The sequence below is a fragment of the Schistocerca americana genome, chromosome 7, assembly GCF_021461395.2.
Source record: "Schistocerca americana isolate TAMUIC-IGC-003095 chromosome 7, iqSchAmer2.1, whole genome shotgun sequence".
NCBI lineage: Eukaryota > Metazoa > Arthropoda > Insecta > Orthoptera > Acrididae > Schistocerca > Schistocerca americana.
This window is the reverse complement of record NC_060125.1, coordinates 289543168-289615256: the sequence shown is the minus strand read 5'-3', so window position 1 is coordinate 289615256 and position 72089 is coordinate 289543168. Positions and strand designations below refer to the sequence as shown.

Sequence of the window (72089 nt, the reverse complement as noted above, 5' to 3'; positions counted from 1 at the left end):
CTCACGCGGTCTGCACGTCCAGCACGAACGCTGGTCCAACTGAGGCGTCAGGTGGAAATGGCATGGCAGGCCGTTCCACAGGACTACATCCAGCATCTCTACGATCGTCTCCATGGGAGAATAGCAGCCTGCATTGCTGCGAAAGGTGGATATACACTGTACTAGTGCCGACATTGTGCATGCTCTGTTGCCTGTGTCTATGTGCCTGTCAGTGTGATCATGTGATGTAGCTGACCCCAGGAATGTGTCAATAAAGTTTCCCCTTCCTGGGACAATGAATTCACGGTGTTCTTATTTCAATTTCCAGGAGTGTATTTCTGTATCCCACATATTTCGCATTGATTTTTCCTGACTAATCCCTTAAACATCAGCCTAATCACTACTAAATTGTGATCCGAGTCTATATCGGCTCGTGAGTACACCTTGCAATATAGTATCCGATTTCAAAATATGTCTGACCATGATGTAATCTAATTCAAATCATCCCGCATCTCCCAACCTTTTCCTAGTGCGCCTCCTCTACTTGTGATGTTTGAATGGAATATTCACTATTACTAGTTGAAATTCATTCCATAACTCAATTATTCATTCTCCTCTATCTTTCCTAGCACCAATCCCTTATTCCCCCATACACCTTTAATCTTCTACTCCTTCTCCTACAACCACATTCGAATTACCCATTATAATTAGGTTTTCATCTCCATTTATGTACTGAATTACCCGTTCAATATCCTCATATACTCTCTCTATCTCATTACCATCGGCTTGCGACGATGCCGTTTATACCTGAACCGTTGATGTCGGTGTTGGTTTAATGTCGATTCTGATTAGAAAACTCTGTCATTGAACTGTTCACAGTAACTTTCTCTCTGCCCTACCTTCCTATTCATAACGAAACCTACTCCCATTACACTATTTTTTGCTAATGTTGACGTTGTTGCCCTACACTCATCTGACCAAAAATCCTGGTCTTCTTTCCATGTCCCTTCACTGACTCCCACTACATCGAGACTGAACCTTAGAATTTCTTTTTTTTAGATTTTCTAGTTTCCCTACCACTTTCAAACTTCTGACAATCCACGCTCTGACTTGTAGAACGTTGTTCTTCCGTTGTTCATTCAGTCTTTTGTTTGTGATCACTTCCACTTTGATAGTCCCTTTCCAAAGGTCCAAGGGACTAATTACTCCAGAATTTAGGGCCAAATAGCGAGGTCGTGGTGACACTTTCCTAATTACCAGCCAAATATATTGTCGATATACCGTATGCATGTTTAATACAGTGGCTTCCATTGCCTTCTGAATCCTCATATCGTTGATTATTGCCGATTCTTCCGTCTTTAGGGACCGTTTCCCACAACAACGACAAGAGAGTGCCTTGAATCTTTGTCCGGTGCTGCGACGTCCTTGACAAAGTCGTTAGCGGAATTAAAATGAATTCTGATCCCTGAAGGTATCGGCCTCCATTGCTGATGATTTTTATTCACAATTTAACTACTGCCGGGTTTCGATATTGGGAACAATGACATTTTGAATAATGATCAAAGAATCTACCCGTAAGCCATGGGTGCAAAAATATAAATGTTTCTTTGAAGTTTCACTACCAAATTTTATGTACAATAGAAATTATTCCTCTCTTCCGAAAATAAGGTAATTAATTATGTTCTGCCGACCTCCACGGACCTAGTATCATGCGACCAATATTAACAGTCACGTTACAATAAGATGGTAGTCCATCCATTTTACATACATTTTAAAATCACCAAATTTACGCTTTACACCAAACGGAAACACCCCTCAAAATAGTTACAAATAACACATGAAAATTACGCATTTATAAAACCTCATGTTTAAACACACCGCGTTCTTCATTCAAGAGGTGCAACTCTGCCACCGTTGGCTGTTATAGCATATTTCTTGCCAGTAAGATTATCTTTCGGATCCCACTTTTTTACGTTTTCTGAATTCTTCAAATTCGAGGCCTCTTTCTTGGTTAATCAACGGACTTTTACGTTTAGAGGCAAAATGTGTGACAACCACTGGAACGTCATTTTCAGTTTCGTGATACACACACTTCCTTTCATCATTAACATCAATCAACTCACTTGTAGGCTGGGCCGGCCGGAGTGGCCGAGCGGTTAAAGGCGCTACAGTCTGGAACCGCACGACCGCTACGGTCGCAGGTTTGACTCCTGCCTCGGGCATGGATGTTTGTGATGTCCTTAGGTTAGTTAGGTTTAAGTAGTTCTAAGTTCTAGGGGACTTATGACCACAGCAATTGAGTCCCATAGTGCTCAGAGCCATTTTGAACTTGTAGGCTGCACCTTTTTAATTTCACCCCTTTCTAAACAGTGCTGTCTCAAAAGATAATCATTTTCCACGACCGTTTCTATTTCTTCGGTAACTATTGCGCACATTGCATCATGAGACCAATCCTCAGACTCATTTTCACCAAGTATTTCGTTAAACACTTCCTTCCGCCCCGTCTCATCTTCCCTCCTTTTGTGACCTCTTGCTACTTTAAGTTTCTCCCATGCCTACGAGGCAGTAATGACTTGAATACTTTTCCATCTCATTTCCAATCATTAACAGAACTGTCACTTTCTTCCTTGCTATATTCTTCAGTACTACGTAATATCGTCCCCTAACTAACACTCTCGCCTTTATTCACTTTTATTTTCTCCCAATCTACCTCTAAATCATCTGTAGGTTTTAAATCGCCTTAAAAATCCTTCATTTCATCATCCTCATAAGCACCAAATATATTGATCCCTTCCTCTGAAGAAACGATATCAGTAGCGACAATAATATCACAACCTAAAACTTCATCTCTCTTAAACAAACCCCCATTTATTTCCGCCAAACCGCTACAAACTTAATCACAATAAACACCGTTAACATCCACCGATAATTCTTAAGATCCATTACTTCCAGTATCAATTACCTCCGTCGATATATTATAGAAATCGCCATGAACAACTTCGTCAAGCTCCGCCGATACAACATACAAAATCGCGAATGAGATTTTCAATCTGCATCGGAGTGTGCGCTGATATGAAACTTACTGTCAGATTAAAACTGTGTGCCGGACCGAGACTCGAACTCGGGACCTTTGCCTTTCGCGGGCAAGTGCTCTACCAACTGAGATACCCAAGCACGACTCACGCTCCGTCCTCACAGCTTTCCTTCTGACAGTACCTCGTTTCCAGACTGAGATTTTCACTCTGCAGCGGAATGTTTGGAAGGTAGGAGACGAGGTACTGGCAGAAGTAAAACTGTGAGGATGGGGCGTGAGTCGTGCTTGGGTAGCTCAGTTGGTAGAGCACTTGCTTGCGAAAGGCAAAGGTCCCGAGTTCGAGTCTCGGTCCTGCACAGTGTTTTAATCTGTCAGGAAGTTTCAACATACAAATTGTCATTATTGCATCGCGGCAGATTAGAATTACCAGTACGCTTGAATTCAGCCAAACTCGAATCTAACTGTCTCTCATTTTCATTTGCACCCCTATCACACGCCTGCAACAAACCGTCTACCACATTTTCACGTTCATCAATCAACATACAATCAAAATGCATGTTTTCATCAAGTGCCATCGTTTCACTTCCCTCTACAGAAATAAACGCACAAACTCTTCTCTCCGAGATATCGAAATCAGTAGCTTCAACCATCGCAACTTCAGCACGTAAAACATCATCTTTACGTTCCCTTAACAACAAATCGCCCACATCTACCGACACATAATAAAATTCATTACGAGCTGACGTGAATATTGCTACGCCCTCTTCACAGATAACTTCACATGCTACCGTAGATGCTCCACAAAATTCATTTCCAGGTATCAGACCTACAGCTTCTCCGCCTTTGCAGATATCCTCACATATTTCTGTCGATATAAAATCATCTACACTACTGGCCATTACAATTGCGACACCAAGATGAAAAGCAGATGATAAACGGGTATTCATTGGACAAATATATTATACTAGAACTGACATGTTATTACATTTTCACGCAATTTGGATGAATAGATCCTGAGAAATCAGTACCAGAACAACCACCTTTGGCCGTAATAACGGCCTTGATACACCTGGGCACTGAGTCAAACAGAGCTTGGATGGCGTGTACAGGTACAGCTGTCCATGTAGCTTCACCGCATTACCACAGTTCATCAAGAGTAGTGATTGGCGTATTGTGACGAGCCAGTTGCTATGCCACCATTGACCAGACGTTTTCAGTTGGTGAGAGATCTGGAGAATGTGCTGGCCAGGGCAGCAGTCGAACTTTTTCTGTATCCAGAAAGGCCCCTACAGGACCTGCAACATGCGGTTGTGCATTGTTCTGCTGAAATGTAAGGTTTCGCATGGATCGAATGAAGGGTAGACCCACGGATCGTAACACATCTGAAATGTAACGTCCACTCTTCAAAGTGCCGTCAATGCATACAAGAGGTGACCGAGAAGTGTAACCAATGGCACCCCATACCATCACGCCGGGTGATGACGAATACACGCTTCCAATGTGCGTTCACCGCGATGTCGCCAAACACGGATGCGACCATCATGATGCTGTAAAGAGAAACTGGATTCCTCCGAAAAAATGACGTTTTGCCATTCGTGCACCCAGGTGAACCGCAACCATGGTCTCCGATCTGACAGTCCATGCTGGTGCAAACGTCGTTGAACTGTGCTTGCATCACGCCGGGTGATACGCCAGTATGGCGATGACGGATGCGACCATCATGATGCTGTAAACTGATCATAGACTCATCCGAAAAAATCACGTTTTGCCATTCGTGCTCCTAGGTTCGTCCCAGGCGCTCCTGCCTGTGCTGCAGCGTCAAGGGTAACCGCAGCCATGGTCTCCGAGCTGATGTCCATGCTGCTGCAATCGTCGTCTAACTGTTTGTGCAGATGGTGGTTGTCTTGCAAACGTCCCCACCTGTTGACTCAGGGACCGAGACGTGGCTGCACGATCCGTTACAGCCATGCAGATAAGATGCCTCTCGTCTCGACTATAGTGATACGAGGCCGTTGGGGTCCAGCACGGCGTTCCGTATTACCCTGCTGAACGCACCGAAACCATATTCTGCTAACTGTCATTGGAACTCGACCAACGCGATCAGCAATGTTGCGATACGATAAACCGCAATCGCGATAGGATACAATCGGATCTTTATCAAAGTCGGAAACGTGATGGTACGCGTTTCTCCTCCTTACACGAGGCATCACAGCAACATTGCACCAGGCAACCCCGGTAAACTGCTGATTGTGTATGAGAAAACGGTTGGAAACTTTCCTCATGTCAGCACGTGGTAGGTGGCGTCACCGGCGCCAGCCTTGTGTCAATGCTCTGAAAAGCTAATCATTTGCATATCACAGAAACGTCTTCCTGTCGTTTAAATTTCGCGTTTGTAGCACGTCATCTTCGTGGTGTAGCAATTTTAATGGCCGGTAGTGTATATTACTTTCATCCACATTACCATAATTTTTCCTAGTGACTACTGCTTCATTAGAATTCATCGTACATTCTGTTAAGTCCCATAGTGCTCAGAGCCAGCCATTGTACATTCGACCACCACCAAATCCAGATCCACTTCTGCTCTCTTCCGATCACAGAATTTTTCACAAAACATTCATTCCACGATTTACTTCCCCTCACACAAAATGAATTCTCCTGCGTCATATCATCATTATTGAATCTCTCAACACATTTTACCTTATTTATTGCGCTCTCTTTATGATTGCACTGCTTAAAATTAGTCTTCGAATTAGTCTTCGTTTTATTTTTATTTCTTATAACCTCAGTCTTCAACATTTGTCTCACCTTTCCTAAATTTTCGACTCCCACACAAGTTTTAAAGTAGCGTGTCCTTTTGAACGCCGGACCTGAGATGCGGAGATCTCTGCATTCCCCACCTCATATTCTGGTTCTGCTTTTCGTAAAGCCCCTACCACTCAAATCTTGGTTCCTGGTTTTGGTTTCCATTTTCCCTTTGAAAATTATTGTTACTGTTGTGGTGATAATTATATGGCGATCATTATGATTGTTGTGGGTAATACTATTGTTCCCGTTCTGTTATCCATTTCCCTGTCCACTGTTTCAGTTATGTGGCTTGAGTTTCAGCGACTAATCTAGTCTCTCAATAAAATCTGGTCAATGGAATTTGTCGGTCTGTGGGCAAAGATCGCGTTGTAAATCTTCCGATAGCCGTCTCCTGAGCATCGTAATCTCCGTCAACATTCCCAGCGGATGATTTATAAGTATCAACTTAGCCGGTTCACACACACACAAATCCCGCATTGAAGCATTTCCATGTTTGAATCTCGGTTCGTTCATGAACTCATTCTGAAGTGGCTTTTGTTTCGCGTCACTCTAGAATTAGTTCAGGTAAAATCTTTCAAACACTTCATAGATAGTAAATGAAGCACTCATCAAAATTGCCCAGGATTATGCGTTTACGTCAAGATGTCTTTTAGCGATCTTAATTTTTGCCTCTTACAAGATTCGTCTCACAAAACCATCCCTACATGCAGGAAGAAAACGAAGTGGATGGTATTTTCCACCATTTGCAAAACACTTTGTCGTTCCTGAGTTAACCCGTGAAACACCTAACGCAGTAGTAGCATGATTTCCGTCTAAGGAATTTAATTCCGCCCTCATGTCTTTAAACTGTTGTTCATGGTCTGAGCTTCTTTAATTAACACAGATTCGAAGTATTCTCTTTCGTAAGCACCTCTTTCCCATACTTTACCACTCTATCCGACAAAATGTTAATGGTGAGTGTTCATCGGAGGTGAGGGTATCATCTGGAGTGCCCCAGGGAAGTGTGGTAGGTCCACTGTTGTTTTATATCTGCATAAATAATCTTTTGGATAGGGGGGATAGCATTGTGCGGCTGTTTGTTGATGATGCTGTGGTGTACGGGAAGGTGTCGTCGTTGAGTGGCTGTAGGAGGATACAAGATAACTTGGACAGGATTTGTGAGTGGTGTAAAGAATGGCAGCTAACTCTAAATATAGATAAATGTAAATTAATGCAGATGAATAGGAAAAAGAATCCCGTAATGTTTGAATATCCCATTAGTATTGTAGCGCTTGACACAGTTACGTCGATTAAGTATTTGGGCGTTGCATTGCAGAGTGATATGAAGTGGGACAAGCATGTAACGGCAGTTTTGGGGAAGGCGGATAGTCGTCTTCGGTTCATTGGTAGAATTTTGGGAAGATGTGGGTCATCTGCAAAGGAGACCGCTTATAAAACACTAATACGACCTATTCATGAGTACTGCTCGAGCGTTTGGGATCCCTATGAGGTCGGATTGAGGGAGGACATAGAAGCCGTTCAGAGGCGGGCTGCTAGATTTGTTACTGATAGGTTTTATCATCACGCGAGTGTTACGGAAATGCTTCATGAACTCGGGTGGGAGTCTCTGGAGGAAAGGAGGCGTTCTTTTCGTGAATCGCTACTGAGGAAATTTAGAGAACCAACATTTGAGGCTGACGGCAGTACTATTTTACTGCCACCAACTTATATTTCGCGGAAAGACCACAAAGATAAGAAAAGAGAGATTAGGGCTCGTACAGAGGCATATAAACAGTCATTTTTCCCTCGTTCTGTTTGGGAGTGGAACAGGGAGAGAAGATGCTAGTTGTGGTACGAGGTACCCTCAGCCACTCATCGTATGGTGTATTGCGGAGTATGTATGTAGATGTAGATGTAGAACAGACTTAGTGGTCATTTACTAATGCGCATTTTGCCTCAGCATACAATCCTTAACATCCTCTATCTTTTCCAACTTATCCCCGAAATCTTTTTCAACTGTATCGGCTCTGTAACTAACCAAACCAGTCTCCTCTGAAATGTTGCCCCCATTTCTACCGACGTCACCGAATCTTCCAGCACAAACGCAATGGTGTTCAGAATTGCTCCCTTGTGTTCCTTATTGCAAAAGTCTGTCACCACTTGACTACCGTAGTGTTCCGATACTGTGTGTTTTTGCATTGGCTGAAGACCCTACCGACCAAAAGACATCGCTCTTACGTTCTACAGACATGATCTGACAACAATATTAAAATAAATGTTATAAGCACTTGGTCGTAGTCAGATCATGTACAATGATTAAAAATAAGGTTTGTCAGTAAATAAAGAAGCTACTGTTCTTGAACAAGTTTGATCACATTAAATTACAACTAACTGTCGTTAACTTTGTTTAAACAATAATTTATGCGTAACAGAGGTGTCTGTTGTTTCTCGTTTCAGTTGTGATGTCCACTAATACATGTGACTGACCACTTTTAAATGAACGCAGTTTCTTAATATTTTTTGGTCTCAACATTTGAATAAAGGTATTCTTGCAGAAATCTTTAGAAAATGTAGGGCATTTGTAAAGTAAGAACACTACACCACTTTATTATGTTGTATCGATTGTAATGATGCGTCCATATCGAATGTGTCAAGGGACCTATACTGCGAAAAAGAAGAATCAAGATGAATTTTAACGTAATGTCGACAATGGGTTCATTAGAGGATGGGGATGTAAAACGGCCATGCGCATTCAAAGGCATCATGCTGCCATTTGCCTGGATCGATGTATGGAATTCTCGGTAAACCTAAATCTGAATGGCTGGTCGCAGATCTGGGCCATCATACTCCCGAATGTGAGTCCAGTTTGCAAATCACTTTGCTACCTCTCTTGGCTGTCTACTGTGAGACCAACGACGATGTGACACTGTGAAATTATTAAGTACCTCATAACTTATTGTGTTTTCATTTCGCTTTATATGTAATTGTTTTCATTCATACCATTTGTAAATTTTTGTTGCAACTGCTTATGCCACAGTTACAACAAACATTGTGACTAAGAGGAGACAATATGGCAATATAGTAAAGTGCGTTACCATCACTTCAGAGTACATTTTTGGAAGGTAACTATCAACGGCAGTCAAATGATGTATAAAATGCATGTTTGACAATCCGCTGCTTTATTTTAAACCCAAATATAGACCGATTTCAGTCATGCACCGTCTTCATAGATAAGTGTTCAAATGGTTTAAACCACGACACTGCATTTGTCATTAATTAAATAAACTTCAGTAGCGCTCTGTGTTCTCTTAGTATTACTGTGTTTGCTTCTAAAAGACCTGTGTCGAATATTGACATTCATGACATGCTCTGCACGTTATTTAAGTAATGGCGAATGTAATGAGATGGTTTAAACCATTTGAACTCTTATCCATGTAGATGTTCCATGACTGAAACAAGTTGATATTTGTGTTTAAAATAAAAGTAGCTGATGGTCAAACAGGCATTTTATACTCTCCAGAGTACCTAATATCCTTCATCCAAAATCACTTCGCAAAGAAAGTTCAACAAACTAAAAGTTGTGTCCATTCGTTCATGTTTTCTGTAATTATTTTAATAATGAAGTATTACACAGTTTCTGCAACAAGAAGTTACATTATGACTTCGAAAAGTCGCTTTGAAATATTCAGTGATAACTTTGAGCTGCAGACTTTTTCTTGTGTGTAATGTAATTTAACACGTTTGCACTAGTAATTTCATTTCGGTTTGAGTGAATTCATAAAATTCGTTAAAAAACTGAATAAAGCCATCTGTTTTGCACAGTCCATTCTTGTCCTTAAGCAATGTGGAATTTTTTCCAAGAAACTCTGAGTAAAGAATTCAGATATCATTTCTACAAGTCATTTCGTAACTTTGCCCCTTCAATAGTGACGACTAATCTCCTTGGAGCACATTATGCTTTTCCAGCTGGAAAATGCATAAGGTAAATTTGTATCGATTCCTGTCTCGGTTGTATATACGGACCATGTTGTTTAGTGGAAGATGCTGAGTTATCGAAATGGTGACTAAGGAAAAGTGATTTTTTCTAAAACAACGGCAATAAAAACCACTAAATACTTTTGATAACAAAATAGCCTTTGTGAAAGTCAAACATAACGAAAGCTTGGTTGACATTTATTAAAACTGAGAATCGATGTACTAAATTCTCAACACAATTTAAGCAGAAGTAATTCTCTGAACTGTCAAAGTGAAAATTTGTTAATCTTTGCGAATGCTTAAGTTACCCCGTGGTATCAGCTGAAGGTGGTTTCAAAATTCGCGCAAATTAAAACCGTGGCCAAACGATTGTAAAATAACGGATTAAAAGTTTAGAAGTCTTGAAAAAATCATAGTAGCGTCGTTAGCAACTGGCGTTAAGGCATAGGGTAGCAGTGGGTGCACAACAGTCGTCCCCTATTGCCGCAGCCAGTAATTTGGACAGCAGCTGCTAGGTTTCTAATTTGTTAAGACTCGGTACTGCGCTCTGTCTTTCAGGTGCCCTCGGCAGTATCATTCAACATAACATATTAGACCTTCTGGTGACAAACAGACCCGAACTATTTGAAACAGTTAACGCAGAACAGGGAATCAGCGATCGTACTGCGGTTACAGCATCGGTGATTTCAGCCATAAATAGAAATACTAAAAAAGGTAGAAATATTTTTCTGTTTAGCAAAAGTGACAAAAAGCAGATTTCAGAGTACTTGACGGCTCAACACAAAAGTTTTGTCTCAAGTACAGATAGTGTTTAGGATCAGTGGATAAAGTTCAAAACCATCGTACAGTATGCATTAGATGAGTATGTGCCAAGCAAGATCGTAAGAGATGGATAAGAGCCACCGTGGTACAACAACCGAGTTAGAGAACTGCTACGGAAGCAAAGGGAACTTCACAGCAAACATAAACACAGCCAAAGCCTTTCAGATAGACAAAAATTACACGAAGCGAAATGTAGTGTGAGGAGGGCTATGCGAGAGGCATTCAACGAATTTATAAAGTAAAGTTTTATGTACTGAAAATCCTAAGAAATATTGATCTTATGTCAAAGCGGGAGGTGGATTGAAACAAAATGTCCAGACACTTTGTGACCAAAATGGTGCTGAAACAGAGGGTGACAGACTAAAGGCTTTTTCCAAAGTTGTTTCACAAAGGAAGACTGCACTGTAGTTCCTTGTCTAGATTGTCGCACAGATGACAAATTGTAGAGATCGAAATAGATGACAGAGGGATGACAGAGGGATATAAAAACAATTAAAATCGCTCGAAAGAGGAAAGGCCGCTGGACCTGATGGGATACCAGTTCGATTTTCCACAGAGTACGCCAAGGAACTTGCCCCCATTCTTGCAGCGGTGTACCGTAGGTCTCTATAAGAGCGTGGCGTTCCAAAAGATTGAAAATGCGCACAGTTCATCCTCGTTTTCAAGAAGTGACGTCGAACAGATGTGCAGAACTATAGACCTATATCTCTAACGTCGATCAGTTGAAGAATTCTGGAACGCGTATTATGTTCGAGTATAATGACTTTTCTGGAGACTAGAAATCTACTCTGTATGACTCAGGATGGGTTTCGAAAAAGACGATCGTCTGAAACCCAGCTCGCGGTATTCGTCCACGAGACTCAGAGGGCCATAGACGCGGGTTCCCAGGTAGATGCCGTGTTTCTTGACTTCCGCAAAGCGTTCGATACAGTTCCCCAGAGTCGTTTAATGAACAAAGTAAGAGCACATGAACTATCAGACCAATTGTGTGATTGGATTGAAGAGTTCCTAGATAACAGAACGCAGCACGTCATTCTCAATGGAGAGAAGGCTTCCGAAGTAAGAGTGATTTCAGGTGTGCCACAGGGGAGTGTCATAGGACCGTTGCTATTCACAATATGTATAAATGACCTTCAGGATAACATCTGAAGTTCACTGAGGCTTTTTGCGGATGATGCTGTAGTGTATCGAGAGGTTGTAACAATGGAAAATTGTACTGAAATGCAGGAGGATCTGCAACGAATTGACTCATGACGCAGGGAATGGCAATTGAATCTCAATGTAGACAAGGACAATGTGCTGCGAATACATAGAAGGAAAGATCCTTTATCATTTACCTACAGTATAGCAGGTCAGCCACTGGAAGCAGTTAATTCCATTAATTATCTGAGAGTAGGCATTAGGAGTGATTGAAAATGGAATGACCATATAAAATTAATCGTCGGTAAAGCAGATGCCAGACTGATATACGTACGAAAACTTGGAAAGTATTTAATTTTTAATTTTTGACTTGAGCATGTCAGCTGTAAACTTTGAACGTTGCCTTCTCGCAACATAACTTTACGACTTTGAAAAAATTCATTTTGATGAAAACATATTTAGAGCTGTCGAAACCTAGTTCAATGTACTAAACAATTATTTGTAACCGGTTATTTGTGCTATTTCTCCCCTGAATCTTATATACGGTTGCTGAAATACAGCCGCGTTTGTAAAGTTTCAGGTACATATTAGAGTGGCGCTCAATAATGAGGAACTACATGACACGAACCATTCCATACGTGGTGGTGAGCATGCCGATATTTGTGAATATACTGTATAGTACAACATTAAAATCCTGTATTTATGGTGGAAACACATAGCCACCTGCTGAAAACCGAAAATATTGCTGATTTATTTTCTCCTCTTTCAATTAGAACTGAAGACAGAGAAGTACAAGGAATCGTCGGATAAAAAGAATGAGGTTGTGGCATTATAAAGGGTGGTCGGCACCTGAGTATCTACAGTACTGTGAAATAAAATAGGGCCTCAGTACTGCAAATTGTAGGTGCTGTAAAACGGTCGTGAGACAGAAAAGGGGCGCTGACCTTGTGGTGTGTTGATAACCGTATGGTAGGAAATGATTGAAAACCTATTTGCTTAGTGTTGTAGCAAGCTAGGGATGCAGAGAACTTATGAAATACAGCCCGATGTGAAGACCTACATCTTTGAGTCACAAGAATATCCGGGAAGACCATGTGTTACAGTATTGGTTATTCACAATTAACCTTCAGTTGTGAGAAATTTGTTAAAGCGTCCGTTCTGTTTAAAGTTAAAGAGTGTTGAATAGTTCGGGCTCGTAGCGGAAGCGAATCAGTCAACTCGAAATGCTTAACCAGTTAAGCAAATGACCTGCCTAGCTTGCTTTTACCTAATTCTGTTGCTTTGGTTTTGCTGCGCCTTCTAATTTCTTCGATAGTTTGATTCTTATCTCGGAAATTTCCCGTCAGGGACTTTCTCGTGCGTTTTGGCGTGTTTTTCGCCATTGGTTGCTGGGTGGCTCCGCGCGAGGCGCCGCGACGGACGCGGACTGCGAAGACAGGCGCCATGGCGGCCGCCTGTAGTGAGTCTAAGGCGGCTGTTACTTGCATAGTAGTGTAGTCCGGCTTGCCACTGCCGAGGCATGGCTGTCTCGAAGGATCTACTAATGTTCCTAAGAGCAGGTCAGGAGACTGTGTGCTATTTTGGTATTCTGTGTAGTGGACTCTTGTGGAACCTGCAATGAAGTGACGTCATTGCCTCAGATACTATGAGAATTGTCAATTGTTCCTACCCTGGTAGCCTCTCGTCGCCATGTTAATTCCAGCTCGACTAGCGAGCTATGTTTGTGCCGATGGTTTACTTCTATCGAGTACTTCAGGAAGCGGTGAGAATTTTTGTACTACTTATTCTATTCACGAGCCCTGGTTACATTTGAAAACAGTTATGTTTGTTCTCAAGTCAACGTCTGCACACAGCTGTGACCTCATTTTGTTAACATCCACATCAGAAGCTACTGCATGTAACCAGTGTGTAAGTGGCATTCTTTATGTTTTAGTTATGTTGGTTGCTTTTGGTAACAAATCTGTGTTTCAGGCATTTCTGCCTTCATTGTTAACAGATTCTAAAGGCCACGGCTGTGACTGATGTTTTGTTAAAAACGCAGGACGCACTCATTTACCAGTGTGTCTTGTACCTGTATGTTATACGATAATTTGGAACCAGACGCTTATGTAATCTGGTTGTCGTGTTGTATGCTCATCGAAGTTTTAATTTGTCATTCTGTAAGCTACGCAGTGGTGGTTCTTACTTGGCATTAGTTACAGATTATCGCTATTTAATTCTAAGCTGTCACTACTGTTTCCCTGGAAGTTCCACTCCTTATAGTGAGATACATCAGCTCCTGTACGTAGACACTGTTCGAAAAATCTATCTGCCTGAGTATTACGTTATTTGGTATTCCCGTATTCAGTCATAAGTTTGAGGTGTCCAGTAGCTGAACTTAAGTAATTACTTTTGGTATTATAAAAATTTGTTAAATGCATTGAACGTTACCGTAATGCGTTTGGCAAGTTTTAATAATTTGAGGTAATTGCAGGTTCATTATTTTGAGATTTGATTACGTCCAAATTGGCGCAGTTTACTAATTAGAGCCTTACCTTGCATTGTTATCTTCCTAAACTCTGTGAAACTATCACTTTTGAAACCTTCTCTCCGTGAGTTGCAGTCAGTGCGTAAAACTTGAAATTTTTGCTTGATTTCATGTGCGTTGCCATCAAACTGCTGTTTTTGTAGAATGGTGACATTAGAAAGAGTAATAATAAGTAAGGGGATATGACGATTACTTGCGAAGAAAAACTCACATCCATGCACGAGGCAGGATTCGAACCTGCGACCGTAGTGGCCGCGCGGTTCCAGACTAATTCCGGTCCAAGACCTTACTACTCCCTCCCCACTCTTTCAACTACAATAGTGGCACAGCGTTACGAGGAGATGCTGAGGTTATGATCCCGTATTGTGGTAGGACTACGTTAAGTGGTCTGTTGGTGAAAGAGCTTACTGTATGTCACATTTCAGGTTTTTCCTGGGTGAAATTTGGAAGCGAGGAATGTGCCGGACATAACTTATTTCGACAACAAGTAAGAGCTACCATCCACTCCGAAAAATGTGGTGATAATGTTACGAAAGTGGTTCAGCGTCTGCGCAGAGTGCTGGGGCCCAACCTTATCAACAGCGACACTGTTTTCCAAGTAAGGAAGGCCCGTTCTTGTTGTTGTAGCTTCCTTCACAGCGTGCAGGCTCGTACACTGTGGTTGCAGGGAAGTGTTCCTAGGCGTTCGGCAGATTTTACAATTCAGGCGCAAGTCAATCATTTAGTTAACCGTATTAAGATTTAGAAGTATTAGGTGCTGATTTTAAAGAGAATGAGGTTTTCCGTGAACTACGGGTTAAAGCATTGGAATTTCAATTGAAAAACAGTTTATTGAAGTGGCAGCTTGATGGAAGTGGGAAAGATGCTCACGCTGCTGGTCAGACGAGTGAAATGTTGAATAAGTCTAGTGGTGTTGATAATAGCATAGAGGGTAGCGAGAAGTAACCTAGCAAATCCTTTTGTCAGCTGCCTAGTAAAAAAAAAAAAAAAAAAAAAAAAAAAAATAGGTTCAAATGGCTCTAACCACTATGGGACTTAACATCTGAGGTCAGACGATCCCTAGACTTAGAACTACTTAAACCTAACCAACCTCCGGCCGGGATGGCCGAGTGGTTCTAGGCGCTACAGTCTGAAACTGCGCGATCGCTACGGTCGCAGGTTCGAATCCTGCCTCGGGCATGGATGTGTGTCATGTCCTTAGGTTAGTTAGGGTTAAGTAGTTCTACGTTCTAGGGGACTGATGACCTCAGAAGATAAGGCCCATAGTGCTCAGAGCCATTTTTGAACCCAACTAACCTAAGGACATCACAAAGGCTGGCCGGTGTGGTCGAGCGGTTATAGGCGCTTCAGTCTGTAACCGCGCGACCACTACGGTCGCAGGTTTGAATCCTGCCTTGGGCATGGATGTGTGTGATGTCCTTAGGTTAGTTATGTTTAAGTAGTTCTGTTCTAGGGGGCTGATGGCCTCAGAAATTAAGTCCCATAGTGCTCAGAGACATTTGAACCATTTTGTTAAGTCCCATAGTTGGTTGGGTTGTTTTGGGGGAGGAGACCAGACAGCGAGGTCATCGATCTCATCTGATTAGGGAAGGACGGGGAAGGAAGTCGGCCGTGCCCTTTCAAAGGTCAAAGGAACCATCCCGGCATTTGCCTTGAGGGATTTAGGGAAATCGCGGAAAACCTAAATCAGGACGGCCGGACGCGGGATTGAACCGTCGTCCTCCCGAATGCGAGTCCAGTGTTAAGTCTCATAGTGCTCAGAACCATTTGACATCACATACATCCATGCCTGAGGAAGGATTCGAACCTGGGGCCGTAGCAGCAGCGCGGTTCCGGACTGAAGAGCTTTCTAGTCTTCAACAGGAGCTATAATGGGCAAGTAATTCAGTTACTGTAGCTGACAGTGCGGTTACAAAATATGAGTGACATTTTGCAGGGGTTTCCCACCGCAGTACTACAAATTATCTACCCTCCTGCTGTAGGGAAACTGAAGATTGATTTAGGAAGCCGTTAACGAGGAATGACCTCAGGAAAAGAATCTTGCGGAGACAGCTCTCCCAGCCATATCGGTATGAAGTCGTAAATTATTATGTCTACGGCGTGCAACGCACTTCGGAAAAACTTGCTCAGTGTGTTGAAGAGGTTCGGGTAGCAATAACGGCCCTGTGTTCTGATAGTTCAGAGGGTCATGCCATTAAAAATAGGCAGTGAGATGGAAGACAGGTCAATGGGGCTGTTCTTCACTAAGCTGGAGACATTCGCTGAATTAGATCACCTACTATCGGTTATTGAACAGCTTCGATTTAGTCATGAGAAGCGGTCGACTGACGAATCTCGTGTTAACAACAAACAAGTACGCTCCGTGAGCTCCGTAGGCATCAGTTTCAATTTCATTCTAAAAACCGTTTAATTGAGCTTTAGCTGTAATAAAACGGAATATATAGCACTTTGTGGCAATGACCACAGTAAAAGATCATTCCGTTCTCAAAAGGGTTTTGTGTGTTGTTGGTCTCACGAAGAAGAGCATTTTGCGCGTGGCTGCAGCAAAAACTGGAGTACAGGGAGAAACAGTTGACGCCAGAGGAAGGTTGGGTGGTGGTAAAATATCGATAACTCAATCAGAGAGACACATCAGTTGTATGGAGCCGCGTAGAGGCTGTTTGTCTTTTACTAGAATTGGTAGTGACCTTTCACTCATTATCGGACAGTGGTACCAACACGCTGTGCGTCTTTCCAAAGGTCCTCAGGTTCAGAAGTCGGATTTACGTTGTCGACGCGTTAATCGTGAGGGTATTCCAGTGGGTGAAAAATTTGTTTTTATGTTAAAATTCAAGAGTTAAGTTGGTCTGCTTAATTTAATCCTATGAAGGGATTGTTTGTGTGTCATTCTTGGGTGAGATTTTCTTAGATAAACGGGTTGTGTGTGAGATTGTTGATTCTGCGATTCCGTTTACATTTCGGCCTGACATTAAATATCTTTGGTGTCAACAACAGCGTCTACCTAAAGCCCGTACAGTCCAAACCAGCAGTTCCTACTCTGGTTCGTCGCATTTGAGTGTAGAACAGAGGGAGGCGTTATTACATGTGTTAGAGAAATTTGCGGAAGTACTTACGGACCGTTTGGGGGTCATCAATAAGATCGAATACATAGTCCACTCGTCAGATAAGTTGCCAAGCTGTCAGTCTCCCTATGGTTTAACTCAACCTAAAATGAGGAAATTAGGGAAGGTTAGCTAATATGATGCTCACGGAAGGAGTAATTAGAACATCCTCAGCTCCCAGTGCCTTGCCCATGGTTTTGGTGGACAAACACCAAAGGCAAGGTTATCGCCCAGTAATGAACCAAAGAGCACTCGATAATAATCGTTGTTCTCGAATCAGTTCCACTTCCTGATCTGCAAGACTGATATGCATGGTTTTATGGGACGAAGCATTTTTCCATTTTCGATTTAAATGAAGCATTTCATCAAATACTTGTGGCAGAATAATCTAAACTGGAATTTGTTCGAATACAACTGCGTTTTCTTAGGTCTTCTCATGGGAGTGGCTGTGTTGTCCCGTTTGTTGGATTTGGGATTGGGAGACCTTAAATATGTGTGTACAAGCTACTTCGATGACATTATTTATAACAGTAACTTTTAAGATCATTTAGTGCATATTTGCTCAGGTGCTTGAGCTGCTATGAGAGGCTGGTCGTAGCGGTAAGCCTTCCAAAGTTAATTTAGTTTACGCACACTTCATTCCTGGGTCATATACATACTGCTGAGGAAGTGCGTATTGATCAACGAACCCTAGCAGTACAGAAGTTCTGTTTCGAGAAAGCAAAAAGAACATTGCAATTATCGTAGGCATGACGAATTTTTATCGGAAATCTGTTCCAAATTTTGAACAACTAGACACACCCCTTAATCAGTTGCGACGGAAAGGCGAACGTCTTAGTAGGGGAGCATTGCAACAGGCTTTACTTGATGCACTAAGGGCCGCACCTGTTTCATAGATTCAGAATTCTGACAGCCAATTCATGTCGCAAACTGATGCATCGAATGCCGTTATGGCAGCAGTTCTGTTTCAGGAAACAGATATGAAAGGAAACCTATAGCTTATGCCTTTCGGGCGTTATCTGAGGCGGAGAAACTGTATATGAATTGGAGGGTTCGGCGGTGTTGTTTGGTTCTGAAAGATTAAAATTTTATTTGTGATATATACAGCTCTTGTTAGAAACTGACAACAAAGTACTATCGTAGATGTTCGCTCATACTCACAAGACATCCAGAATAGCGATGTTGGCAGGTCGTGTATCTGCTTTGTTTTCAGGTTTGGCACATTACGGTAAGGAATAACCAAGCAGCCGATGCCCTATGCCGCATTTTTTAGTCTAAGGAGTAACCGGAGAAATTGTCATAAGACGTATTCGTGAGTTTTGTGTTGGCGCTGTCATTGAAGAAGTGCCCGAGGTGTTTGATAATCTGGGTGCTAACCAAGACCATGACATTCAGTTCAGCTTCTTAAGAACTGACTGGAGGCGAAAGAGATGATTCCAGGCTGTCTACCGAGCAAGGGAGTTTTGTTAAAAAAACCGGGTACGACGGGAAACGTAAGATTTGTTTACCACGTGACTTTGCTCCAGTTATATTTAATTATTTTCATGAGTCTTTGTGGAGGGCACCTGGGTATTTCTTAAACAATTACGAAAACTAAAGAGTGCTTAACCTGGATAACCTTAAATAAGGATGCTAGTGTGTTCGTTCCAGTGTCAGGAGTGTATCTGAGCTAAGCCTGATCCTAATTCCAATAGTGGAGAACAAAATTCAAACAGAGTGGAACACCGCATGGAAAACATTGATTACGTGCGCCCCTTCCTCATAAAACAGTGAAATAGGTATTTACTTGTGAGGGTAGATGCCTTCTCCCGATTTGTGAGAGTGTTTTCTAGTAAATAAAGTACCTCCACAGTCACTATGCAACATTTATCGAAGTAATTTCTCCATCTTTGGCCCGGCTAGTGTGTTTATAAGTGATAATGCTCAAGCATTCGTGTCAAAGGAATGCAATTTTCTTTTGGCAATGCCATCCGCCATGTAACGACTAGGCCGTACCATCTGCAGCCCTGGTTTGCTGAATGCGCTAATCGTAACCTGAAGGCTACATTTGTTATATTCCATTTAAGTACTCTGACTCCGTGGAACCAATCGATAAGAAGGCTGACCCTTGCTTTGAATAGTGTGTACCGTGAATCACATCGAGCAACTCATGTCAGTTCGCCATGATCTAACCTCTGGCCTATCAGTAACATTTTATCAGTTGATTTTAGTTCCGAAAACGTGGGAGACGGGTAGGAGCACCATCCTGAGAGTGGGTAGGAGGGAGGCTCCTCAGTATAAGAATGGTAGGCATCCCATCATTATACGCGTTGGTAGAGAGGTCTATTTTTAAAAAATGGGCGCAGAGTAAAGGACCTGACGAGATTAGGTCCAAAATAATGCCACGTTTTTTGGATCCCTACGGGGTGACCAAGGGTGTCTCTCCAGTTACATTTCTGATTCGAGAAACAATTAGTGGTAAGGTTGTAAGGGAGCACGTCAGCCAATTACAAGTTGTGAGTAGCAGGTGATTAAAGGGTACTTAGACCTTTTCCCCTTCCTTCACTTTCCGGCTTGGTTTCATCAAATTCTTTCGCGATGGTTTTTCTGCGCCTTCTGAATTCTTCCGTAATTCGACTGTTCTAGAAATTTCTGCGTCAGAGGGTTTCTCGAGAGCGACCGGGAAGCCTATTGGGCTCGGGCGCATTACCGTGGTTTTTGCTTCGAGAGTAGTGCCATGGTTCTGGGGGTGACTCCCAGCGAGACGCCGCGACGAACGCGCTACATGACGACAAGCGCCGAGGCAGTAGGCAGTAGTGTGTCTGAGGTGATTGTTTCCAGTGTAGTAGCGCATTCTGGCTTGCCATTGCTAGAGACACGTGTGTCTCGAACGGGTCTATTGGCATAATGAGGAGTAGATCAGGAGACTGTGTGCTAGTCTGGAAATCTGTGGCGCCGTCCCTTGTGGAGTCTGCAATGAATTGACGACACTGGGACACTCTTGTGGGTGTCCTGTCAGTTATTCTTACTCTGGTGTCCTGTCGCCACCGTGTTATTAGCTGGTCTAGAGAGCTAACCTACGTGCTGGTGGTATACTTCTACCGAATACTCCAAAAAGCGGCGAGAATTTTTGTGCTACTTATTCTGTTTCCGCGCCATTGTTACATCTGACAGCCGAGATATGTTTATTCTCAGGTCAGCGTCTGAACAGTGCTTTGACCTCAAGTTTGCCAAGGTTTGTTAACATTCACATCAATAGGACAAAACAAGTGTGTATGTGCCACCCCTTACGTTTCAGTTATGTTGGTTGCTTTTTCGCAACAAATCTGCGGTTCAGGTATTTCTACCCTTCTTTGTTATGGCATTGTAAACGTCACTTCCATACTGTTGTTTTGTTAAAAAACCAGAAAGCATCCATTTGACAGTGTGGCTTGCATCTGTTATAATTTGGAGCAAGGCTCTTGAGTGCTATGGGTTTTATCATGTTGTAAGCTAGTCATTGTTTTAATTTGTCTTTTTGTAAGATAGGCAGCGTTAGTTACTACTTGGCGTTAGTTACGGGAAATCGCTATTTCATTCTTAACTCGCATAAAGTTTTCTTGGAACAACCTGTTTTTCTAATGAGATGCAGCAGCTTCTGTAGGTACAGTGTTTGAAAAAGCCGTGTACCTGAGATTTGCGTTATTTGGTTTTTGTGCATTCAGCCTTGAATTTTGAAGTATTCATTAGGTGGTGCAATGTAAATATGGCTGCTCTTTCAAAACATAGCCACGCGAGGTTGTCGAGTGGTCTTAGGAGCCTTGTCACGATTTCCGCGGCTCAACCCGTCGGATGTTCGAGTCCTCCCTCGGGCATGGTTGTGTGTGTTGTTCTTAGCGTAAGTTAGTTTAAGTTAGATTAAGTAGTGGGTAAACTTAGGGACCTATGACCTCAGCAGTTTCGTCCCATAAACCCTTACCACAAATTTCCAAATTTCAAAACAAATGTTCACTGCAACGAACTTAGCTATAACGCTTTTTACAAGTTCTAGTAATTTACGTGACCATTGTAGGTTCATTCTTCTGGAATTGGGTTACTCCAAAATTTGCCAAAACGCAGCTCAGGCTTTTACTTGTACAGTTGTTACTCAGGCTATCTGAAACTGGTCACTTTTGAAACCTTCTCTTCCTGAGCTTCAGTCAGTGTGTAACTCTTGTAATTTCAGCTTAATTCGTGCAGCATGACGTTACTACAAAAATTAATATGAAGTATGGGTATGTGACGTTCGTGAAGGAAACTTAAGCTTTCAGCTTTAATATTAAAACCGAGACTTCGCGCATTTGATTACTTTTTGGTGAAGTGTGTAATTTCAACCCAACACCTTACCAGCTCCTTCCCGCACGTACCACCACAGGAATAACACTGAACATAGACTCAAATAAATTCCGTAATAGTAAAATGTCCAAAGCATAAATGCAAAGAGTTCACTATGAAATCAGGAGATAACATATAAGATTTAAATAATCATACGGAATTAAGTACTTACACGAGTAACAAAATAATGCCTCAGCATATGCTGGATGGAAACTGCTATAACGGCACTCATAGTCATGTTGTGTTGTTGCATTGTAAGTATTTTGTCGAACCTCCTTTCTCCCTAATTACTTCAAATAAACTCTTCGGCAATGATTTTGTTGGGGTTTGTTGCTACTTGAGGGAAAATGTCTCGATTTCGGTTCCACTGCGATAAACACGCCGAAACATACACAGATGCTTTATCTTATTGAAACGTTACACCTACGTCCCCTACGTCTCATAAATTATAATCATTTCTGTCTGCAGCATCTATTAGCGCATTCTGGTTCTCAACCAAGCAAAGTTTAAGTCACTTTCAGTACAGAAGGCTGCCGAAATCATATTCCGACCGTAAGGATTTCTGCTCATTCTTACCTGCTGCTCTGTTCTAAGATCGCAGCAATAGTACTGAAATCCATGCAGCCCATCTAGGTTGAACTATTTCTCACCACTAAAGTTCACTTCATCCCATTTAGAAGCCCACGACATGTTTTTCAGCGAACTCCAGTCTTCCCTTTCTATATTTTGGTGTCAGAGGGGGTGTTTCCTGTCTGCTGTAAAGGCACGTACAAACACGGCACAGATCCGGCTGCCTCTAGCTCCTGAATAGTTTGTCTCCTTATGTACTGTACTACTGGAATCAAATGCGATAACATTTGATTCTATTTGTCGACATACTAGCTTTCATACTATACATCGTGTATCTATTCCAGCCGACAATGTTTATTTTCCTGAAAATACCTAAGCCGTTTAACTAATTCCCAATACTGTACATTCAAGACAAGAGATGCCAAGAAACTCCGTGGGACGCTAATTGGCACCTGTGGTTCTGGCTTTAATGAATAACATACTCGGCTTTAAGTCCGTATATTTCAAAGCGTAGGTGTGACGTTGGTTACGAAAGTGCAGCTTTCTTATAGAGGTGCAATGGTGCTTGCTACGGAACCGTGGGGTAAAATGATGAGATCAGCACAAAAATGTTGGCTAAATACAAGGGGACCAAGAATAAATTTGCTCCTGATAACAGTTCTGCCTTGTAGCCTATGGAACGTGAGAATAAAGACAGTCGTCGACAATTCAAAACTGGATTCAGCTATAGGAAGTCACCCTATATGCATTAAATCCGCGGAAGTATTAAAAATCGAGGAGAGCAGTTGCAAGCGTTGTTTGTGTAGCTAGCGGCTATTGCTGCAGAAATCAGGATATCGTCCCTCCCCCCCCCCCTACTTCTCCCTCCCTCCCCTCTCTCCTTCACCCTCCCTCCCTTCCTTCCCGTCCATCCTAACCCTCCCTTACCCGGGCAGCCCAGGTCTCCGCCCCTCTCGCCGTATCTCTCTCTCTCTCTCTCTCTCTCTCTCTCTCTCTCTCTCTCTCTCTCTCTCTGTGTGTGTGTGTGTGTGTGTGTGTGTGTGTGTGTGTGTGTGTGTGTGTGTGTGTGTATAACGATATCGGTTTGTTCCGATTGCGATTGGAACCGTGGATGAAAGTATTTATAAGTCGTGACGTCGTGTATAGTCGCACAATCGTAGTCGGTGCTGAAATATATGCTGGCCATAATCAATGCTGCTACATAGGTAAATAATTCTGAGTAGAGGTACTAGGTTGGGTTGTAACAATTTACTTGAGATGTCAACACACACAGCTAGCTAAAAAATGCGCGTGCTTTGTTTAAAACTCTTGTAGTTAATGCCCAATAAATAAATACTGTTGCAGAGGAGAGACGATATAATCACCTACGTAGCTACACTATTATTCTCAATTTTACGTAAATTCTTTGTTAAACACTCAACTTTTATGCTGTTAATTATATCTGAATAATATTTCAGGCATTGAATAAACGACTTTTAACAGTCAGCGATATATTCATACCAAAGCTTGGGCCTCGTATTATATATATTATATTTGCTTTCATCGTGTACATCTAATGAAAACTTCCTGTCAAAAAATATTTTCTATTCGTTATAGCAAAAATGTTTTCTTCTTGTTATGTTGTGGGTGAAGCCTGAAAGTCATATGATTATATTGCACATACTGTTTGCCAATGTGCCATTACCACAAAAGAGTGGCAGACTACCAATGATACAACTTCAATTCTAGATATAATTATTTCCACTTAATTATATTGACATGGAGGGAGATGCACAGCTAACAAAATCGTGCGTTTTGGAGCAGTCTTGTACAAAAGCGTATAAGGCCCTTATTACACTAGGCCGCCAGGCGGTGCAGCCAGCCTCGCCACCGGTGGGACTGCTCGTCATTGGGAATAGATCATTACGGAGAGTATTAGACTAGGGCAGCTAGTGGCGCCACCAGAAGCTGGCTGTCGCCTGGCTGCCTTGCCCGCCACCACGTCGGACACCACTAGTGGCGGACAGTCTTGGCGGGGTGTTGTGTCTAACGTAATCTATTTCACTGGGTCGCCATGCGGCGCAGCCAGGCACCCCGCCACCACTCGGTTTGGCCGTCGAGTCGTCAGTTCGCTGCGCGCTGGTGACTAGGGAACGTGTCGCACAACAGCTATACATACATCCTCTCCCTAGCACTTTTAATGGAAAGGAGAAGGCAAAGGGAGAGGAAGTTGCATGTATGCACTATGCTATCGTTACGAGAATCTAAAGGGTTGTATTATACTCTTTCCAACCATTGAATGTTGGTCTTCGTTAGTCGTTTGGGTGAATCCATAATATGAAGCTGCTATGTTTTGCATAACTTTGCCAGAGAACGTGATGGTTTCAAAGTTGAAGATACCTTGTCAGCCGAAGGTCTATATGAATGGAGTGGAGACCGTCAGACAATTTTTGTGGTTTTGTCAATGAAGAAGGAGCTGTATCTTGGCAGGCGGACATAAAATAAATGAATTCAACGGCACGACCGCTGAAGCGAGAACATGTTCCTACTATTATCATAATTATGGTTTAGTGAATAGAGTCCGCTTGGTTTTTTAACACCCATTTGAATATTAGCAAGAAAATAAATAAACGGAATAAACGGCACATAGTTGAAAAATTCATAACCTTTTGAATATCTTCCCAAGCATAATGTAGAAGGATAAGGTTATGATTTAAAAAGTAGAAGCACAAACATTCAGTTTCCCTTTAGTCATAATGATAACACTATACTTGCGAGGATTTACCAATAAATATAATGCTTAAATACTTACAAAGGTTATTCCTCTCAACGAAGGACCGCGCTCAAAATCCGGTAGGAGTGAACAAATAGTTTCATTCTAAGCATTTAGTTTTAACTGTTTATTACTGTAAGCTTCAGTACCGGTGTCCCAAATTTCACCATGTTGTTCAACTGCACAAATGAAATCTTGGGTATTCACTTGTGTGTCATTCTTTCGGTGCTTTTTCCAGCTTCATGTTTTTCCCTTTTGTCGTGTCTACATTTTCACTCCTTTCCACAGTGACATTCTGAATTCACTATACATACTGAAGCAAATGTGTGCGAGGAAAACAGACTGCTCGAGTAGTGAGAACTGTCTGCCGAACTACCGTACCCTGAACAAGTGCGGGTTGCACCGTCGGTAGTGCAGTTGGCTGCGCCGCTGGTGGCCTAGTGTAACAAGGCCTTAATAGGTTCGAGAGCTGACCCGAGAGTGATCATTTTGTTCATCGAATTCTCTATCACTACGCTCAGAACGTATTTCGTGTTGCAGAGCCGTATAGCACATGGAACAGGTAGGTTGTATACACGCAGCCAGCAACAGAACGGCATGGTCACTTTAGCCCCACCCGTTTTTATCGAGGCACTGGACTGTGATAAGGCGCTCCGTAAAGCGCCGCTGATATACTGGCAGTGCGTCTTAACGAAGAGCCGGACGTTGTGACCGAGCGGTTCTAGGAGATTCAGTGTGGAGTCACGCGACCGCGACGGTCGCGGGTTCGAATCTTGCCCTGGACATGGATGTGTGTGATGTCCTTAGGTTAGTTAGGTTTAAGTAGTTCTGAGGTCTAGGGGACTGATGACCTCAGATGTTAAGTACCATAGTGCTCAGAGCCATTTCAGCCATTTCTCTTAACGCAGACTTATTTGTCCTACTCAAGTATAATAAAACAAGTCTATTACAAAAATATGTATAACTATCAGTAGTCCTGTACAGCCATAAAAGAAGTTTCGTGCAGTACAAAGAACAAATTTAATGACCTTTATCCCATCTTGAAAACGCATTCTGTGAGTATACGAGGTCTGTTCGAAAAATTACAGAACTTTGTCCACAAGTTTTTTCTACGATTACCTTTTACTTACTGTTTATGGTCTTCTTCGAAATACTCTCCTCCACAATGATACATCACTCCCAACGCCGCTACCGCTTTCAGAAGCAGTCTTGGTACGCCTCTTGCTGGATCTCGTCTATCGTTTAAAATCCTCGTCCTTTCAATGGGATCTTCAACTTCGGAAATGGTCCGCTGGGGCCAGGCCTGTAGAGTACGCACGATGAGGCCACACAGTGATTTTTTTTTCATGACGAATTAATCCTTCATAGTTAAAGAAAACTGTCGGCATGAGTTTCATATTTTACCTGCCCTCATGAGCTTCTTCTAGCCTTGGAGAACCTTTGCCTGCCCATTGTGAAAATTTAATCTTGGTCTGAACATCATAACTGTAAACCCACTTCTGATCACCACTTAAGATTCTATTAAGGAACATCTCGTTTTCATCTGCACCATCAAAAAGCCCTTAAAGATTGCTAGGTGAAGGTATTTCTGGTATTGACTCATGTGCCAGGGAACGAACTTGGCAGCAACACGATGCACTCAAAGATGCTGTCTGGATTTCATGACATGATCTTCTGCAATCTCTAGGACAGCCAGTTTTGATTGGCACGCACTATTTCGTTGACGATCCTGACATGAGTTTCGTCGGTAGACGTCGGAGGGCGTCCTGAAGGAGGGTCATCTTTAACTTCCGTCCGGCAATTTTTAAACCGTGTGAACCATTCGTAACACCGAGCACTGCTTCAGGACTCATCACCGTGGGCTTCCTACATCATTTAGTGCCTCTCTGTAAAGGTTTCCTCGAGTTTGTTATAGTTTAATGCAGATGCGTTTCTCTTCTAACTGTGCCATCTCGAAACTCGCAAAATCCGGTACAACGTTCTTTTCAATACAGCTCTGAACAGTAACAGACACAGACCGATGAAGCTTTTGTCAATTACACATTCCGCACAGGCGTGTGCAGGAAACTCAACCCCATTTCCCTCCATCACGCCAGCTCAAAATATTGTTCAAATGGCTCTAAGCACTATGGGACTTTACATCTGAGGTCATCAGCCCCATAGAACTACTTAAACCTAACCAACCTAAGGACATCACACACATCCATGCCCGAGGCAGGATTCGAACCTGCGACCGCAGCAGCAGCGTGGTTCCGGACTGAAGCGCCTAGAACCGCTCGGCCACAGCGGCCGGCATCATCACACCAGCTCGAAATTACGAATGTTCCGGAATTTTTGAACACACCTATGATGCAGAAATGTGTAAGCTGTCTGTTACACAGCTGCCTCGGGCAAGCGCGTCGCGAAATCTACAAAAAAGTTAGAATATTAGATATGCATACCCAAATGGACAGACACTACGGACGATCTGTACCCGTATTAAAGCATGGAATGTAAAACAGCTACACAGTTTTTTGGAAACAAATGAAAATTTGTGCCGGGCCGAGACTTGAACCCGAATTTCCCATTTGGCATAAAACGCACCAGTGCCTGTCTGTATTTGACAGTGTTTGTGCAGTTCGATGCAATATTCCTTCGTGCATGCATGTATGTGTGCAAGCAAAGCCAAAGTAACAGATGTCTGCCGTACTCCGGCGTTGAACAGTAAACTTCTTTGGCCAACGTTCTGCAAGAGCGTCCGATGCCGCATACTTTCAGATTTAGATATGTTCCAAAGGATTGCCTTCATTAGCATCCACCTGGCGTCCAAGATAACCCATTTGGGGCTGATCCTACCGATGACTCCAGTGATGGAACAGCGGATCTAGGCGACATTTGGATACTTCGCTTGTAATGGACTTCCCTTCAGGGTACGGTAGCATGCCATCAGCCTCCACCGTCTCAGCGCAGGACTACGACTTACCAATGAACGAGAGCGGGAGGCAGCCCTTTACATCAACACCACGCTCAAGATACCGACGCAGTTTCACCGGTCTCCTCATTGATGAGCTGGTGCCTCCGTCCTGCCTGCCTCTGCTGCACTGGTTCACATCACACCTACGTTCTCCCAGAACGAAATATTTTTCCTCGATTAGAGCTGCGTGCACACGAATCTTCCCCATACCAGGGCATCTACGGCGCGTGATGTCCATACCTGGTGAAAACGAATCACCCTCGGAATGTGGTTCAGAGACGCCCCCTTACAGTGGCCTGACCGGCGGTGTGAGGAGCGATTCACCAAAAACATCACGCGACCGAAATCCGTGCAACGTGATACCTCGTGCTCAACAAAAGTCTCCAAGAAGACGTAGGTTGCACTGTATTGCTGTAGCCGACTTCCCGATGTGCATACAGTGTCGTGCGACCAATTCGGATGAACATCGCCTGAAAAGCGGACCTTCTGCAGATGTGTGGCTTCTAATTCAGGAGATGCTTGCCTTCTATTACCGAGTACCGCCCCACACGTTCGAATCCGTAATGCCCCTTCGTCCGGTTGAGACCTATTGTCCCCACCCAAACACAGTGCGACGAACTGGATCAAAGGATTTTCATTGTACTACACTTTTTTTGGACTGTCTCCAAGATTTGCTTGTCTGTTTGGCTTTCTTGCAGGAACGACACGATGAATTTCAGTACTTTTGCTAATAATTTAAGCAGTGTATTCAAGGATCCCCCTGCTTCTGGGCTGTACTGAATAAGAGAAGTTGATATTGGTGTACAGTGATTTGGAACTAGCAGAGGGCCATTGAACTTTAATGTACTCACAGAACGTGTATCCGCATCACCGCCTGTGGGGGCTCGAAACAGACAGCATTTTCTTCAGATATTTCGTGTTGTAGTCGAAATATTATGTTGTACTGCCGGAAGAGTACTTCAGTATATTTGTATTCTGTTTTATATTCCTTTCTAATAAATCACAACACTATCAGGAAGGTTTTTTTATTGTAATTAAAGTATGAGTTATCTCCATGACGATAGGCTCTGCCATGTAGAAAACATGAACTCTTTGGGAGAAAATGTCGATGCGGCTGGCTAGGAGCAATAGGTAGCGTGAGGATTTCGTTCTAAGTTTTTTTACACTGAATCGCAGACATTGCAGCCAGTATAAGGGGCAGTTGGAAGAAAAGCAAAAACCGCCATCCGAAGAGAGACTGGCGCCGCAGCTAATCAGCAATTTCTGTGAGTTTCAAGTCCATGAAAAACATTTGGCCCATGTGAAAACTGCTGGTGTAGACTACACTGTCAAGTACTGAGTAGATATGGCACATAAAAATATTCCCCTTTTTTTACCACAATAAGGGCCGTGGTGTATAAAAAGATACTCGTGCTTCTTTTATGGTATTAGAAATGGAAACCGACGACTGCATACTTCGATACCATTCATGAAACTAGATAGAATGGCTGCAATACTCCTCACTCCTGCGTGGGGTGAAATCAGCAATCAACGAGGGAGAATTATAAAGATGAGCAACACTGTTTGGGCCAGTTAACTGGCGTTCTAAAACTGAATGACAAATTCCATCACAACGAGAGAAAACAGCTGTTACTGAGGGACTGCATTATCCCTGATGTCCAAGCAAGGTTTTTTCTGACAAGACAAAGATACATACAGCATACAACAACTTAATGCTGGCAAGGATTAGATCTTGACAAATGCCAGCAACGTAATAAGTTGTATGAAGAAATAAGTTTGATGACTTGTACAGGACGGCTTGCCAGTTTTTAGGATACTGACACAAAATGTTATTACAAGCTCTTTCCTTACGTTTTTTTCAATGACTTTCCCAAAATAACTAGGATTTCTATTCCATATGAACCGTTTACAGGCACTGTGGTGGATTATACTGGGGGTCCAAGCGAAACACGCAAATTACTTAAGGGAGCGGAAACACAGAGACCTACATCCTCACCAGCTTAAAATCACGTCTAGTACCAGAGACCAAAAACCTCATGCTAACAGATGCAGTACAAATATGGTGAATAATTTGATCAGTCAGTCAAGTGAACTCTTCAAAGTACTGCTAGCATAAAATAATGTAATAAGATCTAGGTCCCGTTTTCCAGCAGAGAACGCAGAGCAACAAACAAGTGACACAAACCGCGCACACCTCATAGTAAATCAGAATCACCGAGACGCAAACTAACGAATGGGGGCCTCACTTCGCACCACCTCAGTAACATCAACAAGGAGACTATACGCTAACGAAGGCACTGAACATGATATAAGACACGTGAAATACTGAATATTGAGTGAGCAGAGCGAGGCAACATGTTTGATAACGCTACACTTACCCATTACTGAGAACAGAAGCGCAGGATGCTGACTACTGTGGTTTAGCAAGGAGCTGTGGCCTTTCTGCTCCTATTGCGTTATGAAGTAGAGTAAGGGGGGAGGTACACTGGGCCGGTAACGTTTAATATGTTCCTCTTACGGTGGAAGTGACATGAAGCCAGAAATAGTTAACCTTGCTGGAGTAATGATAGGAAAAACAACAGAGCACAGAATAGATCATATCATGAAAACGAAATTGAGCAATTTCTGTGATCAGCTAGGACAATTGGTGTCTGCCAACCACTACTCGTAAAGTACAATGCTCTGGAGAGTAATTCTGTATTTACTGGTAGAAGATAACTGATAGTTCGAAAATTCAATCCACCATATGCAGAATTATAGTGCCGTTGGCCGAATGTATCTCAGCACTGACGGGGGATACTATGCTTGTTTTGTTTTATGGTCCTAAATAGTGCTGAAAGTTTTTTTCTGTTTTCCCCTTTTTTATCGAAATAGTTAAGCGATACAGTCCAGTTGCCGGGACTGTAAGGTGGTAACACGGCTCTCTCATTACTTGTCTGCGCCAGTTTGGCTGTGAATTTGAGGCTACTCTGCTGCAGCTTGTGACAGATCATTTGTCTTCAAATCAAACGATTCATCTCAACTGAATCGACATCTGATGCTAATGTAGTTAACTCAAGTGAGGAACTCATTAGTTTTCCACATACAACTTTATAGGTGGTGTGTGTCGTTGATACATGAATGTGGATGTATCAAGCAGACAAGATCTTTGGAATATATTTTCCCGATCATTGTAAGTCTTCGTAATCAAATTTTTGCTCTGCAGTGGAGTGTAGGAGACGGTCTGGTGGAACTGAACTGTGAGGGTTGGTCATAAGTCGGCCCTGAGTAGCTCAGTTGGTAGATCAATTGTGTGTGAAAGGTAAAGGTCCCTAGTTCAAGACTCAATCGAGCACACAGTTTTAATCATTCAGGAAGTTTCTTTTGGAGTTTTGCACATCTATAAAGGTAATTTTGTACTGATTCTTATAAACTTGTTCTACTCTGTCAGTGGTTTTTACGAGGAAGAGATTATTTCTACAGTTCTTGACTCTTAAAACCTTGCTTCTTTGACCGATAAAACATACGTAAAATTTCTTCCTTGTTCTGCAAGAATGGCATCTTGGATCAGGGCAATCTAAGGCAATGAAAAATGTTGTCACATGATTCTGCTGTTGTCTCAGCCAGCATGTCAGCAGTTGGTGCAAGAACTAGGTAACCCAAAACATAATGAATAATTCACAAAATAATTTGTTCAACCATTGCATCCTTAGTCAATTCCCTTGGAGGGTTCTCTAGTATAAAATATCTTGGGACACGAAAGCTGGAATAGTAGCATACTGCTAGTACTCAGCATATAAGCACATCTGTCTGCAGTAGGAAAAACTTTCTACTCAATGCATCCATGTTTTCATGTATTTTCGCTGATTTATGATGCACGTCGTAATCATATTTACACAGCTTCAAAGCCCATCATATCAGACAGCTACTCAGATCTTCTAAATTCTATAGCCATAGCAAAGCTTCATTACCGATAACTACAGTGAACCACCTACATTACATGGAGGAAGGCAGAATTTTAAATAGTTCGCTAAAAATACCAATGCTAACAATTCTTTTCTGTTACGCTGTAGCTAATTTCTGCCTCATCGAACCGATGGGAGGCATAATCCAGTCGGTTTGTCTTAATCATCTGCACATGGCCCGAAACAAAATGTACCGCAAAATCTGCTAGCATTATAAGATGAAATAAATGTCTTTTCAGAATATGAGTAGATAAACAAGAGAGATTTGGTCAAAATACCTGTTCCATTACGGCATTGCATTGTGCAGTCCAGTCAATAGTTATGCCTTTTTTCAACTGTTCGCAAGAGTTTGGTTATAGCAGCATAATCTCCGATAAATGTATGATAGTAATTACCCAACCCGATGACTGACTGCAATTACTTCTCACTGGTGGGCGCAGCGAAATAGGCAACAAATTCCGTAAGATGTGGGTCAGCTTCACTGAAGGAGAACACGTAACATCAATCAAGTATTGAACCTGAGCCTCCGCAAAAGAACATTTCTTGAACTTCAAACTTAAGTATGCTCCTTACAGTTGTAATATCACTCTTTGCAGCCATTGCACATGTTCCTCTATTGTGTGCAAAAAATATTACAGGCGATTGACACATGATTGGTTTCACTCCCGTTAATAAAAGATCTGCAAACCGCAGGAATGTGGAGGGTGTGTTTCTTAAACCACAAGGAAACCTAAGAAATTCGTGCAGCCCTGAAAGCCTGAAAAATGCAGGTTCAGCCTGTCTTGAGGCGCAATAGGAATCAATTCGTATCAAAAGTAGTGAAATACATGCTGTTTACTAACCTGTCAACTGTTACCTTAATTCAAGGCAACAGGCACATATCATGTGTTGTCAGCCTGCTCAGTGCTCCCGTGCCAACGCGAAGATGGTAATTCTTCGTATCAGTAAGTGACTTCGGAACTTTTACTACAGGCGTAGCCCAGGGACCAGAGGATGGCTGAATGATTCCAGCGTCTAACTTGTGCTGAATACTCTCCTCTATAATGTTTGCGTACGATAAAAGGATTATATTGGGCTTTAGTTCTAGCTATCGCCTTCGTAATTTCGCGATATACCAAACCAGTGGACAGGAAATGTTGCCTTTCTTCAAATAGGCACACAAATTCCGCTAGTACTAAATATGAAAAGCCTCTTTTTTGACTCCGACAAATGACACAGTTTATGCCGCAGTCAATTTCTAGGGGTTGAAAAGATTGTGTAAACATCCCACATTGACTATGACTTCTGCTTCCTGTTCTTCTGATATTACATTCCTCTCATCATTGGTTTACCGTCAGTTGTCTTCTGTGTACTTGTCAGTATAATCCTAAATTCTCTAAGCCAACTGGCACACATACTTTCCCATTCATGGTCTCACCTTTATAAAGGCCTGTTTTGCATGAGCTTGGAGGTGATACAGAACGTCATTCCTGCTGAGCAGGTCAACTAGAAAGATAGTTAACCAGGAAGATACTTCCTCCAGGACGTCGTATTTTGGTTTCCACCCAGTGACCTCTTTTGTACCGTCACATATCGTTTCAGGGGCACTAGATTTTAACAATGATATGCAATTAAGTGGAATTTCGAGATATATGCCTTTTCACCCATGTTTCTCATTTCTGTGCAATGACGTCACCACCAAAACGGTGCATTGCATCACCTAATTGGATAATTTGCCAACTATAGTCAACAATACTCTAAAAATAGCATGGGAATTTGCTCCCCAGAATGACATCAAAATCCTGTCTTCATAATGCCTCCATTTCATTTCAAATTGATTTCATATTTCCTTCCACCAAATAACAGCTCAACATGGTAAGTTCCCATTGGTTTTAAACTCTTCATCCCCAAACTATTAATCCACAAGAGATTAATACACAAGAGATTAATTTCCCTACCATTGTAGGCTAGGAGACAGACATATGTCACTGGTGTGCCCAGCCACTTGCGTCTTCTAAAGTTTGTTTCATTTGTGAACTAGCAACTAAGGCTTGTATACAAATCGGCCAGCCTCCTCGCATAGCAGTAAAAGACGAAAACTGCCTCAAGCAAAGACAAAGACGACGTCACTTTGACTTAGCCTCTGATTTACGGATTGATTCTCCTGCTAAACGCATCGACAACTTTCACCTTGACTTCTTCCAGCAGGACATCACTGTGTTTCTCGGCTCACTCCAAAGTACATATACGTCACGAAATTGTGGAGATTCATTCAGCAAATGGTTCACAATCTTCTCCCTGCCTCTGCCTAAGTGTAGACAGTTGTTCTGGTTCTAGTTAACACATCCCTTGTCTGAATATTTCTGCCAAACCTTCAACCTGCAAACTGAAAATTTCTCAATTTCTTAACGTGACTACAGACTCCACATGGGTGTGTACATCATTCGATTGCTTCACACACGCTACATTCAACTGAAACTCACTGGCCATGAACAAATATGGCCCACACCCTCTACGTTCATCAAAAAACTTGAAGCATTCTTCGAGGGTTTTACCAATAATGAGCTGAAAGGGACTGCTAGGAAACCATGTCCTACGTTGGAGCCCTCTAGAGGAGCCATCACGGTAGGAGTCGTAAAAATACGGTAACAGCATGGACGAAAAGTTTGTGCTCTCGGCTCAGCGACTGAGAGAGGAGAGCGAGCAACCTCTTCATCTCACTCTGCTCACATCCCCCAGCGCTACACGTGACGCCTTCCTCATGCTTCCAATTGGACCCTGCATAAGCTGCTCGCAACGCATGCCCTGCTAACAGTTCTTTCCTGGTGCGAATGTCTTCTGACCTAAGACAAAGGCTGATTCTGGCACGAAAGACACGGGACGTAAATAGTAAAGAAATGATAGTTCTGAAATTAAACGAATAATTTCAGTGTTAAATTGGAAATAAATCGCTGTTAGTAATACCGCAACGGAGGTTGCGGCACATGTTGCCTTTACTCTACTGACCTGTGTTGCTACACAGCATATTCTACTGTTGACCTAACCAGTTCTCCAGCCATTTAGCATAAGTTTACCGAGACACGGTCACGCCTCCTCGAGAAGAACCATTATTGATATTTTCAGGCCTAGAGCAGAAGTGGTAGGAAATGAACTCATGTTATTGACCAAATCTTAGTTCAGATCAATGTATCCTTCCCACTACAATGTATATGCATGTTGTTCTTACTAGTAGCGCAGTACTAATGGTCTGCAGTGGTGTTTATTAAAGTGAATAAAAACTAATTATTCTCTGTTTACATAGTTACAAATCAGCTAATTTGTTCCTTACTTAGACGGCAATGCGACATACGGGAGACTCATCAGCTTTGAGTTGTGTGGTGGGACGTAATGCAAGGTTTAATGCCGCTTGGTGGCGATGCAGGCACAACACTATGTACTTGGAGCAGACACAGACGGATGATCACCCTATCGAAGATATGTTCTGCAAATGGCGAAATCGAGATAATTGACTTTGACAAAGAGCAGACCCTGTCAGCGAGTACCGCGAAAACGGCGAAGCTGAAGTAAAGTTCACATGCTACTGTCGTGAGCATCTATATGAGGAGGTATTACACCGAAACTACCACTAGGCGCTAAGTGGTTTGACGTCCACGACTCGTCACATAACTTGGTGTTAGGAGACGTCTCTGCTTTGTAGTGTAGGGTAAATGATCAGTCGCATCTGTGCGAAAAGAGCACAATACCGGGGAACGCACGAGCATTTCGGAGCACACCGTTCATCGTACATGGCTGAAGATGGAGCTCCGCAACAGTTCACCCGTATGTGTTTACATGTTAACGCGACGACATGGTCAATTAAGATTGCAGTGGGCACGGGGCCATCGGGATTCGCCCGTCGATTAACTGAAACGTGTCAGATCTTAGAGTGAATCACAGTTATGCCACACTACGTCGATGGTCGTCTCCACAAATGCCGTCATCGAGGTGAACGGCAGCTCCAAACATGCAGCGCGCCACAAACACAGGCCCATGGGAGCCTATGGGAGACATTCTTCTGTGCTTACGTGGGACCTGTGGTATTAGTTGATGACAAGCTGGCAACAGCGAACAACCTGCATACTTCATGGTTGATCTCTTCCAGAATAAAACAAACAGTGATCACATGTAAGAGCATCAACCACAATGTAGTAAAACCTATTCACTAAAGGGAATAAAGCAAAACACATGTATAAAATCAACTACTAAGCATAAAGGTGCACAGATTCCCGAAACATTATACGTGAAGCTTTATTAAGAACAGAACGTTTCTCAAAACCACAATAACACTATCAAGATAGCAGGATAATGAAAAAATTAAAAAATAATAAATTCCGTTCGTGAGATCAATTCTATCAGCCCCAAGAGACTGCCAGAGTCAGAAGTGTTGCACTCACTATCACAAATGAGCTGCCTGCAAACGACAAAGAATTGTTTGGGGTTGGTGTGGATGCAGGGGCATCAGATGGCCCACCCGTAGGACCATCGGTGGCCCCACTTGTAGCTTCATCTGTTGGCCCGTCTGACGGTGGTGCATCGGTGGGCCCGTCTGACGGTGGTGCGTCGGTGGGCCCGTCTGATGGTGGTGCGTCGGTGGGCCCGTCTGACGGTGGTGCGTCGGTGGGCCCGTCTGACGGTGGTGCGTCGGTGGGCCCGTCTGACGGTGGTGCGTCGGTGGGCCCGTCTGACGGTGGTGCGTCGGTGGGCCCGTCTGACGGTGGTGCGTCGGTGGGCCCGTCTGACGGTGGTGCGTCGGTGGGCCCGTCTGACGGGGGTGCGTCGGTGGGCCCGTCTGACGGGGGTGCGTCGGTGGGCCCGTCTGACGGGGGTGCGTCGGTGGGCCCGTCTGACGGGGGTGCGTCGGTGGGCCCGTCTGACGGTGGTGCGTCGGTGGGCCCGTCTGACGGGGGTGCGTCGGTGGGCCCGTCTGACGGGGGTGCGTCGGTGGGCCCGTCTGACGGGGGTGCGTCGGTGGGCCCGTCTGACGGTGGTGCGTCGGTGGGCCCGTCTGACGGTGGTGCGTCGGTGGGCCCGTCTGACGGGGGTGCGTCGGTGGGCCCGTCTGACGGGGGTGCGTCGGTGGGCCCGTCTGACGGCGGTGCGCCGGTGGTCGCGTCTGACGGCGGTGCGCCGGTGGTCGCGTCTGCCGGCGGTGCGCCGGTGGTCGCGTCTGCCGGCGGTGCGCCGGTGGTCGCGGTCGCGTCTGCCGGCGGTGCGCCGGTGGTCGCGGTCGCGTCTGCCGGCGGTGCGCCGGTGGTCGCGGTCGCGTCTGCCGGCGGTGCGCCGGTGGTCGCGGTCGCGTCTGCCGGCGGTGCGCCGGTGGTCGCGTCTGCCGGCGGTGCGCCGGTGGTCGCGTCTGCCGGCGGTGCGCCGGTGGTCGCGTCTGCCGGCGGTGCGCCGGTGGTCGCGTCTGCCGGCGGTGCGCCGGTGGTCGCGTCTGCCGGCGGTGCGCCGGTGGTCGCGTCTGCCGGCGGTGCGCCGGTGGTCGCGTCTGCCGGCGGTGCGCCGGTGGTCGCGTCTGCCGGCGGTGCGCCGGTGGTCGCGTCTGCAGGCGGTGCGCCGGTGGTCGCGTCTGCCGGCGGTGCGCCGGTGGTCGCGTCTGCCGGCGGTGCGCCGGTGGTCGCGTCTGCAGGCGGTGCGCCGGTGGTCGCGTCTGCAGGCGGTGCGCCGGTGGTCGCGTCTGCCGGCGGTGCGCCGGTGGTCGCGTCTGCAGGCGGTGCGCCGGTGGTCGCGTCTGCAGGCGGTGCGCCGGTGGTCGCGTCTGCAGGCGGTGCGCCGGTGGTCGCGTCTGCCGGCGGTGCGCCGGTGGTCGCGTCTGCCGGCGGTGCGCCGGTGGTCGCGTCTGCCGGCGGTGCGCCGGTGGTCGCGTCTGCCGGCGGTGCGCCGGTGGTCGCGTCTGCCGGCGGTGCGCCGGTGGTCGCGTCTGGCGGTGGTGTGGCTTTTCCAACTGATGAAATCACCTCTAGGAGCCAGTCATGCCACTTTGCATCCTTAAACTCTTCATACATCAATGGTGTGTCAGCATTGCCTGAAATTTCACAAAAAGAAATTAAGAATACTTCCCATACAGGGAAAGATATCGTTTGTCATAATATTCGGAAATTATTGTCCTTCAGTTTATATGTTTCAAATGAGTTAACTTTCTCAGTGTGTTTATTTATTAGTTTTTGTCTTTAGTTTTTCTGGAATGGCAACTGGGTATGATTATTGCATTTCTCTCAGTGAATACAGGAAATCGCTTAAATTCGAGATTTAGAAAGGCAATGACAGATTTTATCAGTTGCTATAACAGGCCTCCACTGGATGTACTTAGAAAAATTTCTTTTATAGTCAACGTATCTCTGAAATGTAATTTTTGAGAATGGAATTGCTTCGAATCGAATCATTTTAAGTCACTCACTTCAGGGTTCATAGACAATTTGCGAACGCGCCACTGAGTCTCTTTTGTGTTGATATTACATACCATTGTTGCCCAGCTACAAAGACTGTGAGAAACTGTTACCTCTTAAAAACATTTTAATTTTCTTGGTCACAGGAATATATTAATACATTAATTTAGAATCTGACTAGTAGTTTCGGGTGTTAGACAACAGCCTTCATATTTGTAAAAGGATAAAGAGAAAAGTATTTATGAACAACTATTATTTCAAAATAATAAAACGTGAACAAGTGAAATCGTAATAACGTTACTGGTTACACCGTATTTACGTGTAGGCTACATTACCAACGTCTGTAACAGTATCTCGGATCTATGTACATAAATGGAAATTGCCTATCAGTTTAAGTGAACAGTTAAGTCTTTATGACACACATTAATTAAAGGGTGTGGGAGCTTACAAATAGAAAAACTGTGTCGTATCTCATTATGGAGCCAGGCTTTAAACGAACACTTAGTGGTATTATAGAGATCACGAAGTACTACCGCGAGTCTCGAAAAGATGCAGCAAGTTGCCTTTCAGTGAAAGTGAGAAACTTAACCAGCTTCAAGATATTTGCGTAAATAATAAAACATGAGAAAGGTGGAACGTATAAAGACGCAGCTGCTTACTAAAAACTGCAACGTGGGTGCGACGTTAGCTATATTCTCGCAACTAAGTGTAACTCGTCAATTCTAAAAAATATGAAAATGAAAGGTTGGTCATAGCATGCTTGCCACAGTTTAAAACCTCTGCGTGTGAGTGATCCACGTCACCATAGTTACGCTAGTAATAACTGACAGGTGACATACAAGTTTAAACAATTACAGTTTTAAGAATCAAATAAAATTATTTATTATTGAGGTAAGTATGAAAACGCACTTGAAGAAAAAATGCAGCTATAGTGAATATCAGAGGGTAACTATTACCTTCCACATGCTGAACAGGAAACTAAAATCAAAAATACAAAAACAAGCTTTAAAACCAAGAACTGTAATATCCTGTTCTTTTTAATCAGTTGAGTACTGATAAGACAGAGTTGTAATAAATCTGGTACTGAAAGCCAATGGTCTACTTCTGTGACTGAGATGCCATCTCCCAGCATGCATATGTAGCAGAGTTGCCAGCAGGATATGTGAAAGACAGGGTTTCCATTTTGGCACTTGTCACTTCAAAAGTGTGTTAATCGGTGCCAGGATTCCACAGCATGGGCTGAAGTCCCTTAACTCTCAGTAACCGACCTACTAGAAACTATGCTCACACATTCTAAATCTCATCACATCGGACTATCATCGCCACCCTACATTCATTAACAATTGTCTGAGAGGTCAGGGACCAGACAGTTTGTTGATAGATTGGTGGAGGTACGGGGCATTAGATGTGGATATATAGGTCATGTAATACACATAAAGAATGAGCCGCTGATTTGCGTACGTGGTGATGGCACCCGATAGCAGTCCACAAGGGTTCCATAAGATTTACATCAGGCGAGCCTGGTCGCAGAGGCATCAACGTGAGTTCTCTATAATTCTCCTGAAACCACAGTACCACAGTTCTGGCAATGACATGCGAATAGTTATACTGCTGAAAGATGACACAACCATTGTGGAAGACATCAAGCGTGAAGGGATGCAGATGGTTTGCAGCTGTCAGCGTGTTTTCGTTTACTACCACAGCTCCCTCGCAAGCGCAGGAGAATGTCTCCCACAGGATAATACTGCTGCATTCCTGGAGCATTCGTGAAGTGCAGCACGTTGGGACCTGCTGTTCATTCAGATGATGGTGTTTGTGGAGACGACCATCGACCTAGTGTAGCAAAAATCTTCACTCGAAGAGCAAACATGTTTTCATTGATGGACGGTCGTGATGGCTTCGTGTCCACTGCAGTCTTAATTGACGATTTCGTTAGTTCAACATGTGATCACGTACGGGTGGTCTGCTGCAGAGCTCCATGTACAACAACGTACAGTGAACGTGTGTGCTTCAAAACACTTGTGCATGCAACAGCATTGTCCTCGTTTGATGTAGATGCCACAGATCTCCATCTATCCTACTTGGCAGGGTTGACAAGCCTCCAAACCCCACGTTCTGTGAAGAGTCGTGGACGGAACCATTCAGAACGTAGTGGTAGTTTCACAGTTCTTCTTCTTTTTTTTTTTTTATTTTATTGTTATTTTAAAACCTGTACAACAGTCAGGCTGTCAGCAGCACACTACGCTGCTCTTCAGCCATAGAAGACACAAGCAGCAAAAACAGTGAGAAGACACATAAGTCACAGAGCGGTGGGCAATAAAACAGGAGACACATAGAGACAATCACGGAGCCGTTCACACTCGTCGATAATCCACACTGCTAGCTGATGAGACGACGCACAACCACTGAAGATGATGATGGCACTGGTGAACGATGGAGCGGACGGTGAACACTAAACACTAAACACTAAACACACAAAACACTGATGGCGGCGACCTCCGGCGCGCGAATGTCCACGTAACGTGTGCGAGTCCGGGGACCTGCCAAGAGGGGTAGAAGGGGGAGGTGGGGGAGAGGGGAGAAAAAGGATGCCAATGGCTGAGGAGTCGGGGGCAGGAGGAGAGGAACAGGGGAGGGGAGGCCCGGGGGAGGAGGGGGAGGAGGGGGGGAGAAAAGGAGGAGGGAGGGAAAAGGGAGAAGAGGGAGGGAGGGTGCACGGAGGAATAAGTACAGGAGGAGGGCGGGAGGATCAAAGTTGGTAGGAGGGGTAGATGGAAGGGAGGAGGGCATCATCAGGGAGGGGGAGCTGGCGGAAGCCACCTTGGGAGAGGGTAAGGAGGGTGGAGAGGTGGAGACCGGGTGGGACGTGCGAATACAGGCGCGGCAGCGGGCGGGGGTGGGAGAGGATCGGGGAGAAGAGCAGGTGAGGAGGATCGAGTTTGCGGGAGGTGTACAGGATCCGTATCCTTTCAAGGAAAAGGGGGAGGTGGGGGAAGGGGATGAGATCGTAGAGAATCCACGTGGGGGAGGGGAGACGGATGCGATAGGCGAGGCGGAGAGCATGGCGTTCAAGGATTTGGAGGGATTTATAAAAGGTAGGGGGAGCGGAGATCCATGCTGGATGGGCATAACAAAGGATAGGGCGGATGAGGGATTTATAGGTGTGGAGGATGGTGGAGGGGTCCAGACCCCACATACGGCCGGAAAGGAGCTTGAGGAGACGGAGGCGGGAAAGTGCCTTGGCTTGGATTGTCTGGAGATGGGGAGTCCAGGAGAGGCGACGATCGAGGGTGACGCCAAGGTACTTAAGGGTGGGAGTGAGGGCGATGGGACGACCATAGACGGTGAGATAGAAATCAAGGAGGCGGAAGGAAGGGGTGGTTTTGCCTACAATGATCGCCTGGGTTTTGGAAGGATTGACCTTGAGCAACCACTGGTTGCACCAAGCGGTGAACCGGTCAAGATGGGATTGGAGAAAGCGTTGGGAGCGCTGTAGGGTGGGGGCAAGGGCAAGGAAGGCGGTGTCATCGGCAAACTGGAGAAGGTGGACGGGGGGTGACGGCGGCGGCATGTCCGCCGTGTACAACAGGTACAGAAGGGGGGAGAGGACGGAGCCTTGGGGCACACCGGCGGAGGGGAAAAAGGTGTAGGAATCGGTGTTATGGATGGTGACATGGGAAGGACGGTGGGAGAGAAAGGAGCCGATCAGACGGACGTAGTTCATGGGAAGGGCGAAGGTTTGGAGCTTGAAGAGGAGACCAGAATGCCATACGCGGTCATATGCACGTTCGAGGTCCAGGGAGAGGAAGATTGCGGAGCGACGGGAATTAAGCTGTTCGGAAAGGAGTTGAGTGAGGTGAAGGAGAAGGTCGTCGGAAGAGAAGGACGGCCGAAAGTCACACTGGGTGACGGGAAGGAGGCGGTGCTGGCGGAGATGCTGGTGGATGCGACGGGTGAGGATAGATTCCAGGACCTTGCTGAAGACCGAGGTAAGGCTGATGGGACGGTAGGAGGAGACGGCGGACGGCGGTTTGCCAGGTTTAAGGAACATGAGGATACGGGAGGTTTTCCACAGGTCGGGGTAGTAACCGGTGGACAGGACTACATTGTAGAGCCTGGCCAGGGTGGAGAGGAAAGAGACAGGAGCTTCACAAAGGTGACGGTAGGTGACACGATCGTGACGAGGAGCGGTGTTGCGTTTGGTGCGGAGTGTAACAATGAGATCCTGTGTAGTGATAGGGGCATTGAGTTCCGTGTGTGTAATGTTGTCCAAGTACTGGAAACCAGGAGCGAGGGGAGGGACAGAGGTGTCAGTTCGATCGCGGATATCCGGGAAGAGGGAGTAATCGAACTGGGGATCGTCGGGGATGGAGAAGACATCGGAGAGGTAGGAGGCAAAGTGATTGGCCTTACTAAGGGTGTCAGGGAAGGGGTGATCATCATGGAGAAGAGGATAGTAGGGGGAGGGTTTAGTTCCGGTAAGGCGACGGAAGGCCGTCCAGAACTTGGACGAGTTGATTGGTAGGGTTGCATTTAAACGGATGCATGTCTGTCGCCAGTCCCGGCGTTTCTTAGCCGTGAGCAAATTACGAACGTGTCGCTGGAGTTGCTGGTGGCGCGTAGTGTGTCCGGGTCACGCGTGCGGAGGAAGGCACGGTAGAGACGACGGGATTCACGGAGGAGGAGAACGGCCTGTGGGGGTAAGGTAGGACGGTGGGGGTGGATGGCGACAGTAGGAACGTGGGCCTCCACGGCCGCAGACAAGGTCTGCTGGAGAAAGGAGGTGGCATGGGTGACATCGTCAGGGTGGTGGTAGGTGAGAGGGTGGCTATCGACCTGGGTGGAAAGGGTATCCCGGTAGGCATTCCAGTCGGCTCGGGAATAGTCGTGGACATACTTAGGGGGAGGGTCAGTACGAGGGTCGGGGCGAGGGCGACGACCGTCTGAAACGGTGAGGAGGACAGGGAGATGGTCGCTACCAATAGGCTCCAGGACATCCACCGTTATGCGGCCAAGGAGGTTGGGGGAGGAGAGGATAACATCAGGAGTGGAGTTGGATTCAGGACGGGTATGCCGGGGGATGGGGACGAGGTCACCTTGAAGGGTGGAGAGGAACCGATGCCATCGCCGTAACTGGGCAGCGGAACGACTATGGATGTTGAGGTCGGCGGCGATCACGTAGGAGGAAAAGGTACGATCGACGTGGGAGAGGAAGTCGAAGGGAATAGGAGCGTTGGGGCGGACATAGATGGTGGCGCAGGTAACGGTAAGGCCGGGGAAGAAGAGACTAAGGATCAGGTGTTCGGTGGGGTTGGGAAGGAGAGGTTGGAGCCGAACGGGGATCTGGCGGTGGTGACCAATGGCAACTCCGCCACGCGCAATTGGGAGGGGATTATCGGAGCGGTGGAGGAGGTAGGGCGAAGTGTGAATGGTGTGGTGGGGTTGGAGGAAGGTTTCATTAAGGAGGAAGGCATCCACGTGGTGGGTGGCAAGGGTGTGCAGGAAGAGGTTCCTGTTGGCGGGTAGGGAGCGGATGTTGTTGAAAAGGATACGTTGGTGTCGCGCCATGATAGGGATTTAGACGAGGGTGTCGAGGCGGGAGAAGGTGAAATGGGCCTGGTTGTTGGAGTAGGTGGCATACATCTTGAGTTGGAATATGGAACGGGCGGCGAGGGAGATCTGTTGGAGGATGTGTGGGCGCTGAAAGGGATGAACATTCTGGAGGACGATGGTAAGGAACCTGATGATGTCCTCAGCGGTGGGGGGGGGGGGGGACGAAGGGAATTGCCAGGAGGGTTGGGGGCGTCCAGGGGACGGACAGGGACGGTGAGTTCAGGAGTGGTTGGAGGGGGTCGGGCTTTACACTTTTGGGAGTAGGTGGGATGGGGGAGATTGCAGGTATTGCAGGAAGGAGGGGATTGGAGGTTAGGGCACTGCCTGAGGAAGTACGCTTGCCGACAATGCGGGCAGGTGGGGGCCTCGCGGCACTCAGCTGTGGGGTGCGCGTTATAGCGCAGACACCTCTGGCAGCGCAGGGATTGAGGAGGGGAACGGGAGGGGTCGACCTTGTACCACTGGTTAAAAAGGAGGGCACCCTCCTTCAGGAGACGGTCAATGGAGGGGGCGTGCTCAGAAAAAACCCGCATAAGGCGGGTGGGGCCGGCAGCGTTATGTATGCGGCGAACCGCACGCACCTCCAAATGGGGATGCGCCTTGAGCTCCGCCAACACCTCCTCCTCCGTGATCACTGGACTAAGCCGAGTGATCATGGCGGTGAGAGTTGGCGGGCGACGCGGAGGTTGGGGTTGGCGGGAGGGAGGTGGTGAAGGAACAGGGGTGAGAGAGGCATGAGGGCCAAAGCGGGTGACAGGGATGCGGGAAAGGAGGTAGGTGTGGAGGGTTAGGCTGGGGGAGGAGATGAGGACCGAATCTCGGCGAGGAGTGAGGAGGGAGATGGGGGCACCAGGACAATGCCGGCGAAGGAAGAGGGTGAGGTTCCGGGCTTCAAGGAGAGAGGGATCAGGACGGGAGAGGAGGTAGCGGTAGGAGGAAGGGGGAGAGGAGGAGGATGAGGGGGCAGGGACAGGCGGGGAGACTTCCATGGCATCATGGGTGGGGGAAGGAGGACGAGGCGCAGCCTTTTTGGAAGCAGAGGAAGCAGGAGTGCCACTTGGGCGCTTGACGGCGGTGGAGGAGGTGTGGGGGATGGGAACAACGGGAATGTGGCGGGGAGGGGCAGGTCCCGGGGCCGGAGTCGGCGCCGGAGATGGTGACGGTGACGGTGAAGGCGAAGGCAAAGGCGACGGCGATGATGACGATGACGGTGGCAGTGGCGGCGGTGATGGCGAAGGTGACGGGGAGAGCTGGGCATGGGCAGTGGCCCGACGGGCCACCACCCGAGCCGGAGCTGCAGTGACAGGTTGGGGGAGTGGGGGGAAGGGATCAGAACGAGAGGAGCGGGAGGAAGAAGCGGGAGAGGGGGCGACAAAGATAGAGGGTGAAGGGAGAGTGAGGAGAGGTGGGATGGAAGGACGGGGTTGGGACTGGGCACACCAAGTTATAGTGGTGGAGGCGGCGGAAGGGGAGGTATAGACAATGGCGGTGGTGGTAGTAGTGACAGTGGTGGTGGGGGCGGACATGACGGGAGAGAGAAACAAGAACGAACAGAACGAAGAGGAGAGGACAGAAACTGGGGACAGACAAAGACGAAGACGGATGAAGACGGCCGTAGACCAGGGTCAGGACGGCGGCGACGGCGACGGCGGCGGCGGCGGCGGCGGGCACCGGATGGCGGCGGCGGCGGCGGCGGCGGCGGCGGCGGCGGCGGCGGGCACCGGCGGCGGCGGCGGCGGGCACCGGCTGGCGGCGGCGACGAACAGACGGACGGACGGACAGCAGACGGCAGCGAACAGGCAGGCAGGCGGACGGACGGACGGACGGACAGCGACAGCAGGAAGCGACGGGCAGGCAGACAGACAGACAGACAGACAGACACAACCGCCGAAGACGGAGGTTACAACCTGAGAGCAGCCCAGGCGTTGCAACCTGACGTCGTCGACTGAGGGGATCCAACCCTCTGATACGACAGTTCTTCTACCACTTTCTGTAGATATTCACAACAGAAGCATAGGAACATTCGACCATCTTCGCCGTTTTCGGGATACTCGTTCACCGGCTCTGTTTGATAATAATCTCTCCTTTGTCAGAGTCGCTTATGTCAAGGAAGTCTCCATTTGTAGCTCATTTCTTCCCTACAATGATCCATCGTCCGTGTCTACTCCGCTTAAATACTTTTGTTACCGCATCATGCGCCCACAGCGCCACCAAGCGGACTCAAACGTCGCGGGGGGCAGTGGTCATAATTTTTTGGCTTGCCAGTGTACACCAGCTATGCAGATTAAGTAGCCCATGCCCAGAAAAGACTGGGTCACCATTAAAGCCAATGACTCACATTCCCTTTCAGCTCTACGTATAATTTATCAACATCTCGAATGTCCACGATGTACACATCCATGATCACATCAGGTCTGACACAGAAAACACTCAGTGCCATATTGCCCCCATGACTTCTTGAGACGCACCACTATGACCTCTAGATATAACTGGGCATGACACCAAGCTGTCCCTCTCCAGATCTCATACCATGTACCGAACTTACCCTGAGTCATCCATCCCACCAAATCCAGGATTATTCCTGTGGCACTGGAACGAATGAAACCGTCAAATCCGTACCCTAATCGAAAGCTACGCCATCAGTATAAGAAGTATGGCATAGATATTCTGCAACGTACCATCTCAGATGCAACTTCCACTGATATTCCACTAGGAACTATCTACTATCACTGTCCCACTCTCCCCTCATGTGATTTTGCCGTACTCCACGATTCCTCTCGTGTCCACAGGAAATCCATTCATCCTCACTGCCTGGACTCTCTCTCATGCCACCGGCTAACCCTGCGAAATGTTAGCAGGTGGTTACACGCTAAACGAATTCGAAATTAGCACATGGAATACATTAAATAATACGAAACACCTATAAACTCTAAAAAGTATAGGAAGCATTCCATAGGCTCTCTCGTAACAATCCCACTCCCGTAGATAGCGTCCTACATAAAAATAGACTGCTTCTTGTCATCCTCACAAAAGCCAACCACTTTACATACTGCCTTCACCATACTACATGATCCCAACGTGATCACTTGATGGATAACTATGTCTAAGAATTTACCATGATAGTTATCCTACTTCTCACACTACACTTAGAGTAGTTAATTAGCACTCCACAAACAGGACCAAACACGCCAATAACAGCAGAAGACATCACATCAACATTCGTTAAAAAGCGAAGCTCAGCACATGCTCACGATACAGTTACCTAACGCTACTTCAAGAACTGGCACAGAGCCCATCACAGAACTCTTGCTAGCCTTCAGAACACCGTTCTTATACAGGTTATGTTACCTAGAGCAGTGGAAAACACCCAAAGCCCCACTCTCCCTGAAACCTGAAAACCACCCTCACAGACTTCGACCTATTGACCTATCAGCCTCACGTCTATTTTTAGTAAAATCCTCGAAATTACCATTACCCAACATAACCAACACCCACTTGAAACTCACATACCCATCCCCAACACACAGTGTGGTTTTTGTTGAAACGTCTCTGTAGAGTCGTTTCATAGAAACTTGTCTCACAGCATTCTGTGCATCATATTTCTCCACCGCCGGATTTCGGTTTAATTTATTAACTCTCCCAGAAAGACTGAGCAATCAAACGAAGGCTTATTAAATGATTTTATATTTGATCTTTTTGTGTTGCATTGGAAATCACGTCCGTTTTTCCCGTCACCCTACACTATGTGTGCGTGAATGTGACTAAATGAGTGGTTTCGGGTTTCTTTTGTGGGGGACGTTGAGTTGGTTGTCGTCTGTTAGGAGCAGGCGATGTTTGCTTCTCGCTTGGAGGGTAGCACAGGATGACCAACTTAGGATCCCAGTACCTGTACAGAGAGGTTTGTCACTTTTAGTCTGAGGTTGGTTTGTCTGTCAGGTCGGTGGCGGAAGCCTATCCCTCTCGTAGCTTCCGTTGCACCGTTAGTTAGGCGAAGCTCGTAGGAGAAAGAAAACTCTGCAGCTATCGGTTGGTGAGTACAGTTCGTAGCTCCTAGAGAGGGTTTTTGCCTTGCCGAGTTAATTTTATTTCGTGACGGCAAAATCATTCTGCTATTCCACCATTAAAATTTCTTACATTTGTGCCTGGTTTAATGTCTAATTTCTGAACAGTTAACTCGTAATCAAGTTTCCCACGTGCTGAAGTTCGGCCGTTCGTAAACCGCAGGCGCGGATTCCATGTTGTATATCTACTATACAAACCTTGCGAATCGGATAAACCTCTTTCCAAGGTAGTGCATGAGCATAATGGTGATAGGTATCTCTCTGAACTATTTCTGTCGTGGGTATGTAGATGGAATGATTGAATTATTGTGTTTCACTTCCCGTTTGTTTGTTTTTCCTTCTTAACTGCGCTAGTCTATCATTTTTTGGCGAATTATTTAGTTCCATTTTTCATTCAGGCACCAGTTATGTGTATTCATAGGATGTGCTACAAATTCAGTACTGAAATAAATGTGCTACGTAAAAGATAGACTCTGCGTATTGTATCTTTCTCATTGATGCCAGTTTTCAAATTAATTTTCTATTCACTGATTTTCTTAAGTTAATCTGCTTGCTTTTGATGAAAGAAAAATGGAAAAAATCAATTTAATTAAAGAAGCTCATTGATATACAACATATAATGCTGTTCACCTTGTTAGTGTCTTTAAAAAAATTATATTCTTATAATTAAATTCTTAATTTAATTGAACTGATAACTCCCAGTTCGGTCTTTTATTAATTGTTAGGAAGGGCTTGGGCAGGTGGCGACCCTGCAATTTTTAAATTTATACTTGTCCTTGTTAGGCGGCTTAACCAGAAATTGCGCACAAGGGTTACATCTCCATTATTCTTGGTATGTAGCGTATGTCGAGCCTTGGCTAGGATCCGTTTTCAGTTCTACATACATACTTTACATTGTCTCAATTCTTCCATTAACGACCGACGTTTTTACTGCACCTAACCAAACTAAGCCACGTTCCCCTCCTTTGTTATCCAAAAAATGTCTGAGTGGATATGGAATTGTAGAACTCTCTTCAGGCTACAAACCTATGTACTCCTACTTAGCTATGTACATCTGCATTATAGCATCCTTCCTTGATCACTGTCCTACATAGGGCACAATCATACAAAACTACTCCTGCATATTTTACCACCCTGCACGTGTGCTTCAACAATCTGCCTATTCACTCGTTCCTTATACTCTGTACACTACTGACATTACCAGACGACCAACCCCACCTATCTCTTGTAATAAACTGATGACACCATCTGCCTATCCACTCCCCACATCTTTCAGTTCTCCCATGCCTCTCTCTGTTGCCACTTGAATCTTCTAGTGGAGTGGGACCTTCAAATGAATTCACAACAAAGCCAAGCCACCATATATCGTTCCACCATTCGGGATCTTCCCGAAACCGACTGAAACTACTGAAATCAGTAACAGATTGAACCTGGGGTTTACAATTTTCTAAAGATATACTCACCTATAAATCTCACATCCACCCCATCCTCACCTACAGCAATGTTGCCTAGACCTCAGCCTCTCGTTAGTTCTATGAGCCCCTTGAAATCGTAGAAAGATATGCACTCCACTGCACATTCTGTATCTGCCTACCACATGCACTCCATCAGATCTTATGCATGTGGTTACCTAACCAGGTCATATATACTGCCAACTAAGCCCTTCCCACATCTTCTTGTCTTCTTTGAGCACTTTCTAATTCGAAAAGGCTAGGTGGTAAGGGAAGATTTCAATTACATTACATCAGGGTCAGACAGAGATTCCGAAATCAGATACATGATTGTAAAGCCTGCACAGGAGCAGATGTAGACTCAGGACACAATTCAGTAGTGATGAAGATTTGGCTGGAGCTTAAGAGATTTGCCAAGAAGAATCAACACGCAAAGAAGGGGGATGCAGAAGTTCTAATGAATGACGAGATACGCTTCAAGTTTTCTACGGCTATCGATATTCCAGTAAGGCATAGCTCAGGAGGCAGTATAGTTGAAGCGGAGTGAATATCTCTAAAATGGCAATCGTAGAAGTTGGAAAGAAAAATGTATGTACAAAGAAGGTAACTGCGAAGAAACCGTGGGGAACAGAATAAATACGTCAGCTGATCATTGTAAAAAGAAACAACACAAATATTCAGAGAGATTCAGGAATGCAGAAATAAAAGTCTCTGAGGAATGAAATAAATACTCTTTCTAGAGCATTTTCTCATTCCGAAATAGAATTCTAGCATCTCACCCGCTAATTACCGATCCAACTGGGCCACTACATCCATATCCCACATTCCCCGACCATTTCTGCTGTATCCTTCGTCTCCCTCTAGAACTTCAACCAACTTCCACTTGCTAACGGTGAAATCGGTCCAATCACAATAGTCCACCCCACATTGAACTTCCATTTTTCTCCCATCAGCTTCCTCCACAGCGCTGTGGTTCCACAGCGCCCAATGGTCTTACTCATTATGTCATTCCATCATAATCATTTCCATCTATCTCTAGAATCACCATAGCATTATTCACATAATCATCAGTGACTACATGTAATCGTAATGTTAAAGCATCCATGAAGTTATAAAAAATCATCGATGCTGTCAATCATTGTGTTCTTCAAAGATATAAATATTGTCTAACAATGTGATTTTAAGTCATCTTTTATTATCAACTGTTTTTATGTGTTTCAGACCATCTTTTATGCTATATTATAGCCCTTTGCAGAAGAGCGGTTTATTCTCTTCCAGTCTGCCTCATTGTAGGGACTTGAAATTACAATAAAGAAAAGAAAAAAGCAGGTCACCAGAGCTTCCAATACTCCAAGTTTGCACCATAACTTCAAAGTGGATTACCAATAATATTACAATGACAGTTCTAATTAAATCTGCATTACTTATTAATTCAGGAACCTTATTTCTTTTAGCTTTGGATTTATATTTCTTCCAGCAGATGGAACACCATTCCCTGCCCCCCCACCCCCGCCACCCGCCCCCCCGCCCAGGGGCCTCGCCACTGTTTGGCGGATTCGTGCTTGGCTACCACGGGGCCCCAGCCTTTGCAGCAATATTTCCCTTCTGTGCTGCATGTCTATCCCCCTGCTATTCTTTTCCCCTTCCTTGGGGAACATGTCTGGGATGTTTTTGGGAATGTTCTGCATTGTCTGTCGCTGACGTAAGAAGTCTCATCTTTGTTTTCCTCTCCCTTTTCTTTACTTTGGTTGCCTTCCCCATCTAGTTCCTCCAGTTCAGTGTTTGAGATTGCTCTTTTTCTTCTTCCTCTCTTTGCGCTTCTGAAGGCTGGCCTACGCATCTGATGCATAACAGGTGACTGGGTAAAGCGTAATTCCCCACCCTGGGTCGACAGGTAGGGGCCGCCCGAAGTAGCCGTGCGGTTCTAGGCGCTGCAGTCTGGAACCGCGAGACCGCTACGGTCGCAGGTTCGAATGCTGCCTCGGGCATGGATGTGTGTGATGTCCTTAGGTTAGTTAGGTTTAACTAGTTCTAAGTTCTAGGGGACTAATGACCTCAGAAGTTGAGTCCCATAGTGCTCAGAGCCATTTGAACCGTTTTTTTTGACAGGTAGGGTTACCAAGTACCCTGGTACAGGCCTGGCCAAGGGAGGGGCGATTTCCTGAGCTGAAACCTTCCCAAATTGCTGATTGGTCTCTCTGACCGATATTCGGTAGGTGTGACTGGAGGTGTGAACAATGACCTTAGGTGGTTGCACCCTTTGTGGAGGGATCCCCCAGTTGGAATGAGTGTGCCATAGGAGACGCTGGCAATCTTGGGGATTTTCTCGTAATGAGTCAGTCATCTTCCCTATCAACATCTACAAAACGTAGACGTAATGAGGCTAGTTATTCAAAGACCCTTCCAGCTGCACCATGGTTCCCCACGGTCTCACATACTGAAGACAGTCAGTCCTTCACCACAGTAAATCCGTTAATGTTCAAATGTGTGTGAATTCCTAAGGGACCAAACTGCTAAGGTCATCGGTCCCTAGACTTACACACTACTTAAACTAACTTACGTTAAGGACAACACACACACACACACACACACACACACACACACACACACACACACACACACCCATGCACCCATGCCCAAGGGAAGATTCGAACCTCTGGCGGGAGGGGAAATCCGTTTATTATTCAGAAAAATGTTGATGCAATTGCCAGCCCTGTGAAATCCTGCTCTCGTTGACGGAATGGCACGTTGTTTTTTATTTATTTATTTAACCTGATCAGATTAGGGCCATCAGGTCCTCTCTTACATCAAACCAGTGTTCCACACATGCAGCATTTCACACATCAGTGATACATCATGATAATAGTTTAAATAAGTAAATTAGATTACTCTAGTGACAATATGGATAAAGAGTAATGACTAAGACCCAATAAAGTAAATGCTGGCAGTATTTTTACAACAGGTGCTATACATACAAATTATGATAAAAACAATAATAATAACAGTAAAAAAATCAAATAATAATGATAAACATGAGAAAAATTGGCAATAGTAATGAAGATTTGTGCAGATGTACATTAATATCTTGGTGCATAAAGTAGATGTTTACTAGTATAGCGAGTGAAGTGATTTCATGTACAGAAAAAGGCATTACTGTTGCTTAAGTAGATACGTCATTAACTGTTTTTTGAAGCCGGACATGTTTTTAAGTTCTCTAAAATAACGAGGGAGGTTATTCCAGAGTCGGGTTCCCGCTACTGTAAAGGACTTGGACAAGGTGACTGAGCGATGCATTGGAACAGGGAGGATTTTAGTATGATGGGAACGTGTGTTTCTGTCATGTTGTTCCGACATAAGCGTTAAGGACGAGGAGAGATATGAAGGACAGTGTACATTTACAAGGCAGTAGATGAGACAGAGTGTATGGAAATCTCTGCGTTTGTCTGCACACAGCCAGGACAGTTTTGCATATGCTGGTGAAATGCGATCAAAAAGTCGAACGTCACAAATATATCGGACGCAGGCATTCATGACCAATTCCAGACGTCGCGAATTTTCCTCAGAGAGGCCTTGTAGGATAATATCGCTGTAGTCAATGATTGGGAGTATAAGCGTTTGTACTAATTTCTTTTTCAGATCGGAAGGGAAGAGTTCTTTATATTTTTGTAGAACATGAAGGGACGCTGATGCTTTTTTGCACACTGCAGTTACGTGCTCTGTCCCATTTAGATTTTCATCTATTATTACTCTCAAACTCATTACTGAGGGAGAGAAGTTAATATTTGTTCCATTTAGGATAAGAGATGGTACGGATTCCCAATGTTTTAGGCTAATGAGCGTAAAGTGACCAACAAGTACCGCTTGGGTTTTAGATGGGTTTAGTTTTAGTCCTATGTCCTGTGCCCATTTTGATGGTGTATCAAGGTCAGTATTGAAATTTTTAATAGCTTTCTTAAGATAGCTTGGTTTCGCACTTAGATGCAACTGAAGGTCATCAGCATACATATGATTTTTGCAATAGGTCAGAACCGATGAGGCATCATTGACATACAGAGAGAAGCGTATAGGACCTAATACTGTGCCTTGGGGAACACCTGACATTATCTGCCGACATTGTGATTTTTTATTCCCGGACAAGACGCGTTGCTGACGAGACGTCATGTATGAGCGAAACCACTGCACTGCACTTGGTGCGAAATTCAGACCGCTAAGTTTGGCTAGTAAGATGTCGAAGTCGACAGTATCAAATGCCTTGCTGAAATCTAACAAGAAAATAATAGTCTCTTCTTGTCCGTCCGTGGCAAGTTTCAGGTCGTCTGTCACTTTTATCAGTGCGGATGTTGTACTTTGATGTTTACGGAAACCTGATTGGTATTCAGCTAGTAGGTTGCTAGTAGTTAGGTAGTTGGTGAGCTGGTCGTGGACGATATATTCTAAAGCCTTTGATAGTGCAGGGAGAAGGCAGACGGGGCGGTAGTCAGAGGGTGCTGTGGCTGTGTCCTTTTTGGGCAGTGGCTTAATTTTTCCCAGTTTCCAGGCCTCAGGGAAAACGCTTGTGATTGATGAATCGTTGAAAATGTCTGTTATAGAGGGCAGTAGTTGATCAATATTAAGTTTTACCATCTTGATAGTGATGCCATAATGTCCAGTAGATGCTGATCTAATCCACATTATGGCTTTCTTGACAGTATTGCAAGTGACGTGCTGTAGATAGAATTTTTCTTTGCTACAGTTGTTCATCCCCATGAAGTAATTAATGATTCTCTCTCTCTCCTTTTTTTTCGGTTCAATTGTGGCTGTAGGTAATGTGAAGACCATGGGATTTTCTACAACTTTTATTTTGCCTTAACAGAGACTACGGAGATTTTTCCACAGGATTTTTCCACAGGATGTCTACAGCTGTTGTCAGCTAATGTACGAGCATGCCTGAGCTTAGCGTTTCTCACCGCTTGAGTGACTATGTTTCGTTTCTGCTTGTACTCAGCATGATTTTCAGGTGTAGGGTGTATCTTGTATGCTCAATGTGCAGCGTCTCTGAGATTCATGAGCTGTTTTAGTTCATCAGTCATCCAAGGTGCAGGTTTCCTTTTTACTTTTCTGGTCTTTATTGGAGCATATTTGTCATTTAGTTCAGTAATTTTGTTAGTTAAATCCTGGAGTTCGTCGTTTATGTCCATGAGGGGAGTAGTGGTCATCCCCAGAACTATTTCTTGTGCCTCGGTTTCGAGTTCGGGCAAATTTATGCGTTTGAAGTCTCGGTATGTAGACAGTTTTTGTTTCTTTCTAGGACATTCTAGTGAATACGTCATGAAAATGATGTCATGGGCAGACATGCCAGGCGCAGATATTTGAGAGGTGCGGATTATTCTGTTTGGAGATTTCGTTGCGAATATATCTATGAAAGTGTGACGGATAGTCGTGTGATGAGTAGGTGCCAGCTGAAGTAGCGTCATATTTAAGGAAGAAAGCATCCTCTTAAATTTCCCAGTGGAAGGGCTATTGTGCAGAAAATTAATGTTAGTGTCACATGCTATAATTACATGTTCATATGACGATTCGAGACTAGAGAGGGCAATTTCGAAGCAGGCGAACCCACCTACTTTAGGAGGTTTGTAAAGGACACATATTAAACATTTTCTGTTTTGGGATTTGATCTCTATGAACATATATTCCTCTTGTTTATCCTCATTGTTGTCCAATGTATCCAGTACAGTAGGTGACAAATCAGAGCGTATGTACGCCCCTACTCCGCCCCCTAGTCTGTTGCATCTGTTGTGCCTGAAAAAGATATAGCCATCTAGATTTACGGAAGTTGTAGGAATACTTGGTTTGAGCCAAGTCTCTGACAAAAATATTACGTGTATATCAGTAGTTTGAAATATATATTTGAACTCGTCGAAGTGAGCTGGCAGAATTTGGATATTTGCACGTGCAATATGCAGCTTGGTGCGTTCGGGCGTTGATTGCCAGAGGAGGCTGCCGACAGATGTTTGCGGGTCGTGGTTAGCGGTCACAAGAGGGTCTGGCATGAGGAATGCGGAAGGCATGTGAGGGAGGGGTTGTGAGGGAGTGTCCTCCCAGTTCTGTGCAGTGAAAGCAGCCGGGAGGGAGAGGGGGTGGGTCCCTGGGGAGGCAACAGGATCTGCGGCCAAGGTCAGCGAGGTCTGCAAAAGTTCTGGAAGTAGCCGTGGGCTGGCAGGGGAAGAAATTTCGCTAAACTCAACGGCAGTAATCTGCACGTAACGGTAGTGTGTGATATTAATTGCACTAATGAGGGTAACAACTAAGGTATGATGGCAGGTTGCTAATTGAAGATGGAAGTGAGACTACCTTATGTAATAATTAACAAAATTACGTGAGAAAAAGATTAGAGATGAAAATAGTTATGGGGAGAAACGAAAAGTTGATAATACAAATAACAAAATTACATGAGAAAACAATTAGAGATAAAAAAATAGTTATGTGGAGAAACGAGTATATTGATAATACATGAGTTAAGTTATGGTTGACAGTGTAAACAATATAAACATACAGGTTAGTGGCAGCAAGGTTAGACATGATTTAGCTTCTAAAGCACAAGCTTTCGCTTTCATTAACACTGCAAATTGTTCTCTTTCCATTTTCGGTCTTAACCATTATCCTGCCGTCATTTGTACATACGTTCTGTAGCCCAAATTTAAAAAATCGCGCTCTTCAAAATGATTAGTCTTTCAGAGGTCAGATCCTCGCATACTGTCAGACCCAACTTCGCGAGATTCTTCTTTGCTCTGAAGATTTCAGATCTTTTTCTATGGGACACAAATTTCATTATTATAGGTCTTGGTTTTGTAGAACCTGGCGCACTACGACCCACTCTATGACTTCTGTCAATGTCACTCAGAGTCACCTGCACGCCTATCTTTTCTTGGACAAGGTTTATCACTAGTTCATCTGTGTTCTCTCTGCTGCTCTCTGGAATGCCGAACAGTCTGAGATTATTGCGTCTCTGATATTATTCGAGCTCGTCCGCTTCTCGATCAATTTCTGTTCGAGCAGTCGTGCTTTCGTGCTTTCTCCTCACTTGCTTTTAACGATGTGTCCAGTGCACGGATCTCGCTCGCATTCGCCTCCAGAGTTTTCTGTATTTTGTCAGTCTCTGCTGCAGTGACAGCATCAGTGATGGTTTGAACATCGAGCCCGAGCATCTCCTTAGCCAGCAGCGCGGCACTCGGCTCAGCATTCAAGAGTGCGGCGATGTCAGCGATGCCGGCCGGAGCGGCCGCAGCTCCCGGTGTAGACTCCACGCCTGCGCTGTCGTCGGCCTGGCCGTTGGCTGCACTGCGCGTTGTTTTCTATTTTAAGTGCCATTCCGTGTAATTGGTGCTCAATATGTGATGTAAAATACGTCACTTGGCAGCAGATATACGGCTTTAGTATATGTAGACCAGCCTAACTGCTTAAAACACCTCCAGATTTCACGTAAACTTGCGAGCCAAGCTAACGCACGTCACTCACTCGCCTTTTGGAGACCACTTCTGATTCTCAAGCACAATGAATGCTTGCTACCTCGCTTCTCCATGGCTATCCTGTTCGAGTCGAGGCCCGTAGAACTTTGAATTCCTCCCATGGTGTAATTTACATCAGGCTGCTCGACGGTCTAACCGAGGCCGAAATCCAATCTTACCTCTCTGTTTAGGGTGTCATTGCCGTCCATCGTGTAATGAAAAAGGTAGATTCCTCCTTAGTGGCCACCCACATTCTCTTCCTCACCTTTGATAGAGTGGTACTGCGTCCAAGATCAAATCAGGCTATGAAATTATCACAGTCCGGCCATACATTCCGAACCTAATACGCTGCTACCATTGTCATCGTTTCAACCACACTATAACGTCTTGTCGACATCCAGCCAAATGTAATCTGCGGTAGGGATGCACAGGAGGGCGATTGTCCGCCTCTTTTCACCTCTAACGATTAGTTCTAACCAGAACCTATTGGCAGTCTTTAGCATACTTTAGAATAATGCCCAGTTCTATACAACTTCTGTTTAATGTAAATTAAGTATGTTTTCCGCATTTTCTGCCTATTTTAAGGCTTTCGTAAACAACTTATTTTGTCTGACAAGGTACAAATGACAAGACACATCTGACTTCATATGCAATATAATAATTAAATTTAAATCAGCAAAAAACTGAAAAAAATTACATAGGTTCTCGTAAATTCTAGTATCACCTTGACTAAGAACAACACAGGGAAGCCATGCCATGGCATATAATGGTCAGGTGTCACAAACACTTTAGAATCGCATCTTCGGCACAAAAATGGTGTCCAATGCAACAGGTTTCTTACTTCAAGAGTACAAAAAGTTAAATGCAATGACTGTGACAAGTATCATACTGGCCAAATCGGCTGTTCGCTTGAAACACCTGTTAGGGAGCAGACACATTCCCAGAACAAGAGAGATTTTTGTGAGCACATCGGTGCAGGGGAGTGTACAGCACAAGACATCAGACGTAATATGGAGGCGAGGCACGTTGCTCGCAATGGAAAGCTCTTCGCTTTGCTGGAGAAAATGGAAATTTAAAGTAAAAAGAAAAAATCTGTTAAACTAACACTCAGTGAGCACTTTCGAATCTGACTACAACTACTAATTCAGTTGTCCTGACTATCTACACGAAAAATCTGGTGGGAAACTATAACAGTAGAAGCACTACTTCCGATGGACAACTTACTCAATGCAGTCTGCATAGAGGACTGCCAATAAGGAGCCCCCGTTTTCCGCATAGCCCGCAGTGCATGCACATAGAGATCGGGTATGTTGGGAGGAGGCACCTCAATCACAGTGAACACCACTGACTTTTATTAACTATTCTTAATACTAGGTAACAGCACTTTTTTATTTGCTTTAAAATATGGATACTACAGACCTTGGTTTTCATCGACGTTTTAGCGAGCGTAAGGAGAGCAATGAGAGAAGCGTTCAGTGATTTTGAAAGTAAATGTTGTCAGCCGACCTGAGTAAAAACCCTGAGAGGTTTTGGTCGTATGTAAAATCAGTAAGTGGGTCAAAATCATCTATTAATTCTCTCAGCAACCAAACCGGCACCGAAATGGAAGATAACAGAGAGACGGCAGAAATACTGAATTTGGTCTTCCGAACATGATTCACCGCGAAAAATCGTAACACTGTCCCACCTTTAAATCGTCGTACGAACGTCGAAAAGGCAGAGATATTGGGATAACCGATCGCGGAATTGAAAAGCAGCTATAATCGCTTAGCAGTGGAAAGGCGTCAGGACCAGATGCTGATATACGTATAGTATTCTATAGAGATTATGCGAAATAACTTGCTTCCCTCCTAGCAGTAATTTATCGTACGTTGCTTGAGCAACGTAAGGTACTTAACGGCTGGAAAAATGCGCAGATCATTTCCTTTTTTTACGAAAGGCCGTAAGACAGAACCACACAATTAGAGTGACGTCAATCTATTGTAGAATTATGGAACGTGTTTCCTGCTCAAGAATTATGACGTTTTTGGAAAATGAATATCTCCTCTATAAAAATCTACGAGGATTTCGTAAACAGAGATCCTGCGAAACTTATCTCGCTCTGTTCTTGCATGAGATCCACAGCGCAATGGACAACGGCGCTCTGATTGATACTGTGTTCCTTGATTTCAGTAAAGCATTTGACACGGTTTCTGCATTGCCGTTTAATGAAAAGAATACGATCTTACGGAGTATCGCACCAGACTTGCGATTGGATTCAAGACTTTCTTGCGAATAGAACTCAAGACGTCAAACGGAAAACAATTGACAGATGTAAAGGTAATATCCGGAGTACCATAGGGAAGTGTGATAGGACCGTTGCTGTTTAAAATATATATAAATGAACTAGCAGATATTGTCGAATTCTTTTTAAGGCTATTCGCAGATGATGCGGTTGTCTATACCAAAGTAGCAACGCCAGAAGATAGTAAAAATTTTCAGAACGACCTGTAGAGAACTGATGATTGGAGCAGGCTCTGGCATTTGACCCTGAACGTAAATAAATGCAACATACTGCACGAACATAGGAAAAGAAATCCACTACTGTACAGCTACACTATTGATGACAAACAGCTGGAGACAGCGTCTGCCGTAAAATATCTAGGCGTAACTATCCAGAACGACCTGAAGTGGAATGATCACATAAAACAGATAGTGGGAAAATTAGATACCATACTCAGATTCCTTGGAAGAATTTTAAGGAAATATGACTCATCCACAAAAGAAGTGCCTTATAACGCGTTTGTTTACCCGATTCATGAGTATTGTTCATCTACCTGGCATCCCTGTCAAGCAGGACTGATAGAGGAGATAGATATGCTCCAACAAAGAGCGGCGCATTTCGTCACGGGGTCGTTTAGCTGGCGAGAGAGCGTTGCGGAGATGCTAAACAAACTCCACTGGCACACATTACAAGAGAGGCGTTGAACATCACGGAGAGACTTACTATTGAAATTTCGCGACAGCACTTTTCAGGAGGAGTAGGACAACATATTACTTCCCTCCACATACATCCCGCGCATTGACCACGAGGAGAAAATTCGAGATGTTAGAGTCAATACACAGGCTTACCGACAACTATTCATCTCACGAACTATCCGCGAGTGAAACAGGGTTGAAGGGGTCAGATAGCGGACCAGAATGTACCTTCCGTAACACATCATTAGGTGTCTTGCGGAGTATGGTGTAGATCATGTAGAAGTAGAAAAGGAGTTCCAACACTATTAGGAGGTATCCCATGACTTTCGTCAACCCATTGTAGCGTTCTAGGTACATTCAATGGCATATGTGAACAATATGCGCTAAATGTGGTGAGAATGGAGTTGGTGGTACAGAAACAATAAATTACACGTCGTGTATGACCTGACAGTCTTTCATGCATATCATTTAGTATCAAGTTACATCTCCTGAACAACATGTCGTACAAAGAAATAATTTTGCAAATTCCTTTAGTGGTGCATGTTAATACAGAATGCAAAATTTGTCACAAATACAGGTTACAATAAAGAAATAATAAATTAAAAGACCATGCCTGATGTGTCACTTTTACTGTGGGAACAGCGAAAATGTAGTAAGTGATAAACTTTTTTCATCATTTTTTTGGGTGTCATCAGCAAGGAAAAGTTTCGTAATAGTTCTGAAATATGCGTAACGTTTGTTGCTAGTCACTAGGGGTCCTCTTTGTCAAACACTGATAAATAAATTGTGAACATTTACGCGCCGTGTGCTACACTTCTTGTTCACCATCACGACAACCTCTTTGCCAGGTAGCTGGTTTTTCTCCCCATAGCGATTCCTTCCAGACAGTAAGTGCTACGTGTACCAATTTTGGCTGAAATCGTACAGTTGTTAGGAGATGTGGAACATACATATATACATATGAATGGTTCAAATGGCTCTAAGCACTATGGGACTTTACATCTGAGGTCATCAGTCCTCTAGACTTAGAACTACTTAAACCTAAATAACCTAAGGACATCACACACATCCATGCCCGAGGCAGGATTCGAAGCTGCGACCGTAGCAACCGCGTTGCTCCGGACTGAAGAGCCTATAACCGCTCGGCCACAGCGGACGGCCTACATACATGCATACATACGTACATTATAATATGTATGGATCATATTGACAGAAATTTGTTAAAACAATGCCCATCTTTGATGGCACATTGCAGAAAGATCAGACCTGGGTAATGGCTTATACCACAGTTAAACCCTGTGTTCCGAGGAGAACGATCCACCTACCCCTTATTGAGCGTGTAGCTAAACTTCAGTTTATGACTATGGCTACAGATGTCAAGTGCTCCATACGCAATAATCACCACTGTGAAATACGCCAGAAGACGTCTGTACCGAGTGCACTGAAATGCGTTATTACTGTGATTTAAAAAAACCATAAGAGACCTGGAGTTGGGATACCTTTAAATTTCTTGCTGTACGGTTCACTCGTTGGGCTGTGCACATCCTCTTTGGATTCCTTCACGACGGTATTCATTCTCATGAATGAAACAAATTCTTAGATTTCAGCTATTAACCCATCGTCAGGTACAAAGATAAATAAGTGTGACTAAGAAATTTTTGTGGTGTCAAATATTTTTAAAAACTGCAACTACAAAATATCTCAGTTGTTTTCCAAAGATGATTATTGTTAATGTATGATTTAGGCACAAAGCGAGGTAGATTATTTCACTAAAAATTCGATATAAAAATATCTAGAATTGACAAATATGTGACAACCAGAAAAAAACTACATTACAAATTACAAAAATTTTTTGAGAGGGAAAACAAGTTGTGCAATGCCAAGAACAATTTCGTGAAATATTCTAAGTGAGTGGCCGAACAAGATAAACTTATCTTTAAAAGACCCAATTTTACGAACAGGTACAGTATAACAAGAAAGAATAACACGTAAATATAACAACTGTAACAGTATAAAGTAAAATTTAAGCAGATCAAATGGAATTACGGTACTTGAAATAAAGGACGAAACATAGCGTGCACGTAGGAAGAATAATTTACAAAGTAGTCTCGATTGAATAACTTGTAAGTTTGCAGTTACAGCAAGTGCGTAAATGAACGGTCTCGATACTATATGGTGTCACTTAAAGCGAGCTGATATTGTTCTACAAGGCTGGCCTATATAGAATTTGCCACAAATGATTTTGTATATTACACTCTTTTCTAAAGCTTAAGTGATGTCTTTATCATTGGACGAAAAAGTCCAGTATTATACATAAAACGATGTTTTAAAGTTCCTGCATTTTAAATTTTTGTTCACATTCAGACAGACTATCCCTAATGCATGTAATCGCGCCGGTTTTGAGGTGGTGGGTCAAGCAAAAGATAATCATGTGAGGAGGCTTGTTTTTTAATGCATTATGGGGTCCACTACTGCAGGTGTGTAGCCATTACTTTATAATACTAGTTTACTGTATTTCATTCAGTTTGGAAATTATCATCACTGATGGGGATCGATATTAGGCGACGTATCATTGAATGAAAGGCAGAACGTTTATCACTGGATGTTGAGGATAAGCAAGTACTACAATTTCAGTGGTGATAGACCTGGTAAATCTTGAAAGCATGAATGTGATCAAAGATATTAAGGGTTAGATGAAAGTAATTATGTGGAATTATTCCATACATCATTGCGAATTGGATAGTGTTGTCCTTAGAATTTAGATGTGTAAGAAATGTTTGAAACTGTTCAAAAATGGCTCTGAGCACTATGGGACTTTGCTTCTGAGATCATCAGTCTCCTAGAACTTAGAACTACTTAAACCTAACTAACCTAAGGATATCACACAAATCCATGCCCGAGGCAGGATTCGAACCTGCGACCGTAGCTGTCGCGCGGTTCCAGACTGTAGCACCTAGAACCGCTCGGCCACGCCGGTCGGCTATTTGAAACTGTCTGGCAGTACATGCCCATATGCAAAACGTACCACTAACATGCGTAAAACACAATCCAGCATTGTAAAAGAAGGGATTCTTTTTAAATAAATGCTTTCCACAACTGTTCTTGAAGATGTATGCTAGTACTGGACTGGGTATTGGTTGGGGAGAGGGGAGGCAAAGGGTGGGGTTTCACTGGTAGACAGTCTGTATGTATACCTAGCCAATGAAATGGAGCTAATTTTGCTTCAGGTAAGTGCACTTTGCTAATTTTATGTCACCTGTTACAACTGGGTTAACTACTGATCCTTCAAGTACCACAAGTCTGAGAGATCATTGAAGCACTCCTGAAGTGGTAAATCACTGAATAAGATACAGACATCGAAAAATGTAGCTTGGTACTAATGGGCATTTGGATAACTTTTAGCTGGCACACTAAGTTAATAAGTTTATTTAGGAAACAACTTTTCTTCTATCAGTAACGATTTTTTATTTATATTTATTTTTTTCACTATGCGTTTCAGGGAAAGACTTCCATTTTGATGTGTGTTTGCTGTGTGTGTCATGCCCTCTATTTGTGGTGATTTCAATTTCTGGGGTGCTGCAGTTTTCTATTGTCCTTACTGCAACGCTTAAATATTGGCGACTTTTAATTAATGATAGATATTTACGTAGAGATGTTGTCGAAATTTGGAAACAGCTTCTACGTACAGCTTTCTTGTAGTTTACTTGTGCAGAAACACACAATTTTCGGTTCACAGTGCATAATGAAGTTACTACACGTATATAAAAAGCTAGAAAGATGTTTCTACATGTAGCCAAGATACATAATGCTGTAAAGTCACCCACAGAGAATGTGTACTTCCGTATAGAGAATAATTATCTCAGTAATCTGGATCACTATTTCTTACATATATATGTTCAATAATAGCTACTCATTATTTCTGTGTAGGTATACTGTCAATCACTTTCCATTGTTTCATTCATATATATCAATATATCTGCACTTCTTCCAGTAGATCCATTTTATGACCTTTATTTACTCTGTAGAATGTCTTGAGATCTGGCTGTAAGTTTTGAAACGGTTTTCCTATGCTGTGCATACACGTTGGCTTTTGCTGATATGCGTCTGTTGTGTGTAAATGCTTTAATGTGCTGTGTATGTGTGCTGTTAAAATCTCAGGCTGTCTGTCGTATGTAAGACTTGAAGTATTTCTTACATGTTATTTTGTACATTCCATAGTTTGCATGCAAGTCATATTTGGACTTTATCCTATGTATTACTTTTTGTTGTAGTTATTAGATGTAGAGGTCCCATCCGAACCGAAGATATTTCACAATCTTTTCCGATATATTGCCAATGTACAGGATGCTACATACACATTTACTTACCTTTATCTTCTGTGCTGTAGTTTGTGTCTAGGTGTTTCTTTACTTTGTGGGTAACTAAGTCAGCCGTGGAAGCATTGCAGTCAGTAATAACTACATGTGTCAACTGTGTCGGGTTTTTTTATTATATTTTCTTGGTCGAAAGATATTTTAACTGAATTTTGCACATTAATCTATACCCTAGTTGTTTATGGATGTTGGGATGACATGAACTCGCAGAGATTGTGAGATTTGTCACCGTATTTTGCTCAGAAATTTAGCATGGGCATGTGTTATTGTGTTGTGTGACTAGGTCTAGATAAATGATGCTGTCGTCTTGTGTAAGTTGTTATACAAGTGGATCATTAGAAAGCTATAAGCAGAAGTTCTTTAGAAATGTATCTATTAACTCTGTAGAAAGAGCTATCATAAAAATTCGCTCATATTTTTAAACATTACTCCAAAGAAAACAGACGAACGCAGCACTTCAAACATCGAAAATTTCAGCGTAGCACACAGAAACGCACCTGAGAATGGGAATCATACCCCGAATGAGTGATGAAAAGTAAAAGTAGAAAGAAATTCATGACAGATAGCAAAATAAGTTTTTATAAACCAATCTACCGATTTTTCAGTCACAGAATTTCAGCAATCATTCGTCATGGCATAAACAATTGTCAGTGTTCACACAGGCAATGCAAGCTATATACAAATATAAAAATTTTAAACTGAATTTAGTAAAAACAGTTGATTACATATGACTCAACAAATCTTGTTAACTGTTACGTTTAATCATGAACTATATATAAATAAAAATAGATTCAAGTAGCAACATAACAAAACTTATTAAGTGCAAAACAAAAATCTATGCCTGGAAGCCAAAACAAAGCATTTACACATTATGAGTGGCTGACTAAACAAACAGGTACATAGCATGTATATAGAAGAAGGAAACTCATTGAACCCACCTTCTAAGATGAGATACACAAGCACATATAACACATTGTGTGTAAGGAGTATCTGAATGTTTGTAAATCACCTAACAAGAAATTGCAGATTTGGATATTCAATAAACATAACATGTGTATTTTTAACATATAGCAAAAACCCATATGTATGTTACAGAAGAGTGGTGAATAATAGTTTAATTCGATCAAAGGGAAAATAGTCAACTCCAAAAAGGACTCAAACAAAACATATAACTTTATCTCAACAACCATACACTAAAACAGATCATAGCTATGAAGCTGCAAAATTCAATTTAAATACAAAAGCAGCATATAACTGCATGAATTCTTTAATACTTGTAATATTTGGCACATAAAAACACTAAATGAAACAACTTTAAAATAAACTTAAAGAGCAGTGGAAGCATGTACATGTCCTCTTGACATAAACTGGAAGTATCTCATACTTAAGGATCCAGAGCCACCATTTTATCAGTACAAACAAGAAAAAACAGAGAAATAAATCCAGTTATAGAAAGTGAAGAAAACTGATAAAAGTTGCACATACGAAAAACTGTATCCCATACAGAACAGTATGGTACTAGTTTTAGAACCAAACCCAAAAAAGTCCTTCAAGATTCTTAGTTTTTATAACTTGAAATTCCCTCTGCTAAAACAGATTTATACAAGAAGCATAGTATTGATCACAAACAACTTTCTGAAACATAAGAAACGTGTATTGAGAGAGACTGTTGAATTTGTGGAAGACTGCAGTTGCCAGCAATTATGCAACTTCAGAGAGTGACTCAGTACTATATAAAGCAAATAAGCACACGGAAACCACACCACCGAAAATAAAGATGAAAACAAAATGTATATCCAGCATCCCACATATTGGCAACATATCACAAGAGTGAAAATATCTTCAAAAACCACAAAGTAAAAATTGAATTCTCTACATCTAATAAACTACAACAAAAACTAATATGTAACGAAAAGTATGAATGTGATCCATATTCCTATCATGGGAAATACAAAATAACATACCAGGAATGCTTCATGTTTCACCTAAGACAAACAAGCTCAGATTTCAGCAGCAGGTATTATAGCACATTAAAGCATACACGTGCAAGACACATTACATCAGTAATAGCCACCGCCTGCCACCCCTGCATAATCAGAGCACAGGACAACCATTCGGAGAAGTAGAGAAACGTGTCAAAATACTCCACAGACTAAGTAAAAGTCACAAAACGGATGTGTTGGAAACACTGCAAATGTATTCACACCAAATACAAAAGAAAGATCAAATATTAAATGAAAAAGTGGAAAGTGAATCAGTGAATCTCTTTAGATGCTTGTACAGTATACTTGTGTAAAATATATGATAAGCAGAAATAATTATCAAACATTTTAAATGTATATAAGCAATAGTGATCGAGCTGATGAGGGTAATACCTTCATAGAGAAGTATATATATTTTGTGGGTACCCCTTAGCATTATTATTGTTGAGTACACACAAAACATCTTTGTGAGTGTTTACATACGTCTGGAAATTTCAGTATGTGCTGTGCACAGAATATTGTGTGTGAGCTTCTGCAGAAGTGGGCCATTAATAAACAGTAGGTAGAAGTTGCATCAAGATCGATCATATGTAAACATCACGTGTTCATTTATAAATTACACTACCAACAACAAAAAAGGGTGCAGCACATATCACAGCGAAAACATCACGAATAAATAGCATAAAACACACAAAAACTATTTTGAAAATGGGAATTGTGGTGTCACCGCCAGACACCACGCTTGCTAGGTGGTAGCTTAAATCGGCCGCGGTCCATTTAGTACATGTCGGACCCGCGTGTCGCGACTGTGTGATCGCAGACCGAGCGCCACCACAAGGCAGGTCTCGAGATACGAACTAGCACTCGCCCCAGTTGTACGATGACTTTGCTAGCGACTACACTTACGAAGCCTTTCTCTCATTTGCCGAGAGACTGTTAGAATAGCCTTCAGCTAAGTCCATGGCTACGACCTAGCAAGGCGCCATTAGCCTTACATAGTTTGATAGCTATCGTATGAAATGTCTCATCAAGAATGCTGTATTCACATCAAAGAATAAAAGATAAGTATTCGAGGAGCTGCATACTTTTCTTATTAGAATTCACTACTTATCCTGTTCCAGAATTCACGCACGTCTGCGTTAGATAGCGTGCCTTTCGGGCTCCTTTATCTACAAGGTGTTGGCACATTTACCAACACATCAGGAATCATTTCGCAAAGCGCGTCGTACAAATTACGAGTAAAACGAATCGCGATTAGCGGCAAAAGAGTTATTTCATAAATAAACACACTTTTTACAGTCGCAGACTTTCTCCAACCATTTATAATTGCTCATATTAGATGGATCAGGGATATTAGTTTTCGGAAACGTTTTGTGGTGGAGAATATTTTAAGCAATCGCTAAATGCAATTACATGCGCCAACACAGTAAACTAATGATGCGTTACTAACGAGAGGTTAATGAAACAAAACCATTAGACGAGACTCAATACGTTAATGATACTTATATTCGACTGTTCATTCATACATTGCTTTTTCCTGCATTCTTAAACGAACTGCTACCGAATATAAGTAATGTTTAATTTTGTTAAATTATGTACCAGATTGCACATTGATATGTGAGTAGGTTATGATCAGAGTGACCTATGCTATGTTATCCGAAGCAGCGTCAGCTTCATAGTCCATTGTCAGACCTCTGCTTCCGTCAGACGCATTGTTGAGCAAATTGGAATATTCGTGTAAATGGAAAAAACTAGGATTCAGAATCAGCTTGTATATATTCCGTAATTTCCAACGAAATTGTGTTCCTTCATAAAATATGTTAGTTGATGACTACAGTAGTTTTCAAATGTCTCCTATTCTACAAGCAAATGTCGCGTATTCTGGAGAAATGAGCATGCCTGAAGCAATAGCACAGTCATCCGTAAGAAAGTCGAAGTTTGATTGAGATACTAAATTACAAGCAGCCCATTCGTGAAGTTGATAAAGTTTACCAGTGAATACTACTTTCAAGGATTGGTTTTATGTATTGAGAACGTGAATTGTTCGATTCACTAGATAACTACTCTACTTTTTTCGAGTTATTCTTTACAAGTAATATGTTTTAACGGACAATGTTTGCCCAGAGGTTTCTTATCTGTTAAACGAATTTATTACTGGCACATCTCCCCTTAACAAAAGAGATAATTTAATCGAGAATTTTAAATTTTCTGCTTTTTACCACGTTGAGAGTAGATTTTTTACCAGAATCACCCCTGGGAACATTATTTTAACACATTACTTAATATTAATGGCGAACCGTTTAAGCTTTAATTTACATTTCTCCTCACACAACTTATTCTTAGAAGTTAATGATTACTTTCTATATCACATTAAAGCAGAACAGTCTGATTTTTCTTTAAGTATCAGCTGTAAACAGAGGGGGAAGAAGGAGCTCCCCCACTCAACAAGTCGTCTCGCACTGTGTAGCAGCTTACTGTTTTACAGAAAGAGATAAGCTTCGAGAACATTCAAGAGCTCAGAGGTCCAGACCCTCTCTCGGCTATCGAGATTAAGACTTCCTGTGGTTTGTCTTGCAAATCTCAGGTTCATTACTTCGAAAAGGACATAACACTTATCTCCCCCTGTCATTTTCTAACCAAAGTTCGAGGCCTAATGGACTCATCGTTGATGGGGCGTTAAACCGTAATCCTCCTGTTATAACCAAAGACATTGCCAGTGAGCGGGTGATAAAACTGATCTGCCTAGAAAACTGATATTATTTAAGAAATTTTTGGAATGAGAGTACTACTAAATGGAATGATTTGAGTTCGATCTTATTACGATCACGTTAGCTTATAATAAATGACATTGTTATGTGCAGTGAGAGCTTTTCACGAAATCACAATCAGCAGCTTTCTCCTCCGACTGCAAAAGTATTTAATTGACTCCCATCTGTGTCAAAATAAGTGAAATCGAAGCTTGCGATAAAGAGTAAGGTGTTCATTCTCCCTCGCACTTTTTGAGACTGGAAGCGTTGAGAAATAGTCTTGGGAAACAATCTGAAAACACTTAACTATGAACTGTAGTGTACTCAAGTGGATGTCAACGAAAACGTGGATAATTAAAATTTTCTACTGTTAAATTAAAATGTGAAATCACGACTGAATCGATGTCGTATTTTTAGCTGACTGTGAATAGTATTGTCTTACTGGGATGTAATAGATTCGACTCAGAGCTACGAGGAATTTTAATCACAAGTACTGATGTGGTCATGTAAGGACAATAGCATTCAATACGTAATTGCGCAGAATATCTCTTACAAATAGTGACAATATTTAAACTCCTTATCACACGCCTATTGTCCTCTCTCAATTTTTGTACACACTTAGATGTTTGAATACGGTTGTATTAGCCCCCCAATATTTCCTTTCTGAGTAGTTTGAGTAATAACCGCTGCCGCTTTTGTTTGAATATGTCACCCAACACACATTTAGTCGAAAAGATGTTACACTGCGATCTAAATATAATGTGAATATCCTCCTGTGTAACAAATTTTCTTTTATGTAAGATCGCATTGCTCTTCATTTCAAGTAAAAAATGGCGTTTTACAACCCGTTTGCCCTTAGCATCGGTTTATAATCTCAACATCATACTAGTCTCTAAACGATCTAGTTGACAATAGAATAAACCATTTGCTCATTAGTGGCCCGCTTAGATACGAGATACTGAGGCAACATTCATGCACGAGCGATGATCGACATGTCCAATAATTTCCCATTGATGACCTGAGGGTACTTCCAGCACAGTGGTCGTTTAGTCGCCTCTATAGGTTAAATGAGTAATTTCCCTATTCTTGTACTGTAAGTCCACTGTACGAGACCAGAAACGTATCCGGGAAGCTACGGGATATGTAAAAATTGTTGATTAGATTATTTCTGTGAAACAGCATCCCCTCTTGCCTTACCCTCTGAAGCATGATACAGGCGCGATTCAGAGTATTTCTTGGGGTTGTCTGCAAATAAATAACAGCCCCATTGACTATCAGAAACATTAAATTATTCCAAATCACACCATTCTCCGTATACACTGACTCCTTACCTTTGACACTCCTCTGTAAACTTCCCGGGAAATAAGAGATGGCACACAGCGCCAGCAGAATTGCGAAGGCACCTTCGAATCTCATCCTGAAAGGCTGCGGAGACCTTAACGCACGATCTGGCCCATTGATGTTACCGTCTCTTCTTATACAGTCCTACTGGACTCGTTATCGACTAGAGATTCGCGTCATTTTGATCTGTAGAGCGATAACGCGCTGCGAACTAATGCTGCGGTCGAAGCTCGTCTTTACCCCCACAGTTTGCAGACGCTCGCTGCCAGTATCACTGTTCACTGCAGAGCGCCCTCTTTCTGTGTTCAAGGCGACGCTAGAATGCGTTTTTCGAGAATGCCGTCTGCGGTATGCAACGGGCCTGGTGAGCGAAATACGACAAGAATGTAGTCCGGGTGAATTCGTGAAACACACAGTAGCACTGATTCATCGAGATAAACGAAACTGACGTAAGGTCCCAACCTCATTTCATAGAACTTTATCAGGACTGAAAATCCTAACATGCGTATCTGAAGCATATCTCTTTTCCTTGATAAGTAATATCTGCAAACGCAGCCAATTCCCTCTTTTTTCCGTAATAATGATCAATTCTCAGACAGTATGTTCATTTACACCCACACCAGTACCTGACCAGCCACGTTACATTGTGTGGCGGGGTCTGCAATAGCACAATCGACCGCGCCGAGTAAACAACCTTGTGGCGAAATACGCCACTCTTTGAAGGATCTTCTGGGGAGAGTCTCACACTGAGGAGAAATCCTCCGGAATCTGTCGAACGTTTTACAAGCCCCTTCTTTCAATAAGTTTTTTGCAATGAACTTCAGCCTGGCATCAGCTTTGTCTACAAATTGTTTACGTGGTCGTTCCACATTAGCTCGCTCTCGATCGTTACTCCTAGGTATTTTCGATAGTTACAAATTTCAGTGACTTGCTGCCAAGAGTGCAATTCGGCAGTAATGCTTCTCTTAACCTGTTCTTGCACAACACGCCACATTTATTAACGACCTGGTTCAACAGCTAGGGGTATCCCTGCAGTTATTTAAATTACTCTGGCGTTGCTTAACTGACTGAATCGTATGCAAACAGTCTCACGGAGCGTCCAGTGTTACGCACCAAATTATTTATGTACGAAGGGAGACCTATAGGTAAAACACCGCATTTTTTCCCGGTTAATTTACGTTGAAAAACTGAATTTTTTGGGGAAATATTAAAACATTCACGCATCAGATCCTATAGGTTCATGACATTCCGATTAGTGGCTGGGCTATATGTAGCCTGAGGTGCGTTCTGTGCAGAGACCTGTCTTTGAATTTCTCTTGGCGGAATACCAGGGCATCGCAGATGTTCAGAGGAGCCGGCACGACGGCCACGGAGGCTTGGTCGTGAACAAAGGTACGGCGAGTACTTGGGCGGGGCGTCTGTCATCACGCAGCTAGGTCGTGCAAATTTCTCCTATCTGCCGTGTGCCGACACGTCGCTCACAGCTGGGACTCCCGTAACGTATTTGTCGCCACAAAGATGCAAACGAGTTTCTCCTTCTACACAACAACGCAAGACATCACGCAAGTCTGCGCACCCGGGAGGAGCTCACAAAACTTGACTTCTCTGTTCCACATCCACCCTGCAGCCCGGATGTCGCACATTCCAACTTCCATCTGTCTGGCCTAATGAATGATGCTCTCTGCGGGAAACAGTACGTGGATCATGGGGAGGTTATTGATGCAGTAAAACCCTGGATCCGAAGTCGACCAGTGGAGTAGCA

At 43.7% G+C, this 72089-nt stretch overlaps 1 protein-coding gene across 1 annotated transcript; it reads right to left on the bottom strand.

The window, feature by feature from the left end:
• Window positions 1-36327: 36327 nt before the first annotated feature.
• LOC124622880 (mucin-1-like) lies at window positions 36328-70416 on the bottom strand. Its single transcript, XM_047148673.1, has 4 exons — window positions 70318-70416; window positions 70184-70231; window positions 37769-37956; window positions 36328-37716 (listed from the first exon to the last, which is right to left on the bottom strand). The coding sequence occupies exons 1-4, from the start codon at window positions 70400-70402 to the stop codon at window positions 36328-36330; spliced, it is 1710 nt and encodes a 569-aa protein (XP_047004629.1). The 5' UTR covers window positions 70403-70416.
• Window positions 70417-72089: the final 1673 nt, after the last annotated feature.

Bases quoted from the DNA above. Each gene is read 5' to 3' on its own strand.
- LOC124622880 (XM_047148673.1), bottom strand. From the start codon at position 70,402: ATGAGATTCGAAGGTGCCTTCGCAATTCTGCTGGCGCTGTGTGCCATC. The intron at 70,232-70,317 runs GTAAGGAGTCAG...ATTTATTTGCAG, and splicing joins TTTACAGAGGAGTGTCAAAG to ACAACCCCAAGAAATACTCT. The intron at 37,717-37,768 runs GCGACCACCGGC...CACCGCCGGCAG, and splicing joins CCGGCGCACCGCCGGCAGAC to ACGCGACCACCGGCGCACCG.